The following is a 72,089-nucleotide window of genomic DNA, read 5'->3' on the forward strand; positions in this document are numbered from 1 at the left end:
AGTACTGGATTTAAGCCAGGCTCTCTCTATATAAACTTAATAGTATGAGGTTCACTGAGAAATGCAGACATCAAGGTATCAAGAATCTCTTTTCTTTCATCAGTACAGTATAGTGAGATAGGAGAGCTCTGCTGATTGCTTCAGACCTGAGGGGACCACACCTCTGAGAACACTGAGTTAGGTCTATGTCTTCCTGAACGTACTATACTGTTGTTATTTTCTTTCTTTGTAACAGCAAATCCCTTAACTTACTTATTCTAACATTATCAAATTTTTATTTTGTCTTTTTAAAGTCCATTTTGGTAGTAATTTTCTGTTAGTAATTCTTTTAATTTAATTTTAATTAATTTTACTTTAATTTAAATTGTAATTCTTTAATAAATTTACTAGTAATTTCTTTTAGTAATTTAGTAACTCTGGTAGAAATATCTCCTTTTTTAGACTGTCTCAACATGGCTCAGTGTTTGAGAGTAGAGTTAGCCCTCACTTTCGGATCTAGGGACAGACACTAGACGAATGTGTCTATCTCATCCCTTGAACAGGGTGTCATGACCTGAGTAAAGGCAATGAATATTGAGTGTGAATGATTGAAGAGGGAAAGATCTACTGGAACGAACCCAGCCCGAAAGAGAGCCAAATCAACAGGTGGTCAGGGCAGAAGTCCTGGGCTCTTTCTGTATCCCTGGGTCTGACTGAATTTATCAACTTTGCTTGCTGCTATTGTTAGAAATGATGGAGGCAGGTGCCATCTCTTGCATTCAGAGTCTTGAGGATTCCTGGAGGTGGGGGCTACAGAAGCCACAATCCCAACTGTAGACTATGATAAGTCGATGCATTGTGACCAGAAGTGACTGTCGTGATGGTCACTTTTGCATCTCTACAGCAAAACACCTCTTTTCTTTATGTCAGTACAGTATAGTGAGATAGGAGAGATCTGCTGATAAAGCCAAATAAGGGAGAAAGTGACTTCAGAGATTTCCGTCCACAGTCACTTGGTGCTAGTGTTTCTGGGCCAGTGGTGAGACACATAACTATAACCACGGTATGTGTTTGTGTGTGTTTGTATGTTTATGTGTGTTTGTGCATGTTATGTCTTTGTGTTTTGTATTTATGTTCCTGTGTGTTGTGTTGTCAATGTTTGTCTTTTTGTCTGTGTGAGCTTGCATATATGGCTGTTCGTGTGTCTGTTTGAGCATATTTATGTTCCTGTGTGTATTATGTGTACACATTTGTATAATCTGTCTTTGTACGTATTTGTTTATGTTTGTGTGCTCCTGTGTGTTTATATCTGTGTCTGTGTGCATCTATGTATGTGCGTGTGTGGTTTTGTTTATGTGTGTGTGTTTGTAATTTTGTGTGTGTGTGTGTGTTTGTGTGTGATGCTCAGTAGGCAGGCAGGCTGTGTGAGATGATTGGTAATCAGTCACGGTTGCCAGGCCATGAGTTCCCATCCTGATGAAGCAGACAGGAGCACCTGCCATTTGGAGCAGCCAGGTACCTGAGGAGAGCTCGGGTGTCCTGATGCTCCCGTGTCACCTCAAAAGCCTGTTGAGTGATAAACTGTGTGGTGCTTCACCTTCTTCAGTGGTTAGGGAGCTGGGTGGTACCCAAGGAAGACTTCATCTGTCTGTGGTTTTGTTTGAGGAAGGACATTTTCAAGCTTTCCTTGACACTATTATCATTTTAAAGTGCACCGCTGTGTGCATCCCCCAGTGCTCTCTCAGTCATAGGAGACCTTTAGTGGCAGGGTAGGGGATGGAGAGCCCAGGGCAATGATCCTCTTCACTCTTTCTATGTAAGTTGTCAATATATCTGAATGAAAGCCAAAAATAAATGTAGTCATTGATTTAGTTAAACTTTGCATGTTGATACATAAATATGCAATTGTTCTATACCTTGTTCAGATTACCAGTCCCATCACTAACCACATTAAAAAGACTTTTAATATACCCAGGGCAGAGAGAGATCAGGGAGGGGAGGCAGCTCAGAGGAACAACTGAGACAAAGTGTGTTGGAAACACCATATGGGAGCCTTTTACTTGTACGTTAATTCAAAAAATTAAATAAAAGGGGAAGCCATTAGTAAATGTGTGCTGATATTCGCTCTGTACAGCATTTGGATAAGCAAGAAAATCCAATCATAGTTTGCCCTTATAGACCTAGCTCGAAATTAGCCACAGCTCTTGAGATTTCAGAAACTCCATGGATGGAAGAGGAGACAGTGAGGGGTTCCCAGTGCTGCTGTGGAGGGGAGGGTGACCTTGAGGGTCTACAATTTCTCTAACCAGTCCAAGTCCCTAAGTTTCTTCCTCTATAAATATAAGACAGCTGTACCTCCCGACCTACATCACAGGGCAATGTGAAATCAGATGGAATCATTGTGTGTGTGTGAGGTGAGTGAGCATGTATGCATGTGAGTACACGGACGTATGTATATGTTCATGTCAGTTTCTATTCGATGCCTTCTTTCCTTGAGACAGGGTCTCTTCCACAGTTCCAGAGTTATAGGTGCTTGGCTGTTCCTCAAGCTTACATAGCAAGCGTCCTTATCTACTGAGCCATCTCCCCAGCCTTTGGCATCAGTCTCGAAAGGAATTGGTGACCCACGCATGCCCTATGAAGTGCTGGAGTTAGGGATTGTTTGTCTTCTCTTACCGATGCTGCTTCCATCCCAAGGCATGATAAAGTAATGTCACGAAATGTACGTTTGCTCCCCCCCCCCAAAGCCAGTCTTTAAGGCTAACGATTTAAATAATGGAGAAATCCCTTGCACCACATGTTTGCCCAGATAGACTATTTCTGAAACTGTGCTGACGTCTGAATGGGAAGTGGGTCTCACGCAAGAGCCTTGGCTTCCTTTCTGCTGTGGTGACCTGTGAGGGCTTTGCCTAATGCTCAGAATTTCAGCCCTGCAAACTCACAGTCCCGAGAAGTGCAGCAGGAAGTGTCTTTGGAACCCAGAGCCAGGACGCTTTTTCCCTGTGTGGGGACTGACAACCGGGACACAATGTGCCCTGTGTGTTTGGTGCCAACCACCCCAGGGGGCTGGCCCTTAAATGGAGCCACTTCTGTGCTGGTGACTTTCCTGGAGCCTGGCATTTGAAGGGGAGCTCTGGTGTCCTGCCCCTCTTGTGGCACTTTCGAAAAGTCCACCGAGTGACAAACCTGCTCAGTACGTCACCCTTTTTAATGGTTAGTGATATTTTCTTTTGAGGGTCTTGTTCTGTAGCTCACGCTAGCCTGGAACACAAGACATTCTTTCCTCAGTGCCCCTTCCTAAATACTGGGGTTCCAAGCACGCACATCCTGCAATTACCTTTTTATGGACATTTTCTTTAAGATGCTCTGGAGATACCTGTTTAGCTGGAATTGAAAATACAAAAACTTCAGAAGGATTAACAACCAGTTGGTAGTCACTGGCCTTCGTCCCTTCATTTTTTTTTTTTTTTTTATTTTTTGGTGCAGTTTGCTGTCTAATGCTCAGTCATCTGGGTGATGGTGAGACATGGTGCCAACTCAACCAAAGGCCAAGACAGGCTTTGTCGGAGCAACCCTGGGGGGGAGGGAAGCAGAGAAACCCTCCTGCACAGTGAAAATTCCTTCAATTACAGAATGTGTTTGTGTCTGGGTACTCATGGGGGTACATGTGCACATGTGTGGGTGTGCACTGTGTGGGTGTGCACATGTGTGGGTGTGTACCTGGAGCCGAGAACACCACGGGCTGTACTTTAGGTGTGCTCTACCTGTGTTCATTGGTGGGAGGTCTCTGTCGGCCTGGAACTCAGGTAGGCTGGGGTCCTCTTGTCTCTGCCTCCGTGGTGCTGGGATTGAGTGGCACTCGGCACACACCTTTAGTGCTGCCTGACTGCCGCTCCGTACACTGTGTCTTCCTCACACGCGTTGCCACTGCTGCCCTTACACTAACACAATTGTCAGCGGGGCTGGGATAGGCATCTTGAGGAAGTGTCCAAATAACCAGAAGCATTAAGTGAACCAGTTCTGAGTGGACTTGGGTTCGTCTTTTTCTGAGAATGTCTCTTTGTTTTCCAATTACTTCACCAGGATCCAGGTTTCCAGCCTAAGAGGATGAAGAAAAGGAGAGGAAATGGTTACTGTCATTTGAAGGTGTCCAGAGCTTGTTGCCTCTCTGTCTTCATCCCCGCTGCTCTAGGAAAGGCATCCCTCATTTCGGTCTCTAAAGGAAACGGAACTTCACTCTCCTGACTTTACGGGAGTCTGTCTTTTGCACCGTCCCACAGCTTACCTTCCTTTAAAGTCCCCATTTAATTACCTTTCAGTTATTATTTAAGGGTGTAGGTCTGTGTACCACATGAACGCAGAGGAGGCCAAAAGAGGGCATCAAATTTCCCTGGAATTAGGTATGGTTGTCAGCTACCACGTGGGTGCTGGGAGCTGAACCTGGGTCCGCAGGAAGAGCAGCCAATGCTCTTCACTACCGAGTCATCTCTCCAGCCCCCATTGAATTATTTTTGTGACTGGTCATTTGTAAACATTAACGTTCCCAAGAGTGACAACACATATTGGCATTTGACGTTGGCAGAAGACAGCGGAAGATCGGTAAAATGAGAGTTTGGACAATAGGTAGACCAAAACATGACCCTGTCCTTGTGCCATCACAACCTCTGTGTCAGAACAACAGTCTAGCGTCTCTCTACAGAGCAAATGATCAGAGGAACCAGCTGGCGTAAAAGAACTCCGACTAGACTTTGATTCTAGGGTCATAAATACATACCTCACTTTCTACAGTGTGAGGACCACTTATAATTTATATACCCAGGCCCGCTAAGAACAGGGCATAAAGGAACGACATTCACACATGGCTGTCCTGACTGCCGGGGGAGCAGACATGCGCGAGTGTCCTTTCCCCCTGCGTCCAGTGCAATGAAAACAAGTCCTCCTCCAAGGCTCACGTACTGGGTGTGACAAGGCCCAGTCCTAATTCCTAACTAACCGGGAGGCCTCTGAGGCCTAAGTGTGCCCACCCTCACCAGGGAGCCCATTAATACTGGTGAGGGTGGCGCGGGAGACCTTGGTGATGAGCGCTCTGCCCCTTGCGCTCCTTCCTCACTGAAGTTAAATTGTTTAAAGTTCACAGATTATTTCTTGATCATCCTCGTCGTTCCTACAATGCACTCAAGAGTAAACAAAACGTATACCGGTCATTGATTTTGCAGGTTAGCAGAGCAAAGGTCATCCATGTTCAGGATTCGCTTAGAGCCATGCAAAGTGGCTGATCGCGTCTCTTCCTTTTCCTGGCCCCGTGGGTGGATTCCTCTTAAAAGTGTCTGAGGAGACCTGAATCACGACTTCCCCAAGGCTAAGGTGCGGACTGCCTCGATCCGGTTTCTGCTGCACGTCTGCCACTGGGGATTTGTAATGGAAAGAGGTTGACTTTGTCCCACGGTTCTGAAATTTCAGAGCACGGCTCTGGCGTTCGCTCAGCTTCTGGTGAGGACCTCATGATGCTTCATGAGTCATGGAAAAACAAGAAGGGAAACAGACACACGTGAGACAGGAGCACGGGCTGGAGACGAAGGGAGCCAGAGTCCAGGTTCCTTGTGGAACAGTTTGCTCTCCTAGTAACCAACGCTGTCCCACGAGACCTCCCTCACACCTGGAGACGAATCCAGTCTCTCAAAAGTAGGAACCCATTCACGACATCAAAAGTATTTGATTTTTTTAAAGTGGCACCAATTTTATTATATTTTTATCTTTCTTTTTTTCCCTCCTCCCTCCCTTTCTTTTTTCGTTTTTCAAGACAGGGTTTCATTGCATTGTCCTGGCTGTCCCAGAACTTACTCTATAGAACAAGCTGGCTTCAAACTCAGAGATCTACCTGTCTCTGCCTCCCTAGTGAATTAAAGGCGTATACACTACTACCACCTGCCTATTTTATTTTTCAAATAATTTTTACTAAATGTTAAAATTACATCACTTCTTTTTCCTCCGCAGCACTCCCCAGTTACCCTTCCTCAAACCCCTCCTATGCTCTATTCAACTTAATAGCCACTTTTTCTTTGATTATTGTACATATATGTTTATATATCTACATATATACACACATACATACATAATTCACACAGTTAAAATGTGTTGAAGGAAGGAAGTTTTAGAGCAGTCATGACCGAGTTACGCTGTCTTGATGGAGTCACCTTACAAGGCCAGGGGGGGCTCATGACTACTATCTGTCTAAATATTCTCATTTTCCAGATTCAGAGACCAACGGCCATGTGATGACTGTGTTATCCTCAAGATGGGTCTCTGTGCTGCCCGGTTACTGTTTGTATCCTGCCCCGGCTGGCTATGGAGGAACAGGAGGGATGTCTGACAGTGTGGCCGAGTCAAACAGGGGTCTTGCATTTCAGGGTCTAGCTTGGGTCCAGCGGTCAATCATCCTGGTGTTGCCTTGGCTGTAGCTGCTGTCTTACTGACTCATCTTTATGGCGAATATCACTTATTTCTCCTCCAGCACTTCCGATTTTTGCCTTAGGTTATTTGATTTATCCCTGGTGGATCTGGAAAGCTCTAATTATGAGGGACATCAGAATTTGACACCTCCGAGTTAAAAAATAAAAACAGCATGGTTGTTATTTCAGCAACTCACTTTTTGGGGGAGCATTTCAATTCCTCCATTTTTACTCCACCCGAATCATGTTTTATGAGTGGACAGTAGCTAGGCTTGCTTCATTCCTTGGACCAGAGAAAGCATGGCTCCAGAGTTCACGTGACCAAATTCTGAAGTACCCAGGCCACATTTATATAACAATCTCCCTTGCACAACAAGTTACGATCATAAATCAAATGCTCAGACTCAGGATAGCCGAGGCCTCGTTAGGGGCAACTGTACGGAGAAAGGCGGGCAAGAGCCATGACAGGGGCCTCTCCAAATCCACTTTCTTTTCCTTCCTTTTGCCATTTGAACCAAGCGCATCTTCCCCATCTCCAGTGTGTGAAGAATTCCCTCTCCTCTCCTCTCTTCTCTTCTCATTGACAAAGTCTGAAGAAGAGTTTCCGCCCTCCATTACCTCCAGACCTTTTGTTTCTGGTTTGGGCCTGCACAGAGTAGGACATCAGTAAATCCGGAATAACTGTGGTACTCATTATTATTGACAATATTTTATGTAAGAGCAAACACTCTCTCAGAACACTGACTTGGAAGTGCAGCCCTCTGATAATGAAGGCCTCGTTTGACCTCTGACCTCTGGATACATACAACAGACATGCACCTGGACTTGGAGTCTGTGAGTTCTTTCTTTCTGGGTCTAGGAAGTAGGGAGAGGGCTGTCGGCTGACCTCACAATACACACAGTCGTGTGACCTGTAGGGTTTCTGTGTTGCCTTCTGTGAGCTACGGCTGTTGCTACTGGTAGGATGCATACAGGTGCGTTACCGAGTGAAGACTTCCCTATCTACCTTGAGGTTTACTGAGCCTCAAAACAATGTGTGAGCATTCTTTTTCAATGATAGAACACTGTAGAGGAAAAGGCACTGCTAATAGTGATTAATAACATTGCATGGTGAAGCTGATTCGCCCTCAGGCTTCCATGCTATCCCTGCTCACGTGTGCTGGCCACACATGCTAAAGACAAACCAATTCCCCACTTCCTTAGTTCACATTGTAAGTGCTCATGTTTGTGCCACTGGGCTCCAGCAGACACTTTTCTACTGTTCATTTCAGAACTTCCCGGGTTCAGATAATTGCCATCTGTGACTGCTACTTCGTATTTTGGAGAGGAATAGTCTTAGGCAATTTGTCCCTTCTATTTAACCTTTTCTACAACTATTGGGAAACTATAAAAATGCTTCTCTGCTGTTTCTCAGTCTTCCCAGTGACACAAGTTCTATGGGGCAAGATTGTTCTATTTTAAAATAAGCCCTTATCTTACTCAATTCACATGGGTTGCTGTTTGCCTTATTGGCTGGGCACTGGAAGGCTGGGGACAGCATTTTCACAATGGCTTGACATTTCGAACTCCATGCATGTGTTGAAAACAAAGAAATTTCCAGACAACCCCAATGTTGGAGTAAAATTTAATGCAAAATGCTAACTAGCTAACATGCTAGCTAGCGCCAGAGCTGTCACCAGGTTTATCCCCAAATCTGCTCCAGGACCTTGCGTGTTTGTGCTGCAGGTGAGCAAGGAGAAGCCTGGAGCCCTGCCTGACTCTCTCTGAGCAGCACCGTCTGCCCTGCAGTGGCCTGGGAACCTGCAGTTGCAAAGACATCGAGTAGATCTCTATTGCTAAACACAGACCTAATCTTATTCTTTCTGCACCTGACCTCATGGCCCCTTCTACACTCCTGCTTGGTTAGACTCCAAAAACCTTCAGGGACTCTTATCCCTGGTAAGTCCAGGCCTGACGAGAACATCTATGAATAAATATATGAATAAAGTAGGAATTCTACTTTTTGTTTTTTGGAATCTTTTATAATTTGCATGGATTTCCTTCTTATACTCTCTACCTAGAGAAAAAGGAAAACAACAACAAAAACCATACTGATCATTTGAGAGTTGTTTGGTTTGGTGTTTTGGTTCTCAGGATCAAACTCAGGCCATGCATATGCTAAGCAAACACTTTATCATTGAATTACATCTCCAGTCCATACACTTTTTATTTGTTTGCTATATAGCCCAGGCTGGCCTAGAACTCCAGGTCCTTTTGCTTCCATGAGATTACAGGCCCTTATCACAACACCCAGATAATTTAGATTGACTTGTAATAACTTTCAGTAACAATGAAACTTTGTTTGAATATATTATCAGGTTGAATATATTGAATTATATTACATATCAAATCTAGAAACTATGAGTATATTAATTCTAAAAAAATCCCTCAGATAATAAAGTCATTCCTCAGCATCATTTGCTGGTATCAGTTAGATCCATGGAAGTGAGCAGCGGAGACTGAAGAGGCCGAGGAGAACCAGGGCAGGTGCCCCCTCACTGCTCACAGTGCTCTGTATCTGAGGACATCTCCTCAGCTTTCCCATGTCTCTGGGCAAACCTTCCAGCAAGTCTTATTTGGGACCTTCATAAATGCTGTTAAAGGTGATTTGGAACTACTCTGCTATCTGCGCAAGCCACCCTTGCTCCACTGGGCACCTGGTCCATCACTGGGCAGCAGTGATTCTGAACTATTTCCTGATGCTAAAATTTAAGTCAGTTTTCCTAGTGTTGTTTACTTAGGAAAAGAATCTATTGTGGAAACTTCTAGATGCATAGAGAACATCTAATTATAGAGGTCACGGAAATGCTAGAGATATGACCATGTTTCAAATTCATTAGAGGGTAGCAGGTCTAGGATGGTCTGAGTTTTTAAGAAGATTATTGGTGCATGCCTTTAATTCCAGAATTCTGGAGGCAAAAGCAGGCAGACCTCTATGAGCTCAAGACCAGCCTGATCTACATAGAGAGTTCCAGGCCAGCTAGAGCTATATAATGAGATTCTGTTCCAAAACAAAACACAAAAAGTAAAAAACAAAATGAAAGGAGCCACAACCCAGCTCTGTGCATTGGTCTCACCTGGGTACAGTGTACCAAGGAAAGAAGGCACTTGGCCTGAGACCCCATCTGAAATTCAATGGCAGCTTCCCACTGGCCTCTCACAGCTCTGGCTTTTCAAACAACTTTGCTATTGTTGTGAGACCCTAGAAATTTCTGAAGGCAAGTCCTGGTCATAAAACTGGGGTAATAAAGTCTCCCAGGCATCATGTAAGGAATAAATGAGTTAAGTGTAATAACCCTACTGCATCAAAGGGCAAAAGCAAGAATCTAAAGCATGAAGTGGGTGAGCTGTAAAAATCAGATCAACAGACAAAGAGCTGCCACCCTGTGGGGCTCAAATAGCTCAGATGTTCTTAAGGAAGCTTAAAAAATTGTTGCATTTTTAGCACATTGTAAGTGGAGACTGCTCGTTTGTTTCCCGGCCACCCAGACCTGAATAATCACACAGAAACTATATTAATTACAACAATAATTTAGGTTTCTTATTAACAAACTCTTACATCTTAAATTAACCCATTTCTGTTAATCTGTGTATCGCCAGCCACCAGGCTGTGGCCTACCAGTAAGTTTCTGGCTCCTTCAGCAGCTACATGGTGGCTCCCTGACTCTGCCTACTCTCTTTCTATATCCCTTCCAGCATGGCTATATTCTGCCCTGCCATAGGCCAAAGCAGATTTATTCATTAATCAATAAAAAGAACACATATACAGAAGGACATCCCACATCAATCACATGGGAAGGGGCTTTGTCTTACTACAACTTGATATGCCATGTTTTGTTGATATCCATGGAATCTTGCACTTTCCTAAAGAGAAACAGAGGAGTGGATTGGGCGGTGGGAACAGAATGGGTGGAAGGAGAGACTAAGAGGAGCACAGGGAGAGAAACTGCAGTTAGGATGTAAAATTTAAAAAAATTAAACACACACACACACACACATATATTTGTATTTTTAACACTTACTTTTCGTAGAAGTTTCGAGTCCATGAAAATGGCAAGTCAGAAGATGCCTCTAAAACCTTTGATTGTGTTAAAAAGTCTCAGCTGGATTATTAGAATATATTTATTTTACTGTATGTGTGTATCTGTGTAGAGGTATGTGCTTGTGGGTGTTCGTGTTTGTTGAGGAGGCCACAGGTGCCTGGTCCCCCTGAAGCTGGAGGAACAGGGATGCTGGAAATTGGAAACAGGTTCTCTGCAGGTATTGCCCGCGCTCTTAGTCACCCTGCGTGCTCTCTAGCCCCTTGACTAAACCTTTGAAAGCAGGCATTTATCACACTCATGAGATGCCCTATTTTGAGTTCTCTCTGTTCCGGAGACAGAGGGAAGGATTTGAGTTCAAGTAGAATAGTGGGGAAATGTGCTAAGCTAGATTTTGAAGATGCTATCCCCAGATTCCCACCCTGACCTGTGGGATCGGCTATGACAAGGGAGCATGACTGAGAGAAGGTGACTCTGCAACACTGTAGAAGGGGAAGGAAAAGTCAGCTGGTTAAACAAAAGAACAGGATTACTCAAATCAGGTTAATCTAATTACACAAGCCCTTTAATAATAGAAAGCTTCCTCTCGCTCTTGGCAGTGGCTTCAAAAATGGAGAGTTAGGTGGAGAAGAACCATGTGCAGTGGGTGGGAATGACTGGTAAATGGGTGAGACCTGAAGGCAAAAGGAAGGTGGGGGCTATTTGCCAGCCGAAAGGTGACCAGAAAGGGGGCTAGAGGTGGGGTGGGTGCTGTGGGCAGAGACGGCAGTTGGTAAGGAGATGAGCAAAGGCAGAGTACATTGTTTTATACACACACCGGGACACACACACACACACACACACACACACGCACGCACAGCATATGCCAAGAGAAGCCCACTAATTTATATTCTGGTGCGGGAGAATTGTCTGTATTCTGTCAATCATGTTTTAATAAATGCTGATTGGCTAGGCAAGAAGTATAGGTGGGCCAACCAGACAGGGAGTAGAGGTAGGGTGATGAGAAGAAGAGTATTCTGGGAAGAAGGAAGCTCTTCCCATTCCAGCCCAGCCCACCGAGAAGCAAGATGTAACCTGCACGCTGAAAGGTATCAAGCCATGTGGCTAACATAGATAAAAATAATGGGTTAATATAAGCTACAAGAGCTAATAAGAAGACTGAACTAATGGGCCAATCAGTTTATAATTAATGCAGACTCTGTGTGATTTTCTTTGGGGCTTCTGGCTGTGGGGTACCGGGCGGGACGGAAACCCCAACAAGCTGGCCCCTTCATGTTACAATATTCTAACTTTAAAATTGATCCAAGAAACAAAACCTGGGCATGGCTTTCAAAAACTGTGAGCCCCACCCCACCAATGCCGCTGGCAGCCGCATGGCAAGGACTTGCAATGCACATGGTGCAGGCTCACGTTTCCAGCACCTGGGAGGCTGCCGGCAGACAGTACAAATTTAAGGCCTGTCTGGGTTGCAGGAGTCAATTCCACCTGACCTCTGACTTATGGGGCAGGTGATAACTTTTATTATAGGTAATAAAGGTCTGGTGACAAGGTGGATTTGTTAGGTGGCAATAAAATCTACACCAGGAAGGGGCCGCAGGAAGTAGGAGTGAGGGAGTGGAAAGGGAAGAGGGAAGATGGAAAGTGGGAGTGGGAGTGGCCGGCGAGAGCCTGGGATTGGGCTAAAGTGTTCAGCTGTCCCGGGACTTCCTAGGATCATTTGACAACAGCCAGACCCATCCCCCATAGGCCACAGCGTCCACTTACAACCCTTAGTTAGGCTACTTCTGCCTCCAAAAGCCCACTGTTGGGGGCTCAAAGACAGGCATTTCAAGGCTGTGACAGATAATACTGTCAGCTTGGCAGGACCTAGAATCACTGAGTAGCAAGGCTCTGGAGACACGTGGGCAAGTTATTTAAAGTAGTGGTTCTTAACCCTCCTAAAGCTTCAGCACTTTCATACAGTTCCTCATATTGTGGTGAGCCCCAGCCATAAAATTATTTCACTGCTACTTGGTAGCTGTAATTCTGCTACTTTTAATGAATCATCATGTAAATATCTGATATGCAGGATATTTGATATGTGACCCCTGTGAAAGGGTCGTTCAACCCCAAGGGGTCGTGACCCACAGGTCAAACCACTGACCCATATTAATCTCCGGGCATGCCTGTGAGGGATTTTTTTGATGGCCTTAACTGAAATGGGAAGACCCAGCTTAGAGATCCCAGGACTGGAAGAGTTAAGTGCGCAGGGGGCAGGTGAAGGAGAGACGTCAGGGACCACACAGGACAGGAAATGATCAGACCATTGTGGGTGAAGAGTACTTAGGAAACCCTGAGCCCAAACTCATTCCTGTATTGCTCCAAGAGCTAAACTCAAATCTGCAAGCTCCAGGTCCATCAAGATGACCCTATCTCAGAAATAAACACAAAGTGGACTTCGATTGAGGAAGACACCCGATATCAACCTCTGGCTTCCCATGCATGTGCACATCCACACAAAAACCATGCACACATGCAAATAAACCAAGACAGATACAGGTGGCAGCGACATCCCCCCCACCCAGTTCTTTTCTCCTGCCTAGAATCAGTGTCTACTCTGTTCTCATACCCAATAACCTTTGTGTTCTCAAAACATTGTACTTTTAAACAAGTGCTCAAAAGTCAATAAATAAATGAGCTGGCACTGTGGAGATGTGCGGGGCAGCCCTGCAGGTAGGGATCTCTATGGAAATGCACTAGACCACCCTGCAGGCAGGTATCTCTGGGAAAGAGAAGAGCTTTATGAGTTCACCTCTGCTTACTAACAAACGCCCAAGAAAAAATGGACCATATGAAAGAATTTGATGATTTCAGTTTAGTGTGGCCAGTATGGAGCTGTTTGCGGTTACGTAGACTCTGCAGAAACGAACAATTTTCTTGAGCTTCTGGTCCCTGAAGACAAACACTGCACCTGGACTCCAAGTGGCTGGAAGAGCCAGGCTGCTCCTGCTCTGAGAAGAGGATAGTGCCACCTCCTGGTGATCGTGGAAACTTCTTGAGCTTCAAAGGCAAGTAGAGTATTCAAAAAATATTTTTTTTATCCTTCTGATTTTAATTGTTTGGATAGGAATTGCTATACATTTTTCCCACTTAAAAAAGAAAGCGCCTGCTAAGAAAAGCAGTTTCATGTCTGAGTAGTGGGAGCCAGAGCAGTGTGGGTTGGCTGTGGACTTTCCACTGTAGCTCCTCAGAAGCTGCCCGAGTACCAGGAGTGTACTCTGCATCATTAGTGACTTTCTAAATGGTCAATGTCACTTTTATTTCTGTCAGTGACATTTTAAAAATTCATTTTCAATGTTTTACTTATTTATCTATATTGTAATTTAGGCCCGGTGGCTGTAAAATTCTGTTACTGTATTACAAAATGCAAATAACATAAAAAAATCACTCAATGTGTATAAAAATAATTTTATTTAAGCTTAACACTAAACAATAGTGCAATTAAGAACTATGGGAAATCAATGACACCAGTCTCCTCATTTCCTCTTCTCCACTCCTTGTGTTTCTGCCCCCTTTTGGCTATGTTCATGGATCACTTTGGAAAGGGACTGGCCTGCTTTTGATCAATCACTCATGGGCCTTTTCACTTGAGAACTCCTAGTTCTCTTAAAGTTCTCTTGGCCACTTAGTGTCCTAGGAGACAAACACATCACGTGTAGCAGACGGCTGTCCCTCCTAGATTAGGACTATAAGAGAGGATTGGAATGTCTCAGTGTGCAGCATGAAGATCCACGTAATCTTTTCCTTACTAACTTTTTATATCAGCACACCAGGTAATGGGTTTCAACAAGGCCTCTTCCTGCACGTGTGTTATTATACTGTGTTCTTCACGCACGTGTCATTATACTGTGTTCTTCACGCACGTGTCATTATACTGTGTTCTTCCTGCACGTGTGTCATTATACTGTGTTCTTCACGCACGTGTCATTATACTGTGTTCTTCACGCACTGTGTCATTATACTATGCATGTGTATCATTATTTGATGTTCGTATTCTCTTCCCTCTCCTGTCCTTCTTTCATCAGGCTCCTTCTCTCCCTGCTGGTTCCATCATGCTCTCCACTTCCCACCTTCCTTAAACACACATAGGTGGTCATACACGCACGCACGCACGCACACAATTTTAAATTTAGGTTAGAATATGAAAGAACAAATGCTGTGTGTCTTTTCGAGGCTGGCTTATTTTGCTCGATACAGTGATTTCCAGTGGCAGCCTCTTTCTTACAAATGTCGTGATATCCTTTTTCTTTAGAGTGGCATAAAATTCTCTTGTGTTCTGTACCACATTTTTTACAGGGACACACTGTCATCAAGACTTGTGCAGAAAGTCTCCAACTAATTCAACCTCCCCAGGGGAGGAAAGTCCTGACGAAAGTAGCACCAGAGAGCATGTAACTCATCATAATCAAGGATATATGCAGCATAAACAAACACCAGACTAATAGAACACAAAATTCATGCATAAACATCACTAAGTAATTTTTATATATAACAATAATAAACTCATAGATAAAAACAATCAGGGGAAATTCCTTTTCTTAGTAGCTTCAAGAAATAATAAAATACCTAGGAATAAACCTCTAAAATGAAAACTTCACAACATAGATGAAAGAAGTTGAAGCTATCGTTAGATGGAAAGGTTTCCAAGGCTCGTGGATAGGCATAATTCATATTGAGGAAGCGCCTGTATTAGTGAAAGCCATCTACAGATTCAGTGTAATCTCCATTAAAATTCCAAAGGTGTTCTTCACAGACCTAGATAAACCATCCTAAGATTCACAGGGAAAGACAGACGTACTGCACCTAAAGCAATCCTTACAGAAAGAGGAAATGTTACAGGTATCACAAACCTGATCTCAAATTCGATCATGGAGCATAGTAGCAAAGTCAGTATGGTGCTGGCATAACAACAGACCCATAGACGAACGGACCCCAGAATCAACCAGCTCCAACCACAATTTCTGATACAAGTCTTCAGGAATGCTCCCTGGCATGAATGACTGGAGCCTCTCTCTCCTCCAAGCCCTCAACAAGACGCACTGGATCCTCTGGAGCCATGCATCATAATGTATCCTTTCTTCCTTAAGTTGCTCCTGTCAGACACTATGTCACGGTGACACAAACCGAACACATGGGTCACAAGCAATGTGTTACTCAATAGTCATGCTAACTAACAAGAACCAGCTGTGTCCATTTCTTGGCCACACTTTAGTGTCCCCTGGGCCCTCTTGTCTCCACTAGGCCTCTCTGACTTAGTCTGCTGAAATCAGCTTTTGAAAAGAATTTCACTCAGCCAGTTTTCTAAACTCTACCCTGGCCCCACTATCCAGCCCACATTTGTAATCAGTTTGCTCGGCTCTATCTCAAACCTCATAGCTGGCCCGAGTTCCTCTTCGTTCCACAGCTTCCTCACCTGCCCACTGGCTACAAATCTCCACTTAAGAACTCAATCTCTTCCATACTGTGATAGTCCTGAATAAAATCTGTCTTCCTATTTTTAACAAGAACTGAAAACAGGCTTCCAAGAATAGTGCCTGGGGAATTATTTCTTTTCTGAAGCTCAGCAGCCCTCACAAAATGATGACTAGAAAGAGAGCTTTAAAGCAAACAGACCACATGCCCAAAGGACAATTGCTGCCTTTTGTTCAAAGTGGGACGCTCTGAGTGGAGAAACCCAGAAATGAGAAGAAACGTCTTGCAGATAAACAAAGAAACATAATTTATACATGGAATGACATATTTCCTGCCTCTCCTTTGCACTCTAATGGCAGAGAGGAGTGGATACAGAATAGCTGAAATGTGGGCCCTGGATCCAAAGGTTTATTATGCAGTCATTTACATAATGTTCCCAAATGTACAATGTGAACAATATTACAAGACAAAATGTAGACTGAGAGATCAGAAATCCAGGAAGTGTTCACAGTGTTCACAGTGAAAACTGGGATTGGCTTTAGGACAACACAGTTGATGGGACAGAAGCCTCAGGGGAGTCAGCAGTTCCCTTTGTGACATAAACAGCAAATTCAGTTGGGTTAAATTTGAAAATCCACTGTGTCATACATTCATGATGTACAGTTTTAAATATTGAATTTTAAAATGACTTTAAAAACTCACATGCTGGAAGTTCTGAAGTTTAAGTAAAAATTAGAGGTAGAAATGGCTTCATCGAGGCTTTAAGTTTTCCAGGATTTTATTTTCCCATATAATTAAATTTTTTTTGAATAAGTGGTATTAGATATATAAATCTATTATGAGAAAGAAAAAAATGTTTCAGGAAACTTTGTAATTCTTTGAGGTTATTAAAACAGTGTAAATACAACCCAAGGCACTTGCATTGTAATATAAACAACATCATAGTGGCTGGAACTCTTACTGCTTTCATAGGAACGCTTGCCAAATCTGGAATGATGCAATCTTTCCTGAAGAACTGAACGTGTGAGCTGTGAAAACTACTTTATATGTGCACACCAATACACCGGTACACTTTATATGAGCACATCAATAGGCCGGCACACTTTATATGAGCACATCAATAGACTGGCACACTTTATATGAGCACATCAATAGACTGGCACACTTTATAATTAAGGACTGCATGTCTCCCACTTACAGCATCGAGGCTGAAATCCTTAGGTGAGCCTAGCAAATGGTTTTCTTCAATTATCATCAGAAGGAAGAAAACACCAACCCTTCCAATTTATTGTCACCTTTTTTTCTTGCATCTAATATTTATTCTATTATTTTTAAACACAGTGGAATTGGAATTTAATTAAATGATTTTAATATAAACTTAAGACAGAGAGTTAGAGAGAAGTGCTCCAGGAGCAGGGCACCAGGAGGAGAGGCCCCATTTTCTTAGGTTTCATTAGCAAGTTCTTAGGTTTAATGGGTGGTGACGGGGGCGGGTGGGGGGGGAGGCATTTTATTTTTTTGACAAGTACTGAAAACAAGCTTCCAAGCCTGTTACTATTCCAAAGTCTTTTCAATTTTGCTTGTATTCAACTATATGTATAGACTTCTTGTACAGTAAAGTAATAATTTCACAATTACTTCACCATCTAGCTTATGAACGATCCGAGGATCCATGTACTAATAGGAGGAGATTAAAGTTTTAGAAAGGCGAGTTAGAAATTTATCTGGGAGCGATGAAGAGGCTCAGCAGTGAAAGCACCTGTCACCATGCCTGCCAACCTGAGTTCAATCTCCAGGGCCCACACGGTAGGAGAGAAACAACTCCAGCAAGCTGTCTGTGACCTCTGCATGTGTGCAGTGGCCTGTGTCCACCCACTCACATAAACAAACACAATCAAAAACTTTTTTGTTTTGAGGGTTTCACTATGTAGTATTGGCTGATCTGGAGCTTGTTATGCAAACCAGACTGGTCTTGAACTCACAGCCTGTCTCCTGAGTGTGGTGGGGTTAATGGCATCCACCACCATGCCATTAATATAATAAAAAAAAAAGTTAATCTTGTGTCTCAAATATATATATCAATATATATATATATCATAAAATATCAACAATCACTAAATAAATAAACTGACCACTTACACCATCAGTTGTGATAATGTGTATCAACTGTCATTTTGGCAACTATAAGTAGATTACACCTATAATTCTACAAAATTCTTCCATATTCCAATTCTTCATAATGCTTCCATGAGATAGCATGATAAATGCTTTATAGTACACATTCTAAAATGTAGTGGCTCTATCACTTTTCGGGCAGGGACACCTGTAAGGAATGGCTGGCGAGGGCTAGGAAGTCATTTGAGAAGACAGTGGATTTAACGTGGAATGCTCCTGTCCCTACCTCCAGATCCCAGCAGCCACAATCATAGCCTCTGTCCATGGAGGGCACAGGCTGCAGAAGTGCTTATTGCCACTCAGAAATGATTAAACATTTATTACTCACTGGCTCCTTTCCCATAACCCCTAATCCCAAGTAAATAAATGATTAAAAAACCCTTCATTTCTTCCACTAATCACTACGCAGCCAATGGACTGCCTGCCAATGTTTTTAACAAGTCCATCCGACCATTAAGCTTTTGTCTCCTTAGCTGCTAACAAATAAACAGAGATAATCAAGGTGTTTAAGTATAAGCTTCAATTTATAAGGTAAAGAAACACCAAAATCATTATACTCTTTACCTTATTTCACTGAAACAGGTTTTAGTTTCCAAAATGTAATAAGAAACAAGGGTAGCAATTGTTGCATAAGGAGAACATCTCTCCCTAGATAGAGGTAATGGTTTGATTTTTAATCACAAGCTAGAAATACTTCATTGCCTTTGTCTTTACTTTGAGGTGCCCTTGAGGAAAAATGATTAACATGTCAGTCTAAATATACATCCTCCCAGCCGGGTAAGTTTATATATGTTGGCACCTCAAGTTGCATATTCATGAAAAATATTCAATGCATAAATTCATAATAGCAAGCACTTGCCTCTGCTTTGTGCAGCCTGTCTTATAATAGAATGTAGACGGTGCTAAGAAATATAAATGTCTTTGTGAGGCATGGGGAGCTTATATTCTCCGTGGCTCGAATATGAAATTTCTCCCATAGGTTCAAGTCGCTGGATGGTGGTCCCCAGTGGGTGGTGATGTTAGGGAAGGTTGTAGAGCTTCAGGAGATAGAGTTGCACAGAGGAAGTGAGGTCTTAAAGTCAGGCCTCACTTCCTGTTAACTATGTTTCACCCTGTCACAAAAGATAGTATCCCCTCAAAGTTTAAGTCAAAATAAACCCACCTCAAGTTGCTTTTACCAGCGTTTTTGTCAAAGCAACGAGAAACCTAATACAGTCCTAAAGAGTATATGAACAAACATCAATGAAGAACAGCATATGGTTCCTGGAGGATTATTGCATCGATTCTCCCTAAATCACATGTTGAAATCTCACAGGGGGGCTGGAGAGATGGCTCAGTGGTTAAGAGCATTACCTGCTCTTCCAAAGGTCCTGAGTTCAATTCCCAGCAACCACATGGTGGCTCACAAGCATCTGTAAAGAGGTCTGGCGCCCTCTTCTGGCCTGCAGGCATACACACAGACAGAATATTGTATACATAATAAATAAATATTTTTTTTAAAAAAAGAAAGAAATCTCACAGACGCAGCTGGTTTACGTGAGGTCTCCATGGAGTATGACTGATGTCCTTCTGGAAGGGAAAATGGCAGGAGACGGAGATATTGGGGCTAGCAAAGTCACCAGATGCTTGTCAAAGACAAGGGACTCAACTAAGAGGAGAGCATGGCTGTGGCAACCTTGAGACTGGATCTGTACCTTTACAACTCCATTTCTTATCCTTTGTTATGGTCTGAGCAAGGTGAACAGAAGTGAGTTTAAAAAGAAAAAAATCACTTGAGCAATTTGTGCTGAAGCGCTAAAAAATAAAAAGAGGCAAAAAGCAAAAAAGCATTCATGAGGATGGGACAAAAAGGGGAGAATTAAGTGGGGTGAGGTCCATTCACTCTGCTGGATCCAATCTATGCGGTAGGACTATAGGAGACAATGGAGCTGCCACCTGGTTTAAAAACTCCCAATCGCGGCACTGGTTCTTAAGAAGCAGATGGTCAATAACCTTCGGCGGCCCGAGAAGCTGCTCTCATGAAGATGTGAATCAGTACTGCTTTCCTTTGACAGGGGATGAGCTCTGGGCCACAATAGTTTAAGAAAGAACAGGAGGCTTGAGAGAAGCCGAGATTAGAACTCTGAGTCCACAGAGAAGCAACGATCATGAGCTGTCAACTAGTGAATTAGGAATGGAGCCGTTTCTTCATCAGCACACATTAGCAGGGCAAGGACAAGGCTGTTAAACCATCTTTGTACATGGAAAGAATCTGCATTGATCACATGCACTTTCCCCCCAGTGTCAGGAATCAAAGCCGGGCTTTGAACATGCTAAACAAGATTCTACTGCTATCGTATTCTATCACACACTCAGGCTTCTGGTCTACAGGGACCTAATGGTCGTCTCCCACGTGTCAAGTTTTGTAGTAAGAAATCCAACTCCTCTCTCCTAGACAGCTATTCACCAAGCACAGCACTAACATGGGGAGCTCTCGGAGAATCCAACAGAATGGGCGGGTCTCATTTCAACACCAGAAACATGCGACCTCAACGCAGAGAAGAACTCAAGTCTCAGGTACTCACCCACTTACTCAACCCGCCTCACCGGGTTGCCATGAGAAAGTATGTATGTGAAATACATGGCATAAAGCCTGGAATAGAGCTAGCAAACATCAGTACTATTTTATTATAATTAAGTTAATAACTGACAAATGAGAGTCTGAGATATTAAAAAAGCTAATGGCTGTCTCTACAACTTGGCCTACCAAAGTTAATTTTCGCTTGAATTGTGGTGAACTGCTCTCAGCTCCAGCATGGCCCTTACCTGAGGTTTCCAGTTCTCAGGAGAGAGCCTCTCCACAGCATCCTGAGTCACAGAAGTGAATCCCAGGCAAAAATCCACTTGAGGGCTTGGATTTAAAGGAAGCAGAGTCAGGCTGTGAGAGGAGCCACCCAGGTGCTATTCTCTTTCCTTGTGCTCAGAACCATCGAGGTGCTGTTTAGTGTTATCTTCAATTCCAAGTTTAACAAGAGAACAAACAGGAAAAAGTCAACGCTGTACTGAATATATAACAGCTTTCTGCTCACACTGGGCAAGCAGCATCCGAAAGCACAGCAAACAGCCCGAGGACAGACACTGACTGTACCCTAGACAGTTAGCTCAGGCTCTTGGAGTGTGGCGCTTGACAAGTACGCCTCCGGGCAGCTTGACTCTGGAGCTCGGGTTAAAGAATCGTCGTATCTTTCTTCAACAGTCAGTTTTCTCGGAGTAACTTACCATGGGGTTGCCCCTTGACAAAAGGGAAGATTCTCCGCTGTGCTCAAGGTCACTGCAATGTCACTCAGATCTTAACATGGCATCCTGTTAGGACTGTAACTTTAAATACAAACTACCGTGTGACCGTGGTCCATTTTATTCTTTCCATTAATGGAATGTGGACAATATACTCAAACCACAAAATCACTTTACTGCTCTCCCAGATTACTGCTATGTTCTCCAGCATTGTGTCTTAAAGGTGCTTGCTGGGACCTAGAAAGACTTTTCAACAGGAAATAGTTAAATGAAATAATAAAAAAAGAGAAAACTCTACTGACAGTCTGTGAACAATCACTTTAAAATGTATGAAACTCCAAATTAACATGGAGTTAGGACCAGTTTGAACACAATGAATGACCTTTGGGTGATACTATTCAAACCATGACAGTTGATTTAGCCAAAAAATCCCTTACACCTAAGGTCTATGCCTAAGTAGGTTACATCAAGACCTAAAGGATACACAGAATAACCTTGGGAAGAAATGAAAATGCCAATCCTTAGAAAATACCTGCAAAACAACCTAGTCCGTGGCAGTATAGAGCACCCAGGAAATGTAATTCTGGTTACTGTGCGTGCGTGTGCATGTGTGTGTGCATGTGTATATTTGTCTGTCTGTGTTTGCACATGTGCGTGATCACATATGCAAGAATAGGGCAGGGCAGGGTGCAGGTGACTGCCCCGAGCCACACTGACCTCCTGAGGCCTCAGAGAGCCCTGCCCCTTTGCTGGTTCCCCTATTTCCTCCCTAGCTTTTCAGAAACTCTGGAGCATGGTGCCTTTAGTGGACTCTCAGCAGGGCTAGCACAGGCTCAAGTTCAACTGTGCACAAAATGAAAGGTCAAACATTATCATGATATAGAATACTTACCAAAGTAATCAATAAAAACGCACCTGAGGTCACAGAAGACATATTCCATCCTGAGTATAAAATAAAATTCATTCCCCTATTCAGTTCTATTGGATTTTTGCCCCCTTGCTGTATGCTTAGAAAAATAAGATAAACGTACCCTACTTAAAACTGGAAAAAAAAAGTTTTCTTAAAATGTCAAATTTTAGGACTTTTATTTACAAAATGGATTGACTCTTGTTTTATACAAATCAAAAAACCTAAACTTTTAAAAATAGAAAAAACTTCCCACACTCTTGGGACCGACTTTTATGCAACCAAGGGAATTAGAACTCGGTGTCTGCTTCTTATCAGTCCTGGTCAGGCAGACTGGTCACAGCTGAGCAGAGGTCTGTCAGGTCAGGGTCTGAAGGAGCAAGATCTTCTCATTAATGCAGAAGCGGTGCAGGACCACCATCAGGTTCTCACCACAGCGGGAGACCTGGCGCTCCATGGCCAGGCGGAAGTCCTCCTTGACGCCTTTGGTGATGCCTCGAGTGACCGTGTGGTGCCTGAGGTCAGCGACAGGGAAACAGAAGGAGACCACGGTGAGAGCAGCAGCACAGCCCAGAGCTACCTGGGTAGGAACCAACCTGCCTCACAGCTAAGTGAAGTCACACATTTACACCAAATTTATAAAGAAAAGCGTAACCAGATACCGACTCCTGTCCATCCTTCTCAGTCTCATACTAGGAAGACATCTCTCCTGCCCTAGACTGGGTCATTTTATACAGCCAATGTCACCTGCTTCACCTCTGAACTCCTGAAGCTCACACAACTCAGTGCCTCGGGTGCTTTAGGTTCCACTCTCACTGGCCTCACTGTGCAGGAGGTCAGGCCACAGACACCAGAGAGAACAGCAGGAGGGACCCGTGTCCTAGTCACCAAGGAGCTCTCTGGCAGGGCCTTGGTCCACACAGCTGCTGGGGTGCTGAGTCAGGCCCCTCTCCACAGAGACAGGACAGGGCAGACCCTTGAGTGCTATGTTCTTGCAGAAAAAGCAGGGGCCATGAGACAGAACCGTGTCACAGGCTGGAAAGGCAGACCCACTGCCTGTGAGGTTCTCTGAAGAGCAGAGCCTTCCAGGTGCTTGTTCGTCTGTGGGTGGTTAGTGGGAGCAAAAGCCAAGAGGTGTCTAACTGTGCCCCAAGAGCCGTGCGTTAGGACGGGAAAGGACAAACAGAATCCCATAAAGTGAGGACAACAAAATGAACAGAGGAAAACAAAAGTCAGCAAAACTCAGTGGACTCAACCACAAACAGAGGAGTTTTGGCTGCTAGTTTGGTAACGTAACAGGTTTAGACAAACGAAACCCATCTGTTCCCCACCCCATGCCCTGACTCCTCCAAGTGACACGGTTTTCACGTAGTGAGAAACAGGCTGTGGCTATCACCCTGAACGCTTCCGTCTCTACGGCACGTTATTGCGTAGGAAGTGAGCAGGATGGCAACACCACCGTGCAGGCTTGTTTAGACTGGGGAAGACAGCGCTGCAACAGCCCGCGCCACTTAAAGGCTTTATAGGAGGCAGCAGGGACATGGGAAAACAGGTCTGCATGGAGACCAACTCAGTCGGTGAGGCTGAGGTCTGGGTCCTCCTGGGCACAAACAGGTGCACACTGTTTTATGTTGCCTTGCGATACTTCTATTCTGGGACCCTGGGCTGCAACCCAAAACTAGACAAGTTACATGCAACTACAGGCCATATTTCAGAGGACAAATTCTCCCCTAATACTCCTGAAGACACAATTAACTGTTGCACTCTGCTTGGCAGAGGGCCATTTCTATATATTGACAGATGCACAACCATTATGTATGCATAAGAGCTTCTATGCAAGTCTGGATGTCAACTACAGTCAGGCTCCACACACAGCGATGGGCTGCAGTGGTCCCCTACAGCCTGGGTACACAGCAGCTTGGTTTGAGTCAATGCAATAGCATGGTGCATGACAGGTGTGTTGCTGGTGTTACGTGGCACATGACTGTAGATATGGCTTAAGAGGAGAACCTAGCTACGTAGGATGGCATCATTTTAACGTATTAAATATTGCCAATTCAGAAAGGTAAGGTCTGAGACAAAGCGCCTGCTTTAAGGCAGGGAAAGCTGTGAGAAAATCTGTTTAGAGCAAAAAAGTCCTGATCATTATATGGAAATTCACAATAAAAGTCTGCTTGTGGTACATGTATGTCAACGTATTTAAATACTCATGACTCAAAACCTTGGATTTCCTGAGAACGGAATCGCAGCTTACACTTCCTCTGTACTCACTTAGCTAATGCAGTTTAGCAAACTTGTTTCTCCCCCCAGATCCATAATGATTTTTAAATTCAACACAAACACACTGGCAACTCATGGAAAAAAAACTTAAAAATGTTACAATATTTACAACCAGATGGTTTGCCAAGGAATGCAGAACAAATTAAAAACGAATAAATAAAGCATGAAGAAGAGCACCGAGGGACAAAGAGCTGGAAACCATGGGCGGGAAAACATGTTGACAGACAGCACACTATGAGCAGGTGTTTTCCACTTGGTACCTGTCAGCAGTCTGTATGCTGGGCTGAAGCACAGGTAAGAATTCCTGCTGCAGTAACCCCATGGGAGGGCTAGAAGGCCTTTAAAAAACAGCAAACAGCAGCATTCAAACACCCACACCAGCTCACCCTGCACCGCAAAAACAACACTGCGGAGAAGATACACAGGACTGAAAGCGGACTGCACAGAAACTTTAACCTCCACAACCCTGGCCGTGCTGTGTCTTCAGGGGGACTGGGAGAGGCTGAGGACCCCACCGCACCCGCTGCTGGTGCCAGTCTAGAGGCATCTTGGCTCCTGGTCCCAGAGCTCTTCCCACTTGTGACTTGGAGTAAAAAGGCATCAGTGAGGAAGAGGGAGACGAGATGGTAGAGGGAGGGGATATCTGAGAAGATAGGACTCAAAGCCCAGCCTCCTTCACTCACTCTTCTCACGCCCACGCTGGTCCCAGAAATACACCTGGGACACTGGCTAGCCACCTTAGCAGGACCGAAGCCCCAAACTGAGAGGGCCTTCAAAGAGGACCCAGAAGGGCTGGTAATATTTTCAATAAAGAAAGGGTGTTTGAGATTTGGGGGAAAAACAAGGCTGGGAGCCATGGTCTTGCAGAATTCTGTAATGAAGATTTAACACATTAGCTGGTGATCACTCAGAGATTTTTTCCCCTTTTGATTCAGTCTAATGCAGCTATGGCGCTGAGGATATCAGCATATCTAATGCAGCTATGGCGCGGAGGATATCAGCATAAAAGCATTCTCTCATTTAGCACATGTCAGAACACATACTATAACAAACCAAGAACTCGTGCCTCCTGTGGCCTGGCACCGGGCGCCCGTGTGTGTACTGTACCTGCTTGCATCCGAGACGCTACAACTAGGACGGACTCACAACCTTACCCCAAGGGGAGGAGAGGTACACTGCTCACAACATCTCTGCCACTCATCTGGAGGGACCACCCAAAAGGTCTGCAATGGCTTCAGAGAATTTGTTTGGAACCCAAGGGAAAAGGAATATAGATAGTTTTATTCAAGAGTCTAATCACACCTCAGGCAGTCAAAGCTCTGTCTTACGCAGTTAGATTCTCTTGGCATCATTTAGAGATAGGTTATCTGAAATACAGATTTCAAATCCATGGTGAGACCCTTACAGAGAACATTCCTACAAGGTCAGGTCACTAGGTAATAAACCCTAATCCTTTTTCCAGGTTGAATCAACTGTGGGTTTTTAGGAGGCTTGTCTTCTAAAGAAAGTTCAAGGAAGTTACGGTTAGGTTGATCAAGGTGGGAGATCCCTGGAAAGCAGGACGGACACCTCCTTGGGTAAGCAGCCTCCTCCAGTGTCAACAGCACTGGAACGGACAGGTCCTCACTTTAACTCCAAGTCCTCAGGACATGTGCAGGTTAGCACTGTTCAAGTCAAGACAATATGGGCAAAGAAGAAGGGCCCAGTCTCAGTGACTGGAGCCATTCCTTCAAGCTGCCACAGACAGCCAAGCATTCTCTAAGTCAAGGGGCGATCCTCTGCAGATGGAGCCCTCTGTAGGAAGAGTCTGACTCTAAGACCATATGACAATTTGAATGGTGAGCTTTTGATGAATTAAAAGTTTTCTTAAAGATATGTTTCCATAATCAATTTTTGAACCTAGAAGTCCCTAAAGAAAACAGTTTACCCTGGGTTTCCATATATAGAAGTAATCCATTCTCACACATGGTTAACGACACTTGGAATCATGCAGTTAATATTCCCCATGACTTTGGCTCATCATCAAAGCAGTCAATGGAGAAGGGGAGAAGACAGTGTCTGGGACATCCCGATTAAGCACTCTACAAAGGGCCTCATTTGCTCCTAAACATCACCTCAGCTCCCTACTGGTAATGGTGAAGACATACAATATCACTTTCAAGATGGGGAGAGGATCTTCTGTTCTTTAGGGAAGATTCCACTGGGCCCTAGTCTTGGTAAGGTATAATGAGGAAGGAACGCCCACCATGGGCCAAATTCCTGAGTTACAGAAACCCAACAGAAGCATTTCTTAACTCGCTCCTCCAACACCCCTAGGACTCTCCAAAGACAAAGTGAGGACCATGGCTTTCAATAACTAAGACTTGCTTCTGCCCAAACTGAGGGATGGATGAGGTTCCCAGTCTCAGCCATGCATTCCCCCTGATTTGGGTTCAGTCCCTTGGCTTCACTCTGACACTGACTTACAGACACACTGAATATGCAGGAAGCCAGGAGGAAGGGTACAAACTGCACATGGCGCTTAGAGTAGAGAGGATCTATTAGCCAAACTGCAATGAGGGCTGAGGATAGAAGCGAGATTTATGAGCTATTTAAAAATCATGGATGGTCACTAGGTATTCTCATCTGTGACAACGTGTGCTTTCTGCAGTGTCCTGGTTAGGGGCACACCTGGGCTCAAATGCTTGCACAATCATTTTTGGGGCAGGTATTTTAGAGACACTAGAACCAGCTCGTTCACTTTGTGCTGTGTAAGCCACAGAGCTTGGAAGGGCTTCAGACACAGTTTATAAGGAAACCTGCAGCCCCATCCAGTACCATGTTAAGCATGGCTGCGTTCATTTAAAATCACTTTATGTCTCGGAAAGGAAAAGGCATATAGAAAAATCTCTAGTAAAAAATTTCAAAAGTAACAAAAATATCCCCATTTAAGCAATGGTTTTGTGCCCCCCACCCCCACCCAGGAAATGTAGCTAAGAAGCACAAGTCTCTAAAAGACACCTAGAATCATGAGGACCCTTGAAAAAGAGACCAGTATTGAATTCCTCTCCATTAAACTTCTGAAAGGCACAGAGACTTACAAATAAGTCATGCAAGCACATGAAAGGTGAGCACGCAGCTTCAAGAACAAAAGATCGTCTACTTACTTGATCAGCATTCCTTGATTTGGGAGTAACTCCAGATGAATCTTCCCTCCTTCCTGGGTCCTTAAATAGGCAAATTCCTCCAGCATGTCAATGTCTTCGGCCACATTCAGGTCAACCAACAAGGAACTGCCCTGGTCTCCCAGGGAAGGAACAGGTTCTCAGCAGATGAGGAAGCTGCTGTTGTCCTCCAACTAACAACCACAGTCAGTTCCTGACAGGTGCCGGTTTTCACATTAACCAAATGGCCCTATGAAAAGAACTCTTGGCACAAGTTCTGCCAGGCGGGGCTGGCTGTGTAACTCAGTGCCATCAATCTCCAGACCCTATCAGACTAAAAAGCATGAGCACATGGTTTTCCTACGGAGATATTGAAACAGTTTCTACATGGCCATATGAGAAATTTCTTATCAAGAAATCAGGGATAGTAGGGGTGGGGAGGATGGTCTGGCTGACAGGATATGTATGAGTCATAAGAAGAAGATGATTTCTTCAGACCCAGCAGACAAGGTTTTTCAGATGCTTCAAGAAAGGAAGTGTCTGAGAGCCCAGAAAATCCCATGTGAAATATTAGACGGTGCATTCTTCTGGGGGAAAGTTATATAACTTTCATTAATCTTTTAAAAAATTCACTGCTCAGGCACTGGGACATATGTAGCACACATACCCTGCAAACCGAGGGAATGGACTCTGAGAAATGGTAAAATGAAAGCAGCCAAACCAAGGCGTCCCCTCAATTCAAAGTGGTCTTCCCTCACGGACAGCTCACGGAGCCACTCTGCCTCATCAGCATACCCTTTGGTAGCTGTCATGGCGCAGGGCCAGTGCTAAGACCTGATCCCAGGGGCAGCCTATGTCCAAGGAGAGGCCACAGGGGACACTTTTTCCACAGATGAAGGCCAAGAAACTATTGCAGGCTTTGCTAAACCAACTGCCCTGGGCTTGCTAGGAACCTGTAGGCTATTCTGACTGGAAGCTTCTTGGCTGCCTTCTTGAACTTAGCTAGAACAACAGTCCCGATTCCCTGAACTCTATCTTTGAAACGTCACTGACTTTCACCGAGTAACTGCCATGGTCCCGTTTCGAATCCTCACTCCTCCTCCTTTCCCACACTTGGTAAAAGCAGTGTCTGGACTGACAGGGGCTCACACAGTATGCTGGCCTGTGATTAATCCAGATAAAGGATACTGGTAACATAGCTGAAGAAGTTCTCATACTGGAAATCTCCCTGCTGGCAGATCTTACTGATGGCTTTCAGGAAGAGGTTCTCTCCCCGTGGCCACTCCTGCTGGAGCAGTACAATCACATGGCCCAATGCCATGTCATCTCTGTTGTCTGTAAAAGCTCTCAGCTGCAAGACAAAATTTCATGTAGAAAAATAAATCTAGGACATCTAGGGCACACCAAATATCCCTTCCTAAAGGAGCTCCATATGTCAGTATAGGCTACAAATCATTACTGTTAAGACGACAAAACTGTTGCTGACAACACCCTTCTAAGGAGGGTGGATTTAAAGGAGGCCCCTGGCTCCCTCTGAGAGCTCGGCACATGAGGCTGACATGTCTTTAAACCGGAGTTGGACATGAACAGGTGAGGTGAACTGGGAGTTTCTGAGCTTGAGAATCAGGGATAAAGTTAAGTATTGCTACATAGTGAAGAGAATAAACAGGAACTTCTGTTATTAGTTTTTCTTGTTCTATTTATCTAAGACAGGGTCTCAGGAATCACAGGCTCGCCCTATAATTGTAAATAGCTGAGGATATTCGTGATCTTCCTACCTCCCCCTCCCAAGTGCCGGGATTATAGGTATGTCTCACCATGTCTATGCCGGGCTGGGAACTGAACCCAGGGTTCATGGGTGCTGGGCAAGCACCCTACCAATTTAGTCATCTTCTCAACCTTAGAGATATCTTTTATTTATTTTTTTGTTTTTAGGAAACAACTATGAGTGGAAAGATGGGCAGGAAGCTATAACAAAAGACTTGAGATGGCGCTGGGAAGAAGGAAAGATAGCAAGCAATAAGGTGTGAATCACAGAAAAGGCCAAGGTTTAGTTTGAAATGGACAGCTGCAAAACACCACACTTCAGACGGCTTTTTTGCTCCAAGCAGCTCTAGTGATTAAGTCAGTGTGGGACGATTGCATAAAGTGGTAAGCAGCACTGCTACCCTTGGCACACCAGCCTAACGAGTCAGGGACAACCCCACCCGAGGCTCTATTCCACTGCAGCCAAGGTCTGAAGCTTCCAGTGCTCCTGGGCCTTTGATGGTGCAGACCCTCATGTCTAAAAGAATTAACTCCTCATACATCTCTGACCCTAAAATATTTATATTGCCTTCTTCTGTAGCTAATACATTCTGACACATACAATGTCAAAATTGTTTACTGTATACCAACCATAGCAGGCAAGGGAATTTGTCTATCTGCTCTACTACTTACTACCCATACCCTTCTCAAGGACGGGGCTTATTTCCTACTCACCTTTGCCTAGTGCGGTTGAACAACAACAACAACCAAAAGCCAAAAGAACACTTGTTAATTCCTAGGGCACGAAATTTCCCCACCTGCCTGGTAAAGTACAAAACAGCTATAAACAAAGCTTAGTCGTGCCAGCTCACCAAGACATACTTCAAAGGCAATGCGTTTCCTGCTATTTCCATTTTAAGCTCACCTTAAAGCACGCTAGCATCAAGTGCAGGCAGTAGGGCATAATAGCCTTACTGGTACAGGGCAGCAGCTTCAGATCCAAACCTAGCAGAAGGCCAAACTATTAGTGAATGCTACCGTCAAAGAGAACAGCGCTGACAAACCAATGTGCCACTCACTCCCTCAGTAAGATAAACAACAGCTACAGAACTCACGACACAGCACAATTATATTCTGTGATGATGACACTGATTTTTGGTCTCAAGATTTCATTTCTCAATTTTCTTTCCTACCCTACTAAATAATTATTATAAAATATTTCAGATATGTATAACATTATACAGAGGGAATCTTACAAACACAACGTGCTTGTCATTCAGCTTCTGTGTGTATAAGTATCTAGCCTGTATGTATATATGGGCATCACGAGTGTGAGTGCCTGTAGAGGTAAGAAGAGGGTCTTCGGATCCCTTGCGCTGGAGTTACAGATGGTTATAAGCTGCTATGTGGGTGTTGGGAACCTAACTCAGGTCGTCTGCAAGGGCACCATGTGTTCTTAACTGCTGAGCTATATCTCAGCCCCATCTCTTGGTTTTATAAAATGCTAACATCTGGCTTTAATTTTTTTTTTTTTTTTTTTTTTGTTTTTCGAGACAGGGTTTCTCTGTGGCTTTGGAGCCTGTCCTGGAACTAGCTCTGTAGACCAGGCTGGTCTCGAACTCACAGAGATCCGCCTGCCTCAAGATTTAAATTACCACAAAACCAGTAGAAGTTTCTTCTACTTTTTTTAAATTCGAGACAGGGTTTTTCAGTAGCTTTGGAGTCTGTCCTGGAAGCTAGCTCTTGTAGACTAGGTTGGCCTTGAACTCACAGAGATCTGCCTGCCTCTGCCCCCCTTCCCTCAAGTGCTGGGATTAAAGGCGTGCGCCACCACCGCCATGCCCAGAAGAAACTCCCTATAGTGACTTAATGTCATCCTCTTCTCCTGCCCCAGGGCAGACATAATTCTGAGTGTGGTGACGGTCACTCCTATGCAATCTGCGTGCGTCTGCCACAGGTGTTTGTATTTACAAACAACATACAGGAATGTCCGGCAAGTTTTCAGTCTACTAAGTCACATGGTGTCATAACATATGTATCTTCTGTAAACTGACTTTTTTACTCCACCTTCTGTGTTTCAGGTTTGTCATAATACATGTAGTGGTGGACAAGGAATTTCCAGGATTATGTGGTATTCTATTGTTTACATATACACACACATACATAAATACATGAATAAACACACACACACGACTCCCATCCAGTCATCCAGTTATAGTCACCACAGCTTGCTTAGGAGATTTCTAATTTTTCACTTTAAACACAAACATGTTTACATATGACTTCATGTGTACTTGTAGGAAAAACTTTAAGCACTGACATTTAAACTAAGATCTCAATCCTTTTCATTGTGGCCTGTACTCTTTATATCTTAAATCTTCCTGTAATCACAGGCAAGAAGTAGCAAAAACAAATGCCTTTTTATACACATGTATCCTCCTTAACATGGTCTATATCTAAATGAAGCATCCATTTACGTTCAGTACTCCTCCTCTGCACACGAAGTACAAGGATATTCAGATCATCAACAGAGAGCACTTCTGTTGGAAGGCACGAGCCAGTGGGTAAAGCCCCGTCTGGAGGGGATGCTGAGCCATCTTCCCGGCAATGCTGTCCTCCAGGCGTTTACTCACATTCAGAAGCACAGGGCAGCTGTTCCTTTGCCTCACTCAGGACCACTGCTGAACAGCCTTGCTTTCTGCAGCCTGTGTTGCCTGTTTTTGTTTTTTTCTACCAAATTTAATCTCCTTTTGCTATAACAGATTTCTATTTCATTTTGTGTCATTTCTCTTTTTTAAGATGTGCTTATCAAAAACTTTCCTACTGCATCTAATTTTTTAATTTTTTTGGCATAAAACTGTTCTCTTACTGTCCTTTTGACGTAACCAGGATTTGCTGTGATACTGTCTTCATTCCTGATATTTCTAATTTGAGGCCACTCTCTTCTGGGTCAAACCTGCTAGGGCTGTATCAAGTTTATGCATATTATCACAGAAATAACCTTTGACTTTGACTCATTTTCTCAGTTCTGCTCTAATGATTATTTCCCTCTTCTACTGTCTTCATATTTAATATGCATATCTATTTCTTACTTCTTTGATGAAAATTTAGATGATTAGCTATGCATTAGTTTTTCCTAGCAATGTGGCATCAGGTAAAGCTCAAAACACCCCCTATTGCACAAAGGGGAGATGTTCTTCAGAGATAACAAACTCAGGAAGTGGACTCAGGGCTTGGAAAAGGTACAGATGCCCGGCTGCTTATGGACACAGCCTGAAGGGCTTGTTTTCCACAGCACACAGTGCTGTGACTTCACTAGGAACTGTGACATGTCTTAGCCACGGCCCTAAAACAACTGTGACAGAGAACAAGACTTCACGCTACCTTTTCTAAACTTGGGCTTTACTTTGGAGGGCTCGTCCTGTGATTTCCCTCCATCCTGTATGGGTAGCACCATGTAGCACATCAGGTCCAGGACCTTCTCACATGTCATCTGCAGGAGAGAGGACACAGGCACTAGCATGAGGCTCTGAGCAAACGGCAGCCGCCACAGTGCGGAGGTGGACAGCGCATGTGGAGGGGGCTGCATTCCTGTGAATGGCTGAGCACTCAATGGTGAACACAAGGAAACGCACGGTTAGATTAAGTCTATGAAACAGGGAAGAAAAACCTATTCTCACTGTTAGAAATACCACAATTGTGCAGAGACTAGTAAGTATATCTAATGCCTATCTCTAAACCACACAGCAAGTTCAAAGAGTCTGGGATACACTTTCTCAAAAAAAAAAAAAAAAAAAAAGAAGAAGAAGTAAACAGAACTGACATTCAATTCCAGGGAAGGTACACTACAGAACCAGGAAGTCAAACAAGATCACTGTGTTTTCCAGCAGCAAATTAAGTAAGAGATCCAAGTGGGAAGGCCAATCTAGGAAGCATGCATTGACTTGAAAACCCACCACAGGAAAGGGAGATTCCAGGGTGCCACGGAGCCTATGAGAATGCCCCTTGAGCCACCAGGTACTCACTCTATACTCCCCCAGTGCAAAGTGACATGTGGCCAGCTGGATGAGCGCCCTCTGGTGTTCTAAAGTCCCCTGTCCTGTGATCTGTGGCTGAGAAAGGGATCCTTGGAGAGCTGCTAAGTGATGCAGACTGGCTATTGCCTTCTTATATTGACCCTTGGAAAGACACAAACACAAAGAGGAAAAATACTGACATTAAAACACACACACACACACACACACACACACACACACACACACACGTGCAGGTAGCACAGAATCTCCGATAAAGGACATTTTAGAAGCATCGTTTCTATAGAACCAGCTGGCTACTTATGAAGGACAGGAGCAGCGAGCTGTCCATGTCAACATCTTGGTAGCAATTGTCTGTTCTCATTCTGGTGGCTACAGAACAGTGCACTAGGCTGGATGGCGGCAGGCAGAGGGAAGGAGTGAACACGGAAGTAGTGGTGATGTTTTAGGAAAGCTCCTACTCAGACAAATGGTACATGCTCTCTCATACGTGGATGTTTACATGCGGGTGTGAGTGTAAGTAGAGGTCATGAGACTAGAAAAGGGACCGCAGTGAGAAAAAGAAAAGCCGAGGGAGGGAGGGTAGTAGAACTTTTATGATGACAGAGAAAGAGGCTGCCGGAGGTAGAACGGCACAAAGATGGCTGCTGGGTGATAGGGATCAACTGAAGCAAATGATATTCTGTATGGTAACTTAAAATGGACAAATATTCATTAAGAAAACTGAGAAGTATTTACGCTATCTTTAAGGTGCAAGAGGACGGAGATAGAAACGGCTGTGTGGGTTCTTGCTTCTATTACACAGGAGAGCAGGACCATGACTGAACACACCAAAAGTCATCAGGAAAGTGAGACACTTGTGGATAAAAGTGGACTGTAATCTCAACCCAGAATACTCCGAGGTGTGGCTGGGCAGTGGAGCACAGCACAGCTCTGATGCTAAGACAGTTTGCAACAGTCCCGCCCTGCACAGCCACAGCAGCTGGAAATGCCAGTCACAGTACCTGGTAGATGATCATATCCGTGAGGAAGATTCTTAGCCACAGCCAGGTGTCGGTCTTCCACGCCAAACAAATTCTTGTAAATTCTGTGTGAGAATTTGAAAGCAAATTCACCCCAAACTGGTGAACACACAGGCAGCAAGGAGAAAAACACAACAACTAATAAGAGATGGACAGTTCCTTTCACCAGCGCTGACAATTCCTGCTGGGCTGTAAACAGCTGACACGCAAGCAGACTTTTTCCACACCTACTTTTTTAGGTACGCATGTGCAGCATGGTGCAGGTATAGAGGTCAGATCACATGTGGCAGGAGTTGGCCCTGTCCCTCTACCATGTGGGTCCCAGGCCATGAGACCTGTTGGAAGGTGCCCTTACCCAAGAAGGAGTTTTGCGCACCAACGCTGTAAGCGCACAGCACACGCCAGGAACTGCACTTTCCAAGTGTCACTCCGTGTGTCGGGTTTGTTTTTAAGACAAGGTCTTACGTGTTCCCCACTGCTCATTTTATCTGTTTTTAAAAAGGTTGACTTATGACTAAAGAAAACTGCTTCCAAAACTAGTCATATCTACAATAAACACATCAAAAGAAAGCGAGGCTATATTCCCTTTAGAAACTAGAACACAGCACATCTGACAGGGGCCATCTGGTCATGTGCGAGCAGGCCACAGGATGCACACTCACACCCAACAGGCAATCAGTGGGCCCTGATTTAACGGGAAAGCAAAACTGATTGGTTAGCAAGGAAGTAGTGAGCCCGAGAAAGCAAGCACATGAATTGTTTCTATCTTCCTTCAAAAGGAAGCAGCCAAGTGGGCAAGAGGATGCACATTTCTGATCCCAGCACTTGGCAGGCAGACTCAGGAGGATCTCTGTGAGTTCCAGGCCAGCCAGAGCTACATATTGAGATCCTGTCTCACAAAAGAACATAGGCTTTCTCTACGTTCAAGGCAACAAAGCTCATGGCAGACAGAAGCCACACTGCCTTCTGCACTGCAGAGCGCAGGCAGCTTGAGGGAGCAGAGAACCAGAGCGCGAAAAAGAAGGGAGCAGCATAAACACAGGAGGAAGAGCAGACACCGTCCCTCCCCTCTGCCCAACCCTGCCGCCTAGGAGGAGCTCAAAGATGATGGTTGATTCAATAGGTTTCCCGATCAAGAAAGAACCCTATAAACTGAGCAAATGGCCAGACCTGATTCGATAAGCAATGAGAGCTGACGTTTCAAACACCACGACGACATTTTAGAGGTGATCTGATATGGTTACATGGTGTCAATGACCAGCACAACTCACCTTTGTCAAGGAATTCCAGGGAATGGAGCAACTCCCAGCTCTCCCTGGCCAGTTTGAAGCTCTCCAGCACTTCGATGGAGTTGCTGAGCTCTGCTTTGCTGACAACAATATGCCGGTTTCTTCCTTTTGCGGAACATTCTTCGTCATCTGAACTCTGCTTACAGGAAGAGCACGGCTCATTGGAAGTGGTACATGCCATCACAGCTGCAGTGCTAGCCACTGTTCTGAACTCGGTCTTCTATGGCTTTTATATCAAAGAATACTGCATGTGCAATATTTCCCATTTAATACTGATCTCCAATGATCAATACATGACTTTCATCTTAACATTCTCATGCTGTCAAGTTGTATGTCTAAAATTAAGTTTGTTGATTTCTTATAAATTCAAAACACATCATTTTAATCAAAGTCAAATCAAAACAGATTCTTATACTGAGAGATAGTGTGTAAGTGGTACTCACTTTAGTTTCTCATTTCCTTAATATGAGACATTAATTAATTTGGTTCCTCACAACAGTCTGCCACACAAGAGAATAAACAGAAGCCCACTCCCTAAGACCCGGAAGCAGCTGCCTGTTAGTGCCCCTTCTGCTCTGCGCACACGTGCCCTGAGTGACTCCCCAGCTCTGCTGCTGAGGTGTGCGTCTCACAGTAAAGACTTCCACCACTCTTCCTGTCATACAGAGGCAAAGAACCAAGAGAGCTGCAGAGAAAGGCCACTGCCAGAAACGTCACTGCCATGTCTAGAGATGCTCACAAAACAGTCAAGGTCACACAGGTCACTGAGCTTCACACTGTCACCAATTTCTGCAGTCAGTTATTCTGCCCAATCACTTGACCATGTCAGCAGCCCCAGTCAAACCGTCCTGCGCTCTCAGCAAACTCAGTCACTGTAGCTCAGAGGCTTCGGTGAAGCACACAGCCCCAGCTCACTTCTCACACGACACTGCCTGGGATGCCTGCTTTCTTTAAAATTAAATAAAGATTTATTTTCATTATTTTTAACTATGTGCAAGTGTACATCTCTGCATTAGGTATGCCCTAGTGACTGCAGGCGCTCTCAGATAACAGAGGTGCTGAGTTCCCTGGGCTAGAGACAGAGAGTTAGCATTTGCCTGATGTAGGTAGTAGGAACTGAACTCGGGTCCTCTGGAAGAGCTATTAACCAGGTGCTATTAACCACTGAGCAGTCTCTTGGGTCCCAGGTGCCTCCTCTCTGATAGCCATCCTCCCTGCCTTCAGATCTTAGTGCCCTCCTGCTGCTTCTCGTACCTGGAAAATCTACCCTACACACTTGTGCACCGCAGGAATGACACACACACACACACACACACACACACACACACACACTCCACTAGATATCCTATTTCACCAGAGCCCTGTTTCCTATCAAGGAGAAGTGAATTAGGACCCTATTTACTATTGTAAATGGCGAGTTCGGTAGTTTTGCGACCTATGAAATACAGTTCTGCTTCCAAACTAGGTAATACATTTATTAAAGAAGCCCAAATTTCAGGGAAGACACTATGGCATTCCAAACAGCCTGCGGAAGTTTGAGAAATCCATCTTGAAATACACACAGTCCGAAGGGAACACACACACGCTTGTGCTTAGGAAGAGAGGACCAGCACTTGGTGAGCTACCAGGCACATGCTACGAGCACACGCAGTGAGGCTGAGTGGAGACCGCCTCTAAAGCTTGAAGAAAGCCTTCCTGTTTCTTTCCACCCTGAAGCCTGTTGAAGCCATCATACATCCTACTCCAGCCAACGGTTCCCAGGGGGTTGTGTAATTTCACCAATACCCATCAGTCAAAACATGGTTAAGTAACTCAAAGCAGGGTTCACAGACCGTGACACCCCCGGGCTGCTGAGCTGTTCTGTATCCCTGGCCTCTACCCACCAGACAGCCAATACCAATTCCTCTCACAGAACCACAGCTGTGACGATCAAAAATGTCTCCAGGCATTGTCAAATGACCCAGGGAGAGAAGGGGCACAAAATCGCCTACGCTGAAGATAACTACCTTGCTTAATTGTACTGCCTTCTAATAAGTTTTACGCTACAAATGTCACACACAATGTTAGTGATTAAGTGGAAAGGTTACCATGGTTTTTTCTCTTCCCTCAGCTAGCTTTCTCTTCTTGTGTATGTGTTTACTGCGATCAATTTCGACATCACCATACACATTGGCCACATCTTCCAGGAGAACTAGGGGAACCTGGCTTGGGGCGTTAGGACCTACACAGAGGAGGACACAGAAACGTTACAAATGAAGAAAAAGAGTAGTGAATATGACCAGGTCAAGTGCCACATGAAAATAAAGCTCACAAAAACATTCCCAGCGTGATCCTGACGAGGTAAACAAGAGCATCTCTACACACAAGAAGAAAGGCCATATGATGATACACATGCTGGATCATTTACAAAGGGCTGAACATCAGTGACTGCTCCTTCTTTGCATTTGTTCTTATGCATCTGTGCTTAAACAATAACCACGAAGTATAAAATGATCCATGAACATTACATGCACAGCATAACTACATGCCGTAAATTAACACACAATAGATTTAAATAGCTTGTTTAAATCTCTGTTGTGCTGTCTTCATAAAATCTACATTTTAGGGTTTTCTTTCTTGATTTTGTATTTTTAGTTTTTTGAGAGAGGGTCTCATGTATAGTCCAGGCCTGGCCTCAAACTTAGTATGTAGCTTCCTTTTCTGTCTCTCTCTTGAAGAGGTAGCTTCTGCCTTGCTCCTTCTCCTCACTTCTGCCCTTCCTCCTCTGTTTTTCTCTGTCTCTCTCTGTCTCTCTCTTTCTCTCTGTCTCTCTCTCTCTGCTCTTCCCCCTTCTCCCCTTCTCCCGTTTCCCTCCATAACCCACTAAATAAATACCCACTTTCTCTGAAAACAAAACAAAACATAAAAACAAATTTAAAAAAAAAACAGTATGTAGCCAAGGCTGTCCTTGAACTGCTTATCCCTTCTCATCCTCCAAAGTGTTGACTTCCTTTTCAAACAGGAATTCAGTATCCCTATTTAGTTATAGGTCTTAATACAGGAATTCCTAGTGAGAGACAGTTACATAGAAACTTAATCAATAGAAACCAAATTAAATCATCAATGACAAAGAGCACTGGTACCACCCTACGACTTTTTAATCCCACAGCAACGGTGAAAGTAGAATATTGTAAAATACTTCTGTCTCCCTCTTATCCACACTAAACTAGTATTTTGGGTTTCACACCAGCACACGTGAGTGAGCTGACCTTGGAAGAGAGATGGCTGGATGCTGCTGATGTACTGGAACGCACTCTTGAAGAAGACCAGCATCGTGGAGTAGAGCACTTGGTTCTTATAGTTGGCATGAGCCTCGCTGTCAAAGCTGTTCATGTACCTGCAGAGCTCCTTCATCCGGTGCAGGATGTCGCTGCAGCCCCTGGGGGAGGGGACAAAATTCACCTTACTGCCTGCCAGCAAACGACGAAGGAAAAGCGCTGGGAGAAACGCTGCACTTGTCAGAGGCAGCTGTGGTATCTGGGCATAGAACCTGCTGTGGTATTAAGTAAAATGAAGCTTTAAAAAATTATTTTATGTACATTGGTGTTTCCTGCATGTATGTCTGTGTGAAGGTGTCAAATCCCCTGGAGCCGACATTGTAGAAGGTGTGAGCTGCCACATGGGTGCTGGGAATTGAACCAGGACTTCTGGAAGATCAGTCAGTGCTCTCAATTACTAGACCATTACTTCAGTCCCTTAAAAACTTTCTTTACCTGTACAAATTCATGTGATATGTTATGATAGTCTAATACAGTATATAATCAAATGGGGTAATTAATATTTCTAGCCCCTTAAACATTAAAAAAACTATATATATATTCACAAAGGCCCAGTGTAACATTTTATACATATCTATCATACGCAAATCAAATCAGGGTAATTAAGTTTCTTTTTAGACAGGGCTTTTTGAGACCAGTCTTGGCTGGTCTGGAATACACTATGTAGACCAACGTGACCTTGAACTCACAGATCTATCTGTTCTGCCTCCTGAGTTCTAGGATTAAAATCGCGTGCCACCAGTCCTGGCCCTCGGATAATTAAGTTTCAGCTTCCATACCATCAATTAGGACACTCCAAACTCCTCTATTCCAATTATGTAAATTAAACATAAAATCAGCTATTACCGGGCTGTGGTTCAGCAATGGAGAACGTGCCGGGCCTAAGCAGAACCTGGGTTCAATCCTCAGCACCACACACAGCTAAGCTATTGTGACTCACCATGCACCTTCTGCGTTTAGGACATCAGAAGTTATTTTTCTGTAACAATTATATTTGGATATTGTTAGCTGACGTTTTGCTACTTCCTTTCCCAACCCCATTCCCAGGCACACACGATCACTATTCTACATTCCAAATAGCATTTATTAACATCATGGTGAATTTGCCTGTATCTGACTTATTTCACTTACGTCATCTAGGCTCGTCTATTTTGCCAAAAATGATGCAAGATGATGCCTTATGTCTGAATAATGCTGTAATATATCTCTATCAGACTCCCATTTTCTTTATACATTCACGAGCACTTAGACTGAAAACAGTATAGTAACAAACAAACATACAGATGTCTCTTTCATATGCTAAGTCCCTTTGGAATCCACAGTGGGATGAAAGGTAGATTTACTGTCAGATTTTGTGGCCCTTCCACACTATTTTGCATAATAGCTGCACTAATTTACATCCCTATCAACAGTTCAGTGTTAATTTTTCTCCACTCCAAAGATTTATTGCTTCTCATCTTTTTGTCATTGTGTTAGCCACTTGAGTTCTTTTGAGACAGGTATATTCATATTAAAGTCATTCTTTATTATTTGCATGACTGGTGAATTTCCCCTTTTGACCTGGAGCTGAGAACAAAGACAACCTCATGACAGAAGCATATCAAGTTAACTTCTTTTTTCTCTGCACAAATAGAATAGGATCAAGTTCTCAGTATGTTCTTTTTAAATTTATTTATTTACTTTTTACTGTTTTGTGTGGAGTTTTTTGTATGTTTTTTTGTATGCATACCTTCCTTACCTTTCCCTCCCTCCCTCCCTCTTTCCCTCCCTCCCGTCTTTCTTTCTTTCTTTGAGACAAGGTTTCTCTGTAAAGTACTATCCTGAAACTTGCTTTGCAGACCCTGGCCTAGAACTCAGAGTTCCACCTACCTTTGCTTCCCCAGTGCTGGGATTAAACACGTGCACCACCACACTCAGTACGGTCTTACTGCTTGTAATGTGTGTGTTTGGTTTCTGTGTGGCACAGATCATGGGTGGTATTGGAATCACGTAAGTGCATGTCCTTGTGAAGCTGATGCTGAAAGTCTTTCTTGATAACTTCTCACACTGTTTATTGGGAAAAGAGCTCTCACTGAACCTCAAACAAGACAATTCAAGCTTGTCTAGACGGCCAGATCACCCCAAGAATTCCGTCTCTGTCTCCCCAGTGCTGGGCTTACAGGCAGCTGCCACACTTGTAAGCAAGCACTTACCCATCGGGCTTCTCCCCAGCCCCGTTAGCACTTCAAGAGCTCCCTACAGCTGGGAATCTTGGATAAGATGGAAATGTGCCCTCCTCCCTTGCGTAAACGGTGACTGCTACAAACGTGCCCTGCAGAGAAGCATCTCTGCGCACGTTGCTGATTTTCTTAGGGTCCTGAGATGACACACTGAACATTTAAAGAGCAATTCTGGAATCAGCCGTTCGTTACCGTCTCCCTTTATCCGTCTGCCACTCGCATCTCATGCCGACCACATTCAGAATCTTAAACAGCCTCTCCCAAGGGTCTACAATCTGAGACGACTTCTCGGTCAGGCCTTCTATTATGTACTTCTGAGAGTTACGTTTGCTGGGCGACATTAAATCAGATGTATCCTGTGCACCTGAGACATGAGAAAAAGTAACCTACAATTAACATCACTGCTTATTTATATGGTACTTGACAGAGGAAAAAAAAAATGACTCTTCAATCAAAAGACAAAAGTACTGAGCATAACACTCCCCCCCTTTTCTAACTACATATTTATATGGCACTAGACAAAGGAGCCAAACATCTAAATCCTCACTCAAAAGGCTAAGTACGACCCTGACACATGTCCCACAGTGCCCTCAAAGGGGTCCCCTAAATGATGTGTTGCTTACACAACTGGAGCCTCTAAGGTCACACGGGAGCTCCTCTCACCATCCCCCAGGAGCAGAGAGCTACAGAAAAGATGATGCTGAATGCCAGCACAGCTCCCACTGAAGGCTACAGATGCCTCAGCAACCCCCACAAAGTGGGGAAGCAGACACCAGCACCCATAGGTCCTCATCAGAACAGAATGGGACGAATGCTGAGGTAAACCAGAGACATAAACTAGCCCAGCAAAGCGCCAAGGGCTCGTCCTGAGAATGGGACGGTCCCCCAGGCACCCCAGGCACCCGTCAGGCAGGACTGAAGACCCGGGACAGGAGCTGGGGGCCAGGGACAGCTCAGGCGTTTATGCCTCTGTTGTTTATGTCAGTGCTGCGTCACTGAGGGACACGGTTTTGGGTGCTTCTCTCACTTTCTTTTTTTCTTTTTGATATTAGAAAACTTTATTTTTTTCTTTATGATATTAGAAAACTTTATTTTCCACAATTCTTAAATTTTTAATTAAAATATAATTATATCATTCACCTTTCCCTTTCCTTCCCCCAAATCACCAACTCCAATAAAAGTTTAAAACACGAAAAAATTTTCCTAGAGAAAAACCTATAAAGACACAAACTATTTTTCCAGTTAAGTAACGTGTTTCAAGTATTAAAAAGAATCAAAAGTTTTTCAGAAACATCAAAAAGTTGAAAGCTACAGTAGCAATTTATCAGTAAAGAAAGACAGAACTGTTTTGCGACGGCCGAGTTTACAGAATTTGTAGTCCACAGCTGTGTGCAGTGAACCGAGGCCTTCCCTCTCCTGAGCCCTCCCACACCCAGTCAATTCCAGTCCTGCGAGAGCTGATGCTGGCAAGCGCCACTACCAGTGGTGTCCTTCGTCTCATACAATGCTCTTCCACTAAACATTCTATACATTTAGGACCGCTGAGATACACGAATACCGTGTGCTACTGCTACCTACAGTGTTCAGTACCGTGACTGCACATTTGTGCCCTACGTGATACAGAATATTCCTTTACGTTGTGAAGATGTATCTTTGCCAAGGCACCTTCTGATTGGTTTAATAAAGAGCTGAATGGCCAATAACTAGGCAAGGAGAGGCTAGGTGGGAATTCTGAGCAGAGAGAAAAGAGGGGATGAATCTAGGCACAAGATGGAAAAGAAGTAAAAGGTCATGAGGCGAAACACAGATTATTATAAATGGGTTAAGTTGTAAGAGCTAGTGGAACAAGCCTAAGCTATAGATCAAGCTTTCATAATTAATAATAAGGTTCCATGTTGGGTTTGGGTTTGTGTGTGTGTGTGTGTGTGTGTGTGTGTGTGTGTGAGAGAGAGAGAGAGAGAGAGAGAGAGAGAGAGAGAGCGCACGAGTGCTGGCAGTCCAGAGAAAAATCCATTAACATATGGTACCCAATGTGGGGGCTGAAATATCCAAAATAGGACCTGAGAAAGCTAAGAAAAGTTCTGCATAGCCAGGCAGTGGTGGTGCACGCCTTTAATCCCAGCACTCGGGAGGCAGAGGCAGGTGGATCTCTGTGAGTTTGAGGCCAGCTTGATCTAAAGAGTTAGTTCCAGGACAGGCTCCAAAGCTACAGAGAAACCCTGTCTCAAAAAACAAAAACAAAAACAAACAAACAAAAGGTCTGGACAAAGAGCCAATAGCTTCCTGGTCCTGCAGTCTTCTCAGGTAGGCTAGTGTTCAGTGGCATACAGAGGTGGAGCTACTGGCTGTTGCCTGTGGGCTGCAGCCAGCCACCAGCACCATGCACTAAGTTGAACCTTGTAGCAGCTGACGTGGCAGTTTAGATTTGTCTCAGGTGCTCAGAGGAACATTGCAGGTGCTCAGTAAAGACAGATTCAGATTCGGGGAAAAAACCAAATCTGACTGTGAACTTTCTGACTGCTGAGGAGTGAACATCTGCTGAGAGACACGGGATTCCACGAGGGACTGATGAACTAAACCAGCCCAAATAGAAAATGGAAGTCAGAAAATGTACTGCTTTGGGGAAGAGGTTATGCTTTTGTTTCCACACAAATGAAAGGCTATGGATTCATTCAAGGTTAAAGAGGATCAGGATTGATCAGGGGATACTTGCTGAAACTCCTGACTACAGACATTAAGAAATAAAACTAAAAACAAAAAACTACAAGACTCATGATGTGTATTTTATCTGCTCAAACATAAAACAAAAAATCATCTTTTGTTGGCTTGTATACAACACACAGTCCATACTTGTATTAATTCAGATATGTAAGTTACCTTTAAAAGTTCGTGTGCTGTCAGTGCAAGGGGATGAGACGCTAATGAAAACAGGGGGGCCTCTCAGAACGCCTCTGTTGCAGTTTCCTCAGAGCTCTGCATGCAGAACATCTCAGCTGCTGGCTGACATGGTCCAGCCTTACAGACTATTCGAGCCAGGAATGGAAATAAGTCTTACATTTTCCCATTACACAACAACTGAACAAGTGTTATGGCTAGTTTTTCCAGGACCTGACCATTATCCCACTTTTCTCAGGGTTCCCTAAAGATGCCATCACCCCCAGACAGTAGGAGGCAGTCTAGAGAATATGATGTCCACATTCCCAAGAGGTGTGATGGGTGGTTTTTGGTCATTTGGTGGATTATGGATGTTTGTCATCATTTATGGGGATTGGTTACAAATTGTTACTGGCAATTAGATTCAGGGATCACTTTCTGAAGTGAAAAAGGGGGGATATAGTATAGAAATGTGAGATAAAAGGGTAGATTGTTGAGTCTATTTTTGAACAACCACCAGTCTCATATAGTTTACAATGTATGGATTTTTGTATAGTGATACAAATTTAAGGTTATTTTTGCTATACTGTATATATGTTTCTATTCTTAGAATAGAAAACATTCATAGAATAGAATGTTTCTATTCTATATAAGGTACTATACCTATGCGGCTCATTTAAAATGGCAATATAAAATTTTAGTCCTTAAAAGCTATTTAGGATAATAAAGAAATACAGGTTAATAGTCATCTGTAACAATCAAACTTGTAGCAATGCTAGGTATGATTTTTTTTCTCATTTTTTTTATTCTTTTTTAATTAAAATTTCCAACTGCTCCCCGTTTCCCATTTCCCTCCCCCTCCTCCCACATATTACCCACTCCCCCCGCTCCCCTCCCCCATCCCCACTCCTCTTCTCCTCCCCCCAGTCCATTCCCCCTCCCTCTCGATACTGAAGAGCAGTCCAAATTCCCTGCCCTGCGGGAAGACCAAGGTCCTCCCACTTCTATCTAGGTCCAGGAAGGTGAGCCTCCAAACAGGCTAAGCTCCCACAAAGCCAGTTCATGTATTAGGATCGAAACCTAGTGCCATTGTCCTTGGCTTCTCATTAGCCTTCATTGACCGCCATGCTCAGAGAGTCCAGTTTCAACCCATGCTTATTCAGTCCCAGTCCAGCTGGCCTTGGAGAGCTCCCAATAGATCAGTTCCACTGTCACAGTGGGTGGGTGCATGCCTCGTGGTCCTGATTTCCTTGCTCATGTTCTCCCTCCTTCTGCTCCTCATTTGGACCTTAAGAGCTCGCTAGGTATGTTTTTAAGGTCTACCAGAGATATATTTTAAATACATAGATGGTCTTTAAATACTTAAAAGACCTAAAAAATGTGCAATTTAAAATGTTTTCAATAACCTGAGGCTTCTCATGATAACGAGACATGTCTGCTCCTGGCAGTACCAATCTACTTCATAAAGGAATTATGGACATAGGAAAACCTCCTTATAGAGTTTGCTTGCATTTGTGGCAAGGTTAGCCACGGGGCAAAGAAACTGCCCTTGCCTCAACTCCTGACAAAACGCTGTCCAAATTGGACAAGCAGGACACAAAAGAAAGTGACTCCTGAGACTGAGAAGCTCAAAGACAAAGGACACTGTTGTCACTAAGACAAAAAGGCAACCCACTGACTGGGAGAAGATCTTCACCAACCCCGCAACTGACAAAGGTCTGATCTCCAAAATATATAAAGAACTCAAGAAACTAGACCGTAAAAGGCTAATCAACCCAATTATAAAATGGGTCACTGAGCTGAGCAGAGAATTCTCAACAGAAGAAGTTCAAATGGCCAAAAGACACTTAAGGTCATGCTCAACCTCCTTAGCGATCAGGGAAATGCAAATTAAGACAACTTTAAGATACCATCTTACACCTGTCAGAATGGCTAAAATCAAAAACACCAATGATAGCCCTTGCTGGAGAGGTTGTGGAGAAAGGGGTACACTCATCCATTGCTGGTGGGAATGCAAACTTGTGCAACCACTTTGGAAAGCAGTGTGGCGGTTTCTCAGGAAATTCGGGATCAACCTATCCCTGGACCCAGCAATACCACTCTTGGGAATATACCCAAGAGATGCCCTATCATACAACAAAAGTATATGCTCAACTATGTTCATAGCAGCATTATTTGTAATAGTCAGAATGGATGAAGAAAGTATGGAATATATACATATTAGAGTACTACTCAGCAGTAAAAAACAATGACTTCTTGAATTTTGCATGCAAATGGATGGAAATAGCAAACACTATCCTGAGTGAGGTAAGCCAGACCCAAAAAGAGGAACATGGGATGTACTCATTCATATTTGGTTTCTAGCCATAAATAAAGGACATTGAGCCTATAATTCGTGATCCTAGAGAAACTAAATAAGAAGGTGAACCCAAATAAAAACATATAGGCATCCTCCTGAATATTAACCTTCATCAGGCGATGAAAGGAGACAGAGGCAGAGACCCACATTGGAGCACTGGACAGAAATCTCAAGGCCCAAATCAGGAGAAGGAGAGAGAGCATGAGCAAGGAACTCAGGACCGTGAGGGGTGCATGCACACACTGAGACAATGGGGATATTCTATTGGGAACTCACCAAGGCCAGCTGGCCTGGGTCTGATAAAGCATGGGATAAAACTGGACTCGCTGAACATAGTGGACAATGAGGACTACTGAGATCTCAAGAACAGTGGCAGTGGGTTTTTGATCCTACTGCTTGTACTGGCTTGGTGGGAGCCTAGGCAGTTTGGATGCTCACCTTAATAGACCCGGATGGAGGTTTGGGGGTCCTTGGACTTTCCACAGGGCAGGGAACCCTGATTGCTCTTAGGGCTGACGAGGGAGGGGGACTTGATTGGGGGATGGGGAGGGAAATGGGAGGCAGTGGCGGGGAGGAGGCAGAAATCTTAAATAAATAAATAAATAAATAAAAGTGACTGCCAAACTTTGTCAAGACAAGGTATAGCAGTCCTTCAAAATTCCTGTTCACAGAAAAGTGTGTCATGTATTTTAGAACTGCAGGCAGAAGATGGATGCCCCAGTGTTACGGAGGAACCTTGGGGTGACTGTCCAGGCAGCCATATGTCTCTGTCACTTCTTAGTTTTGGAATCTGTTTGCTCTCCATTTCCTACTTACTGAAGTAATATTTTATCCTTCTTGGGTCTCTGATGGAGCTAAAGATGAGATAGTCATAGCTTCAGTTTTGTCACCAAATTCAGAAAAGAAACTTACAAAAGCGATGTAAAATGTAGATATCTGAGAGACATAAAAGCTTGTTTTTGTTTATCTATGAAAATGGTTTACATTCTAAAAAGATTATTTTGACGTTGGTAATACAAGCTACAATAAAAAATGATTTAGTTATAAAACTTTGGACTAAGATAAGCTAGATAATACAGTACTTTCTCCAGATTTTCCAAATGCACATAGACTGGACATTGTAAATGTAATTCTTACTTGAAAATTGTTCTTAATGTATATAGTTTTACTTTAGACTTTTTATTTAGACAATAACTGATAATTGTTCTTACTGTATACAGCTTTACTGTGTTAAAGTTAAAATCTTTCCTTTCCATTTTATTTAAACAAAATGGGGAAATGTTGTGGAATATTTCTTTACATTGTGAAGATGTGTCTTTGCCAAGGCACCTTCTGATTGCTTTAATAAACAGCTGAATGACCAATAACTAGGCAGGACTTCTGGGCAGAGAGAAAAGAAGAGGAGATAAATTTTGGTGCAGAAGAGACACCAGAGGAGATGGAGAGGAAGCAGGGCATGCAGGAGGAGAGGTAAAAGCCATGAGCCATGTGACAGCACACGGTTTAATAGAAATGGGTTAATTTAAGCTATAAGAGTTAGTTAGAAACAAGCCTAAGCTAAGGCTGGCAGTCCAAGGAAATCAGCTATGATCATGAGCTCTAGGCTACATCACAGAGAGGGCTCTACCACCCAGCTTGTACCTATGATGTTCATACAGTAAAACTGCTAACAGCACATGTGAGACGACTGTGCTTGTTTGGCTCCAGGATCCAAGACTGCTGGCTGGTAACGGAAGTGGCTTTTGAGCTATGGCACTCAGGTGGCGCTCAAGGTACCCGTGTGATGTTACGAACCATACTATTTCAATCAAGGGGTAGAATTGATTACAGAAATAATTACATACTTCTTTTAGGAAAACTATCAAACTAACACACATTCAGAGAGGGACTTCTGAGGGACTTTAGCAAACCAAGTCTGAGCAGGTGTAGGATGCTCCACTCACCTTGATGCGGATTTTCCAGCTGTGTGGATCGAGTGACATAGTTGATGTAGAATTCGGCCGCTTTGTTCAAGTATTTATATAACAAATTGGCAGGCAATCGAACATCATGGTTGTTAATTATTAGAGGAAGGACATCACAAACTATTGCAAGGAGAAAACAAACTATTCAGGTTGTTTGTACTAGGGTTCGAACAGAAACTAACTCATTTTCCAGTTCACTGAACACAGCATCTAAAATATATAGGGGGAATCACCCTGGCACAACTGCTTAAACGAGCTGTACCGAAGGACGTCAGTGGAGGGAGGCCGAGAGAACATATGCCCGTGGGTCTGACACCATGGCCAGAGGTCTGCTGGCCCCGGGAGGGTCTGTGGCTATGACTGTGCTTCATATGCACACACATGCTACACACATTCTAGCAGAGATAGCAAATACTAACGAACACACAAGAGGTTTTTCTTTTAAATGCTTTGCAGGTAAAAGCAAGATTAAATTTCATAATATAAAGAGCGCCTTTGCTTTGTACAAGTAACCTTGCCTCAGAAATGACAATCCCAGGTATTCTACTTACCCCAATTAAATAATACAAAATACAGCGCTTCTCACCAAATAGCTTTCGAAAGCAGTTAACGGGAGACCCCTGTTCTTCAACGGTCTCAGCTTCGAGCAGCGCCTCCCCAAGGCCGACCTGTTTAAAGACAAAAATCATGTGCACAGTGCAAGATGTCAGAATCACAGGAAGAAACAGATTCTGTTATTTGTCACATATTTCTCAAAGAAAGAAACAATTCTACTTTAAAGACTAGAAACGTCAGAGCACATCAGCGACATTGCACGGATCAAGTTCACTGACTCCCTGTTCCACGCGTCTCACGCGCCTCTGAACAGGCAAAGGTAGAGGGCTAACAAAGTGTCTACAGAAAGTCCAGCGCGAGAGTGGAGGACAGCACAAAGGATGACAGCTGGACAGATTTTCTATGACACTGGAAACCAACTTTACTCTCTGTCAAGAAGTACAAGAATGACAACAGCTACTCTCAAGAGACCCCAGTAGATAATCTTACAGTTGGGCAAAAACGTCTGAGTTTTACGGCCACCTTCCCCTCACTCGTGTCCCGGCACTGCAAAGTCTACCAATCCACGCACACATTCATTTTATTCTCTTTGCAACACTGTAGTCTTGTTGGGACAGCATAAAAGATCACAGGACAAACAGAGTAAAATGGCACCGCAACCAGCAAAGAATATAAGATCGAAATTGTGTCCCCCAAATCATATCCACTGAAGACCTCAGAATGCCTGTCATGCATGGCTTACAATAGGGACTGAAGCATCAGTAGGAATGTCACACAGAATATATACCATGTTGTCGCTCCACAATACAACCTCATAGGACCACTACCATGTACACAGTCCTTCATTGAACAAAATCTCTTTAAGGGCTGCATGACTGCATAGCTCACCTTTAAAGACGAGCATTGTCCATGTAGATAAATTAGTTAAAATGAGCTCACTGTAGAATAGGCCAGATGCAGCGAGTGGCGGCCCTTAAAGAGATTTTGGTTTATTTATGGGGGAGAAGAATATGCCATGGCACTCAAATGGAGATCAGAGGACAGTTTGCTGTGATCCATTTCCTTCTTCTGTCATGTGGGACCTAGGGATGGGATTCAGATTGCTCAGCTTGGTGGCGAGCCCTTAAATTCAAACACATTGTCAAACACGATGGAAACAGGCAACTTTCTACTGAATAACACCGTCAAATTTGGGGGACTATAACCTTAGGTTGATGAGAAGATATCTGGAGATGTGTAATGAATACCAGGGAATCGAGTGATAAGCAACTGTAGTCCTCTCTTAAAGGAAAGCAAGGAGTCAGCCCTACCCCATGCTGCACCACGGTCTCAGGGAAGCGCCTCAGCAGCAGCAGCAGCATCTCTGACCGTTCCAATGTGTTGAAGCATTGCTCTGTCACCTTTAGCAACATTTCACACTGGACCCGACCCGGAAGAGTTTCAAACAAGCCTGCAAACAAGATTTCACCTCTGAAGTTTTGTATTTCCCCACAAAGAAAAATGTTGACCTGAAAGAAGTAAGTAAGGTATTCTTTTCCATTCATAAAACTGTAAACACTTGGAATTCATCTGCACAGTAGCAGACTTCTGGACTCTAGAGTACTTGGCACAAGCGGTTTGAAATCATGAAACATTTGGAGGCCTGATGGTCCAGAGGGCAGGCATGACCTGAGTGATTCATCACCACAGACCTAGCTACACTAGGAGAAAGGCAGGAACTTGCTGAAGTTGAAATGACTGAAACCATCTGCTTGCTAATTATCTAGAATTACTAGTCTTTGGTTGGGTATAGCAACCAACCTGGAAGTTCAAAGTTTTTCTCCTATTTTGTGAAGATTGGGTTTATCTATAGGTGCTTTCTGGTTATTGTAAAATGTGTCCAAAATACAATCTCCTGATTTCATTGACAGACTGTCATGCCATAGGAACACTTAAGTAAGTGTTCTACATAAATTCTGAAGTGACCCAGTGACGTCACCGCAGACGTTCACTGTCTAGAATAAACCGTAATGTGGGCACCACTATGACAGGTGTGACTGAGACGCCTCTGACAGACGCGGTATCCCAGAAGTGGGCATTACTGTTACTCACTCCTTAAAAACTGGGTTTGCGTATCCTGCGAATCATTCCTCAGTGCTGACGTTATGATACTGATTTCTCTCCACACCACCGGCTGTTCTGGGAAATTCACAAATCTATTTTTAAAATGAACACACCAAAGTAAGATACCAGATTCAACAAAGTAAAAAACCAGCATTTAGAGAAAACCTCTTTTCTTTAGGCAAATGTTTATATACATCAGAATATGCCACGATAAATGCACAAAATAGCCTATTAGTTAAAATAACTGAGAATCCTCATAGAGTCTCTAGATGTTTCTAGGAACGGGGGACTGCAGATGCAGCTCAGTTGTTGGCAGAGTGCTTGCTTATCATGTACAAAGCCTGGGGTTCCATCCCTGTGCCCCATAAGCCAGATGTGGTAGTGAGTGCTTATAACTTGAGAGGTAAAGGCAAGAGGATCAGATTCAAGGTTGTCTTCAGCTACGCTTAATGAATCTGAACCCATGGCAATCTGGGATTCATGAGACCTGCTCTCAGAAACAAAGAGAAAACAAAAGCAATCTGAAAACCCTTATTCATCTTTTGCATGAACAAGTGACCAGCTACCCTGATCCTTTTGCCAAGTGGTCCCGCCAAGATGGACTGTATCTTCAAACCCCGAGTCAGAAGATACCCTTCCTTTCTATCAGTCACAGCAATAGAAAAAGTGATACTCTATCAAAAAAAAAAAAAAAAAAAAGGCAAATCACTGATCACAAATAAACAAAGAGTGGCAGTGATACTCCACATTTTTGGTAGCATCAGGGGCACAAACTTAAGAAACAAAATAGCAAGGTATGATTTTCCCCATGACATGGGGCAGTTGTGGTACAGCCTGTGTCCCAGCTACAAGGAGGCTAAGATAGGAGGAGCATGTGAGTCTTTTGGGTTCAAAACCACCCTGGCCAATGAAGTAAGATTCTTCTGTCTCAAGGGAAAGAAAGAAATGAAGAAAAAGGGGGAAGGGTGGAGAAAAGAAAGAAAAAAGGGGATAAAGACAACCATTTAAAGGTTGCTGGGAGTGTGGAAAACTGACAATCTTATATATCATTTGTGGAAATGGATATTTAGGATACCCTTTGCAGAGAACAACTCGATAGGTGTGAAATGCACATACCATTTAGCTACAAATTAGAGACACCAAAATATGGACAGGGCAGCGCTGACATTCCAGACATAGTTTAAAATAACTGGAAATGTGCACCAAGAAAGGAGAGGCTGAGAAGCGCTATATGGAAAAGAAGAAGAACAAGCATCTCTATAAAGTAGACATGGTGGGTGATGAAAGCAAGCTTCAGAGTGAGAGTAGGGTGCCCTCACTGTCAGCTCCCCAACGTATTTATGTGTTTCCATAGAGATGCACAGATACACACAAAACTTAAACCTTCTTTAGACGGGATTTTCACATTTCATTCTATCAATGCTGGTTTCTTACATAAACCACGGGATACAAATTTGGGGACTAAAATACAAAAATAAGCCATCTCTGCAGCAGGCGTGTTGGCAATTAAGACGGCCTGAGTTCTGGGTACCAGGGATGCAGGGTCCCATCTTCTATCAGTTGTTGATATCTGAAGAGCCTCCTTAGGGTGTCCACAAAAGGTCCTGGAAGGATCCCAGATAATTAACTCACATGTCATACAGCAACCTCCCCGCAGTGGCAGTCCTCTCTGCATTCCGCTCGATGGTGTACATCTCATACTGAAACAAGGCACACAGGGTCACAACCACCTTCCACCGCAGTAGCTGGCCCAGCTCCAGCCCACCTGCAGCGCCGCTCAGGGTTGGGCCTTCACCCAAAACACCCCCAAGGGAAAGGACAGCCTGAGCACAAAACATCCCGTGGTGGCCCCGAGCTCCGGACTGGGGCTCAGGGTTCACTCCATCCGCGGGGTTTCTGGGATCGACTGGGATAACGTTTCCGTGCAGCAGGCACTGAACAGATGGCTGCCACCATGATCAATGAATGAGTGGCCTGGGCCCTCATCCAGAGTGTGGTCTCCGCCTTAGCAGGCGCTGGGGACAAGACTGGTCGACTATGCAGTGTGGGGAGGGAGTCTGGCCGTGATCTGCACCCAGGGCCGCCCAGCTCGGCTAAACGCTCCGTTCCGCGCGTGCTCACCGCCGCGCTTGCCTCACCTGGATGTTGAAGTCGGCCGGGTAGAGGCTGCGGGCCGTGATAAGCCATGCCTTGGCTGCCCACAGGTCCTGGGGCACCAGCTCTCGGGCTCGCTGCACCAGGAACTCACAATCGCCCTGGGCCGACATCACCCGGCGACAAGTGCTTCCGGCGGGGACTCCCACGGCGCCACCAGCACCCGCCCCTCGCCGCCCCTCGCCGCCCCTCCACCCCGCGGGCGACCACTGCGCATGCCCGGAGGCCAGCCAACCACGTGGCGCAGCGCCTCTTCGGAGTCCACTGGAAACTCAGGAGAAGTGGATTTACAGCCCTCGGATTGGCATCCGGTGCGCCAGAACCCGCGATCCGGGCTCCACGTTCTAGCGTTCGCCTAGGACCCTAAGCGCGGGTCTGCCGGTGCGGGACCCGCGAGTGCGCACGGTTCCGAGTGTCCCTGAGAATCACGAACTGGTGCCCCGAGTTGGTGCCCCGGGCTGGGGTGCAGCTGGAGAGAAAGCACGACGGAGTGCTCGGCTCTGCGTTGCCCGAAGGTCCCCACTCCTGCAGACGTGAAAACCTAGGCTTGCCTGTTGCTTTTGAGCTTTGTTGAAGTCCGGTAGTCGCCCCCGCCTCTGCTCTGTTTGTTTCCCCTGAATCCTGAATCTGTTATTTTTCTCCAATACTGAACAATTAGCATTTAGAAAACCCTCGGCAGTGCGACCGAACCGCCCAGCAAGTGTTAAAATCTTTGGTCAAACGTTTGACCAACGAAAAAATACCTGCAGTATAAATCGGTGACACTTTAATGAAACCCCGACCTTGTTTTGCTTTTGAGCCCTAGAAAAAGTTTGTCTCCCTGTTATGTTGACAAGGCACTATTCCTTTTCTGAATTGGAAGAGAGTCCCGGAAGTGAGTTTTCAACGTGAGTGCTATAGTATATATAGTTTCTATTAATTGTTGTCACCAATTGCCACATAAAAGCAGGAGATAAAAGAGTCAAAGATGGCTGAATTGTTTCTTTCTTTTTTTCTTTTCTTTCTTTCTTTTTTTTTTTTTTTGAGACACATTCTTTCATAGCCCAAACTGGCCTTGAACTTTGCACCCGAGGATGACCTTCAACTCCTAATCCTCGACTTCCATCTCCCAAGGGCTGGACGTCTACCTGTCCTGACTTAATTTTTTTTTAAACAAAAGAAATTGGCATATACTTGTATAACTGAAAAATACAGATATTTAAATATGAATATATACATTTCAACAGTGAACTACAGTTCTTGAATGAAGCTTTGTTTACATTAAGGATTCTGCAAACCCCATACGCTTGGGTGAGTAGAATCTGATTGTGGAGAGCTGGGACGTAGGCTGAGAACCAGGGTTATTTAGGGCTTTATTAGATACCTGCCGCAGTACTGGCATCTGCCTACCATTCTTATCGCAGATAATCTTGTTAGATGGGCTCATTAAGCCTTGAAGACTCAAGGCTCCACTAATCTTAAAGCTAAGAATGATACAACATCTGGACATTACAGAAGAGGTTTCCCAGCCCAGGTAACTGGTGCCCTCACAATGTACCTGAGCTGGAAAATGTATTTTTCAACAACTGGTTTATTTTTATTTTTATTATTTTTGGTTTTGGGGTAAATTTTATTTATTTATTTATTTATTTATTTATTTATTTATTTATTTATTTTTGAGACAGGGTTTTTCTGTGTGACAGTCCTGGCTGTCCTGGTCACTTTGTAGACTGTTTTATGTTCTGTGATTCTAGAGCCTCTGGTGCCACCTCTACAGTGAACACGTCATTCAAGACAAGGGAAATTCCTGCCTCTGGCCAAAGGCATCACATTCATAATAAGCTTTGAATAAAGTTTCTTTTAAATTCCTTTATTGTTTTTATGTCAGTGCCATTAATAGAAATATGAAAAAGATACAGGCTTGCAAATGAATAATTTATAAACAAGAGGTCAAAACTTGTGGTGAATTAGTGTGCGAATTCAAAAAGCGCAGAACAAAGAGACTTATTTTCCCCTCTTTGGCTCAAATGCACAACGAAGCTGGAGTCTCAGTAAAGTGAGAGTTTGAACTTTGAACTTTCAAGCAGTGTTGAGATTGTGATAGATTTTGCAGACTTTTGAAGTTGGACCACATGCATTTTGTGTTAAGATATGGCTACAGGCCTATGAGGACCAGGGAGTGGAATGTGGTGGTTTGAATGAGGATGGCCCCCATAGACACATAGACTTGAATCCTTGGTCATCAGGGAGTAGCACTATTTGAAAGGACTAAGAGGTGTGGAGAAAGTGTGTCACTGTGGGTGGACTTTGAGGTTTCACAGAGCCCATTCCAAGGCCAGAGTGTCTCTTTTCCTGCCGCCTGTGGATCAGATGTAGAACTCGCAGCTACTGTGTCTCTAGCACCATGACTACCTGTCTGTCACCATGCTCCTTGCCACGAAGTCAGTGACTAAGCCTCTGAAACTGTAAGCCAGTCCCAATTAATTGTTTTCTTTGATAAGTGTGGTCGTAGTCATGGTGTCTCTTCACAGCAATAGAATATTGACTGAGATAATGCCTAAGCCTTTCCACATTCCTTGGATATTTTGGGACTCAATTTAGTTTCATTAGCACCCTTCATCCATGACTGAGCTGATGTTAGCTACAGTTCACTGTGTTAGTATGCTCACTCTGTGATGTGTTGTATCTGCTGCGATATCAGTGCTCCTGGCTCCTGGCACCTTTATGGTCCTCAGGATGTTGCTTATTTTCTCAATGATGCCAGGAACAACCAATTATGTGATGGTTTTGCAGGCCCATGTTCTACTTGGGACTTTGTAGAATGGACTAAAGCAGAAGACTGAATGTGGGTGGACTTTCTGTCCTGCCAGCTAGTTCCCAAATAACCACTTACTATTAATTATAAGTGATCAGCTGATAGCTTAGACTTGCCCTTAGCTAGCTCTTATAACTTGAATTTGGCCATTTCTATTAATCTCTGCACTGCCCCAAGGCTCATTTACCTTATCTTCCTACTTCCCATCCTGCTCATCCTATCATCCACATCTCCCCGACTCCCATCTTCTCCCCAGCATTCTCTCTGCCCCCCAAATCCTGCCTAGCCTTTGGCCAATCAGTTCTTTATTAACTAATGAGGGTAATACATATTTACAGTGAACAACGGGAGTATTGCACAACAACGGAATGTGTTTGACTATTTACAGACAGATACTGACTGTTTTTGCTTATTTACATATGTATTTTTCTACCAATTTCCAGACCAGAATTTAAACTGATCAGAATAATTTTTTTAATCTTAAAAAGTATGAGTCATCGTGTTGTGGTAGTTTGAAAAAAATGACTCCCCTCAAAGGAAATGTCACTATTAGGAGGTATGGCCTTGTTGGAATAGGGGTGATGTTGTTGGAGGAAGAGTGTCACTGTGGAGGTGGGCTTTCAGGTCTCATATATGCTCAGGCCATGCCCAGTGTCCCAGTTTGATGACATAAGCTACAAAATAATTCCACACTAGTTCATAATTATGTATAATAAAAGGTTATTTATTTAGAGGAGACCCACAGATCACTGTCCTAGATCACAATCCTCTGCACAAATGGAGAACAGGAACAGAGTTTAGCAGCTGGAAGCGAGAGCCAAAAGCAAGAGAGCTAGCACATACTTTACAGCCACATTTAAAACATAAGAGACCACGCCCAGGTGGGCTGGTACATTAAAGGCTATTGGCTAAAGGAACTCCCACAGCACTAGTTCACTTCCTGTTGCCTACAGGATATAGAATTCTCCAGCACCATGTCTGTCTGCATGCTGTCATTCTCCCCACCATGATGATAATGAATTGAACCTCTGAAAATGTAAGCCACCACCACAATTAAATGTTTTCTTTTATAAGAGTTTCTGTGGTCATGGTATCTCATCACAGCCATAGAAACCCTAACTAAGATGACAGTGCTTCCCCAAGACCATAGACTAACAAAATCCCCAACACTAGGCATTAGACTCCCAAAATAATGTTGACTATTGCCATTGCTCTTAGTAGCCTCCTGGAGGTTAAAGGTAAGTCCCTATTGCTGAAGACGCTGTGCATATTGGATACCAGACCCAGAGGGCCTGAGTTGGATCTGATCTGAAATCTTCCTCCCTGGGGACTGGCTTTCATAGAACAGGAAGGTGCAAAGCAAGCTTCCTGGGGAGGACCGTTAGTCCTAGCCAGCTGTGACACCTATGAACCACAGCAATGATCAACTCAGCGTGGTAGCCTTAAGAGAACATGAGTGGCACTCATATCTTAGTAGAAATTGATGACTGTGTGATGGGACTGCCGAACAGGCAGGAAATCATGCCTGATATTGGAAACATAGTCAAACTACCCAGGGCCAGTAATGTCACGGATCTTGAAGAAGAACCTGTTAAAGCCACTTTACTAAACCAGCATAATTCTTAGCTGCTTTCTAAGTATCTGTCCTTAAACCCACAGATAACTGCAACTCTTACACCTCATCAATGAAACTTCTTTTAGCAGCAGATGGAGTTAATTATAGATAACCATGACCAGTCAAAATGCAGAGAATAGGTGCCCAGTGATAATTAATATATCTGCAAAACAACCCCTGCACCTAGAGCTCAGAAAATATGAATGAAAGTAGGGCAGAGAGATTTTTAAGAGATGGAGAACCAGGAAATCTGTGAGATTGCCTTCTAGAAATGACAGAGAGGCTTCACCCATGATACCTCAACAGTATAGCTGCCTAGTCCAGACCCAAACAAAGTACAACACCAGCAGACATACTAACATGGATGGTTCCCCTCCCTAGGCAGAGAATTATGGGCAACTAGGAAATGATAAAAGAGAAATAGTCTCTCCTAGAGATTATCCACTGTTTACTTAATAACAAGTGGTTGGTCCTGAAATCATATTCAGACAAGCAACACTTTGTAGGATCAGTAGTTTGTGTTTATATATTTAGAGCGCTCTTGCTCTCTCTCTCTCTCTCTCTCTCTCTCTCTCACACACACACACACACAGAGAGAGAGAGAGAGAGAGAGAGAGAGGGAGGGAGGGAGGGAGGGAGGGAGGGAGGGAGGGAGGGAGGGAGGGAGGGAGGGAGAGGGAGAGGGAGAGAGAGAATGTCATGATTCAAAATAGCCAAAGGTAGGAGGGTTGGAGGGAGGAAGTGGGAAAGAGAAAATGATTTAACTGGATTTTAATGAAAAATTTAAACTCTCTAAAATCAAACAAACAAATAAAAATACAGAAATGTCAGCCAGTAAGAGGGTCAATTACCATAAAAGTGATAAGAAAGCCCCCTTGTTCTATAAGGTGAAGGCTGAAAGGAGCAATCTGTTTTCCCGTTCTCATTTCTACTTTCTTTGGATCCTTTCTGCCTATGAAGTCAGCTCCCTCTGCTAAGCTAATGGGAACACCCATTCAATCCTGTATAACGAAATGGTACCCACTTTTGAAATCTCATATAAAAGTCAGAGCCTTGATCTACATGCATCGCCAATGTGCTTTACAAAAGTTTTTTTAAAGTCCCTGGCTAAATGTTAAACATTTAAACCAAGGTGGTGAGAGTCACGGCCGTGGCTTCCAGCCTCTGTCTGCCCTTCTGTGGCGCAACCAACAGTGATCAGAGCTCAGACTTGCCATTTGGAGAACAAAGTCTTTATCACCCATGCTGACTCCTGTAAGCTGTCTTAGGGACACTATGGCTACTTGCCACAGCGGGTGGGACACTTCATAATTTACCTACGGCTCTAGCCTGAAGTTTATCAAAGTTAACTCTAATTTGCTGGCTACTCTCCGGGAAGCTGCAAGCCTTTGAAGCAACATTAGAGTTTCACAATACTTAACACAAATAGATCCTGCTGGATGGTCTCATACTGATGTTTTCCCTGACACCCTAAGGTATTCAGTCTTGCATTTCAGCTACAGCTTTTCCCAAATACTCGGTGTCAAAATTAATTTAACATTTATGAAAACTGACAGCAAGCTGCCATGCAGAATTTAGGATCATTGAGAGACATCAGGAAATAAATTTTTAATAATGTTTCAAGGACATCTTTGTGTTATTTTCTGGGTTCTTCAAGGACCTAAGGCAGTGTCATTTTGTACAGAAATGAAATCTAGTATAGAGGCACACTGAGGAAAAGCTTAAAAACTTTGAGATTTCCTTCCAACTATTAATTTGCTATCATGCTAAAAGTAAACAAGTACAGTATATTTAGATTATTATTATTATTTTTGATCTGGGGATGCAGCTCGGTTGATAGAGTATTTGCCTAGAGAGCACAAAACCCTGGGTGCAGAACCGTATAAAACCATTTGCGTGGAGTGCATACCTATAGTCTCAGCATTTCAGAGACAGAGGCAAGAGGATCAGGAATTTGCGACTATCTCCAGCTATACAGCATGTTGCAAGCTACCCTGTGCTATACGAGACCTCGCAGCGAGAAGTGCTGGCTCTAGTATGAGTTCACATGAGTTCACTTTAGCACAACCTATTCTTGAGGACACTAACCCAGTCCCTCAATACTTGCCTCACTCCTGGGAGACAAGATCAATGCCCCAGGCTCTCCGCCTTAAAGGTCTCATCACTTTCCAACACTGCTACCTTAGAGACCAAGTTTGGGGACAGCCTGTACCCAAACTATAGAAGTCCTTTGTCTCCAAATTTTTGAAGTCAAGCATTACACTTAAACAGCTTCTTAATTCTATGCACTGTTGAGTACAGTTGTTTTTTGACTTTTATTTGTTAAATTATTCAAAATATGAGAAACATATGACTTTTAATTCATAAAAGATGGATATAGGGATTCTTTTATTTTAGAAGGTGCTACATTAATAAGAATTCTGATGTACTGAAAGCAGAAATTTTTCTTTTTTTTTTCTCTTGATGTTCTTGTCCAAATAATGGCTCAGACTTCCTTTATAACTTTCATTGCTCCAGATTCTGTTTGGCATGTTAATAATTCATTGGCATGTGTGTAGACTGATAACTTGGTGTTTTATGCTTGGTTCTAAGTCATTAAACAAAATAAATGAAACTTTCAAATAGGAAAAGGCCACTATTATTCAATTTTAAATGTAGAGCACCTTGTAATAGTTTGTGAATCAGTACTATAAATCATCTAGATATCCCATAAATTTAATAGTTCTGCATTCAAATTTTATTTCCTAGGCCTTTGCAAAAGCCACTGCTTTTATTTATAGGACTCAAGTAATGCCTAACTTTCCAAAAATGATTAATAATCATTGTGGTAGATTAGAAAAGTGCAGAAAACCACATGAAAGAAAATATAAATTATAACTCGGTTATTCAGAAATAAGCATTTTTACCATTGTAGACTGCCATTCAGTGTGTGTGTGTATGTGTGTGTTGGAATGTTGACATGTATGAAGGTCAGAGGTTGATGTCTGGCATCTTCAATTCTCATCTTATGTTTTGAGACAAAGTGCCTCACTAAACCTACTGGTTGGTTAGCAAGTCCCAGGGATCTACCTGCTTCTACTTCTCTGCTCTGCAGTGATAGACTCATGACATCATGGCAGGCATTTAACACATGTGTTTGTAAAGCAACCACATGGAATTATTTCCCAGGGTCACCTCCCATGTTAGCTGAGACAGAGTTTCCTGAAGTTCAAGCTGGCTTTGAAATCACGACATTGCAGGAGGCGATGCTGAGCTGATGATGTACCTGTGCATCAGGGAGATGAGGCTGAGCTGATGATGCACCTGTGCGTCAGGGTGTACCACCTTGACTCATCTCAAATTTGAGACTTAGATTCACACTTAAATATTTCATATTGACTTTGAAAAGATAATTAGAAGACAAAGATATAATATTCTGATGTCCCATTTTTATATTCATATATACATGAAACTTTGTCTATAGTACATTTTATTTTTGTTTCTGAGATTTTCTAAAATAATATCTTTGTTATCAAAGGAATCATGAATATATAAGATCACAAAAGAGCTATAGAGATGAGTCAGTACTTAAGAGCACTGGTCATATCTCCAAATGACCCAGGTTTGATTCCCAGCACCTAAGTGGTGGTTCAAAAATTATCTGTGACTCCAGTGCTCTGCTGGCCTCTGCCAACACTAAATACATGTAGTACAGACAGACATGCAGGCAAAGCATCCATACACATAAAATAAAAATAAATGTCAAAAAAAGAACACTGGCCCCTCCTGCCAGAGAACTAGGTAGGCTGACCGAAGGTCTTTACCTCTCTCTCTGCTCCTCCAGGTCCGATCCTCCAATCTTATACCCAGCTCTATAGCAGACATTCTGGGGTGATCTCTCTTCAGGTCTAACCCCCATTACAAGGAAACTAAATAAACAGATCCTGCTCTACTCTGCTCTACTCCATGAGAACTCTCCTAGACCCCTAGCGTATTCCCATTTCTAAACATCAGCTCCCAGTATCCAGAAACACATTGTACCTGGACTCCCCAGTAGCCACACCTATCAGGTCCATGGAAAATTTCTTCCCAGGCAACACAGCCATCATATTCTCTTAAATCAGAAACAAAGTAACAAAATACTCACCTAACACAAATCCAGAAATCAGCACCTAGAACTATAATCATCCCAATCCCAGATGCCTAGATGCCAATGTAAAAACACAACCTATAGCAACCAGGACAATATGTCTTCACTAGACCCCAGCTATCCTACCACAGTGCCCTACCCTGCATATCCCAACATAGCTGAAGCACAAGAGAAAGACTTTAAAACCAATTATGTGAAGATGGCAAAGGAAATGACTTTCTTTACAGAGGAAATGACTGGAGTCCTTAAAGAAATCCAGGCAAATACACACACACACACACACACACACACACACACAAACAGGGAGGGGTGAATAAAACTCTTCAGGACCCGAAAATGGATGTAGAATCCATAAGGAAAACCCAAACTGAGGGAATTCTGGAAATGAAAATATAGGAATTTGAATAAGAATTATTGAGTCATGCTTCATGGACAGAACACAAGAGATGGAGGAGATAACCTAAGGTGGTGAAGATATGATAGAAGAAATGGCTACCTCGGACAAAGAAAATGTTAAATATAAAAAAAAAAAAAACTCCTGACACAAAACATCCAGAAAATCAGGAACATTATAAAAAGACAAAAAATAAGAATATTAGGAATAGAGAAAGGAGACGAATCCCAGCTCAAAAACTCAGAAAATTTTTTCAACAAAATCATAGAAGAAAATTTCCCTAACCTAAAGAAGGAGATTCCTATAAAGTTCAAGAAGCTTACAGAATACCAAATAGTTTGGATCAGAAAAAAATCCCATTCTCACATAATAATTAAAATACTAAATGAACAGAACTAGGGAAGAATATTTAAGTTGCAAGGGAAAAGATCAAGTAAAATATAAAAGCAGACTTATTAGAACAGTGGTTCTCAATCTCCCTAATGTTGTGACCTTTAATATAGTTCCCCATGTGGTGATACCCATCCATAAAATTATTTTCATTGCTACTTCATAACTGTAATTTTCTATGTTATGAATTGTAATATAAATATCTGATATGCAGGATATCAGATATGCAACCCCTTTGAAACAACCATTTGACCCTCCACAAGGGGGTCACAACCCATAGGTTAAGAGTCACTGTGTTAGAATTAGAACCACACCTGATTTCTCAATGGACATTCTAAAAAGCCATTCTAAAGGGCCTGGATAGATGTGCTGCAGACTCCAAGAGGTCACAGATGCCAGCCCAGACTACTTTTCCCAGCAAAACTTTCAATTGCTCATAGATGGATAAAGCAAGATATTCCATGATAAAACCAAATTTAAGAAATATTTATCTACAAATCCAGCCCTAAAGAAGGTGCTAGAAGGAAAAATCCAACTTTTAAGGAGGCTAACTATACCCATGAAAATATAGGGAATAAACAATCTCAGACCATCAAAATCAAAAGAAGGGAAACCACACACACACACACACACACACACACACACACACACACTCACTTATACACCTCCCCCATCACAAGCAGCATCAGCAACAACAAAATAACAGGAATCAATCATTGATTATTGATATCTCTCAATATCAAGGATCTCAATTCCCTAGTAAAAAGACGCAGACTAACAGAATGAATGCAAAAAAAGAATCTAGCCTTATGTTGCATCCACGAAAGACAGCTCAATATCAAGGACAGCTATTACCTCAGTGCAAGGGGTTGGAAAAATTGACCCAAGAATCAAGCAGGTATAACCATTTTAATATCTGACAAAATAGACTTCAAACCAAACTAATCAAAAGCAAAAGAGGATGCTACATACTCATCAAAGGAAAAATCCACCAAGATTATTCTTAACGTCTACGCTCCAAAATCTGTGTACCCAAGTTTGTAAAAGGAACACTACTACAGCTTAAATCGCATGTTAACACTCACACACTGTTAGTAGGAGACTTAAATACTCCACTGTCATCAATAGGCAGGTTATCTAGACAAAAAACTAAACGAAATGCTGGAGCTGACAGACGTTATAAACCAAATGGACCTGACATATATAGAAAACATGTCCTCCAAACACAAAGGAATATACCTTCTTCTCTGCACTGTCTCCAAAACTGAGCACACCCTTGGGCGCAAAGTAAGTCTCAACAGATACAAAAAAATAGAAATAACTTCCCACATCCTATCAGGCCGCTAAGGATTAAAGCTGGATATCAACACCACCACCACCAACAACAACAAGAAGAAGAACAACAGAAAGCTTTCAGATTCATGGAAAATGAACAACTCACTACTGAATGAAAACAGGGTCAAGAAGGAAATTAGAAAATTTCTAAAATGGAATGAAAATGATTATGCAGTATATCCAAACTTACGGGACTAAGTGAAAGTGATGCTAAGAGAAAAGATTATAACACTGAGTGTCAGCATAAAAAAATAGCAACTTCGCGGCACACCTAAAGGCTCTAGAACTAAAAGAAGAAATCACACCTAAGAGGTAAGAAATGATCAAACTGAGGGATGAGATCAACAAAACAGAAACAAAGAGAAGAATACAAAAATAATCAGTGAAACAAAGAGTTTGTTCTTTGAGAAAATTAAGATAGACAAATGCTTATCCAAACTAACTAAAAGACAGAGAAAGAATATCCATATTAATAAAATCAGAAATGAAAAGGGGGACTTAACAACAGTCGATGAGGAAATGCAGAGAATCATAAGGATGTATTTTAAAAATCTGTACTCCACCAAACTGGAAAACCTAAAAAAATGGATAATTTTGTCAATAGGCACCACTTACCAAAATTAAATCAAGATCAGATAAACAATTTAAATAGACCTATAACTTCCAGTAAAATAGAAGTAGTGATTAAAAGTTGCCCCCCCTCCCAAAAAAGAAAAGCCTAGGGCCAGAAGGATTTAGCAAAGAATTCTACTAGACTTTCAAAGAAGAGTTAATGCCAATGCTCCTTAAATTATCTAGATATTAGCTATAAATAAATGATAAGCACAGTACAATCCATAGACCCAGAGAGGTTAGCTATAGAGGAACAAACTGGGGGGGGGGGGCACATGGACTTCCCTGGGACTGGGAAATAGAATAGATTTTATGGTGACGAGGCGTGGGAAAGACAGGAACAGGCGGGAGAGGGGAGGGAGGGAATGAGGGGAGGGACAGCTAGAAATGAGGGACATTTGAGAGTTGGTATGGAAGCCTAGTGCAGTGGAGCTTCCTAAAGCATATGAAGGCGACCCTAGTGAAGTCTCCAATAATGAAGGAGGAGTCCCACCTGGCCATTGTGTGTCACGAACCGAAGCTTCCAGTGCCAGGACCAGTTTACAGTGAATTGAGTTGTAGGCCAAAGGGGTCCTATGGAAATCTTTGAACAACCCAGGCTGTTGCCAAGCCAGTAGAATCCTGTCCACAATCTGACACCAAGGCCCCATTGTTGAATGCATCACCCAGAGAATTCAATGAACATGGGTAAGTTGAGTTGGGGACTACATAGAACCTTCACCCATACATTCTTTGGTATGGTATGTCTTTGGTACGGAAAGATATTCTGTAGGCTTAAAAGTGATATGTAAACCCTAACCCAGCCACAAAACCTTTGGTCTGCAATCTGTCCTGCTTGCAAAATATGCTAGGGCAATGGTGGCACAAAGCCTTTGGGAATAACCCAAACAATGTCTAATTTGACTTAAGATCCAGTCCACAAGGTGAAACCCATAACCCAACTCTCCTTGGGTGACCAAGAACCAATGACTAGATAGCCTAGGGACCTAGGGTTAAACCAAACACTACTGGTCTTAAAAAGAAAGTAGCAATAAAATGACTCCTAAGGAGTTCTGCTGTACACATAGATCTGTGCCTTGTTCAGCCATCCTCAGAGGAGCTTAATTCTGCAGCAGATCAAAACAAACACAGAGACCCACAGCCAGAAACTGTGTAGAGAATGAGAGACCTGGAAACACTCAGTGTGTGCTTTGTCTCCATCAAATCCCTCCCTCAGAGCTCAGGGAACTCTGCAGAATGGAAGACACCAGGAAAACAAGGTCCGCTAAAGCAAACAAGCAAAGTTTGTATGAACTCACCGAGACAGAAGCAGCAGGCACAGGACCGGCACGGGTCTGTACCAGGTTCTCTATGTATGTATGATAGCTTTTACTTTAGTATTTTGGGGTTTGGGGAGGTTCAATACAGGGTTTCTCTGTGTAACAGTCCTGGCTGTCTTGGAACTCACTTGGTAGACCAGGCTGGCCTTGAACTCTTAGAGATCCACCTGCCTCTGCCTCCCACGCGCTGGGATTAAAGGCGTGCGCCACCACTGCCTGGCTTAGTTTAGTAAATAGTGCCATAAAAATTTATGGCACTCCTGAGTATGTGAACAAGCGGGTCTCTGCTTCTTGTGCCTTCTCTTGGAGTTCTTTTCCTTTTGTTGATTCGCCTTGTCCAACTTCAACGTGATGGTTGAAATGATGGTCTTATCATATTTTATTTTGTTTTAAAAAAGAAAACCACACGAAACAAAATTACATTTTGTGATTTGTTCTAACGCTAGTATCCTTGTACCTACATTCTCCTAGAAGCCGGTTCATGGGCTGGGGAGATGGCTCGGCAGCCCAGAGGGCCTGTTGTGCAAACATGAGGCCTGGAGTTCTGATTCCAGAACCGATGCAACAAGCTGAGGTTTTTCTTACAAATGTCAGGAACCCCAGCTCCGAGGGGGGCCAGACAGGGGACCTCCGGAGCTTTCTGCTCCCACCCTGGGGGACGCACTAGCCCCAGGTTCTGCCTCAGAGAAGCAGGTGAGACTGACGCAGAAGAGACCCAGTACCCTCTTCTGACACACCCTGGCCCTTCTCCATCCTTGCCCCTTGACTCTTTGTATTCACTATCCTACTTTTAAAGCAACTTCCTTGTTTATGGGTACAGAATCAGTATCCAAGTGTGTATGTACTCCTACATATTGTATGGTCTGTAGTATCCAAGTGTGGATCCAAGTATTGTATGGTCTGTTAAAAGTCAATCATCACGTTCATTGTTATTTTGAAATTGAGGTATGCTCCACCTGACATAAATCTCTCACAGTGAAGTGTTCGGTTTGGTGGATTGGGGTATTTTCTCGAGGATGAGCACGTAGAGTCAATATTCAACTCCAGAACGCTTTCTCCACCCCGATGAGACACTGTAACCATCACCATTCACTTCCTGATCTTTTCCCGGTAGCCCTGGCAACCACCAGTCTATTTTCTGTTGCTATGGATTTTTCCTGTCCTCCACATTTCACATACATTGAATTAAAACGTGGCTGTGTGTCTGGCTCTTTGCCCTGTGTATAATTTTCACAAGCTCATCTATAGCTCATCTATAGCATATGTTTTTTTAGCATTTCATTCCATTTATGATGGCCAAATAATAATCTACCAAATGTGTATGATCACATTTTGTTTATGCAGGCTCAATGGCTGGTCACTTGTGTTATTTCTCCATCTGGGCAGTAGAAATAATTTTATAGCAAACATTCTGGGCAAGTTTACAAGACCATGTGTTGCTGTTCTCTTGGTTACATGCGTGAGAGCCAGATTGCTGGATCATAGAGTCCCTCTCTAGTTAACTTTGTGATGAGCTGCCAAATGGTTTGCCCTAGCAGCTGCACACTTTTCTACCCTCACTAATGTAGGCTTAATACTCACAGGCTTAATTCCATAAATTGAGATTTTTTTCCCCAAAAAAATCACTTTGAAAACAAAAGTATTCCAATTTCCTTGTCAACCGTCATTATTCTGTTGCTTTCTTCTCCTAACAATTCATCTATTAATAAAGCTAAGCTGTTTGACCTGTATATTTCCCCACACTTGGCTTTTGCTGGGTGTGTGTACAATGAACACTAAAACATTACCTCACTTATGCAAATTGGTGGCTGTTTCCAAAAACTGTTCCACTCTAGATTTGGCTCATTTGAACAAGTAGAAGATTTGAGGTGGCACTACAGGTGTGGTGGTACACGCCTGTAATTCCAGAACTGGGGAGGTTAAGACGGGAGGAGTTCCTAAAGTTCCAGACAAGTCCAGGGTACACACTGAGACTGTCTCAGAAGGGGGTGGTGTGGGAGCACGGGAGAATGTCAGTCCGGGGGGGTAATTCAGTGGGTAGCGCTGCTTGCTGCTTAGCCTCGTGACCCGAGTTTCTCAGGACCACAGGGTGGTAAGAGAGAACTCACTCCTGAGAGTTGTCTTCTGCCCTCCAACTTGTGAACAACCCGTGAACATGTGCATACCTGCACACAACAAATAAATAAACAGGTGGAGTTTTGAAGAGAAAGAGACACATCATTTCTTATTTTCTACGGTGGTCCTTTTGGTTTTTGACACTGTCTCTTTTGTAATGTCAGCTGACCTGTGGCGTGTACACTTGCCAGTGGTAGCTGGGGTCTAAGCTGGGTGTTTCCAAGTTCCTGAATGAGATAAAAGCTCACAGAGAGAGCAAAATATCCAGAAAACTTTATTCAAATAAAGCCAAGTTCAAGTCCAGGTCCTAAAGTACACACCAGGAGAGCAGAGAGCAGCAGGCCCGTAAGTGACTAAGCATTCCAGGGCTTCATTATCATCTGGGGCTTTTTCTATGGGGTTCAGGGGAAGAGGACAATATTTGAAGTCTAGTCTCTGATTTCACTGGTTGGCTGCAATAGTTTGGTAACTGTAGTGTGGTGGGATATTTGTACACTGTGTGAAGGGGTATTGCTGTGATTGGTGTGATGAAAGGCTGAATGGCCAGTGGCTAGGCAGGAAGGTATAGGCAGGATTTCCAGGCACAGAGGAAGGAGGAGGAGTACTCCAGGCATGCAAGAGAGATACGAGGAGACGCGTAGGAAGCAAGATGGGCAATACGTGACAAAATGTAGATTAATGGAAATAGGTGAAGTTATAAGAACTTCTTAAAATCAAGTCTAAGCTAAGGCCAAAGTTCCATAATTGATAACTTTCTGTGTCATTATTTGCGAGTTGGTGGCCCAAAGAAAAATCCAATTACATTAGACAGGGTTTATTCCTGAGAGGACAAGTAGACAATCGATTTCTGTTTGTTAGTTTTTCAAGACTCTTAACTAATTTTTTTTATCACCTTTTAAATCTCATCATTCTTTTCTTTTATTATTTATTTATTATATATTCAGTGTTCTGCCTGAACACCAGAAGAGGGCATCAGAACTCATTATAAATGGTTGTGAGCCACCATGTGGTACCTGGGGATTGAACTCAGGACGTCTGGAAGAACAGCCATGCTCTTAACCTCTGAGCCATCTCTCCAGCCCAAAACTCATCACTCTCATGGGCTCTTTAAAAATGTTATTTGTAGTGTTATGAAATCTTGTATAAATTATTTTGTGTATTTCAGCCCACTGAAATTAGGAGCCTTAGAGTGTGTATTGTCTCATCTCTGTCAGTGGGCTGCGAAACCTTTCCAGTAGCCCCAGTGATGTGCCCTCAGGACCCGAGGAGCCTTTCATGGCATTCTTTTTGCTAGTAGAACAAAGTCCGCTGGGTGTTTCCTCTGCATCTTCTGTTTGAACCTCCAGCCCTTTGTGGCTCTTCACTTGTTCTGGTGTTTGGCTGACTGCTTTCCAATTTTAGCTTTTTCTCCAAAGGTGTCTGCTGTGCTATCTGATCTGTTGAGCATTTCACGGCACCCCCTTTGCTGACCTGCCAGCTGCTGTGAGCCTTCTGCCTCCTCCCAGGAAGCTGCTAGGGACCAAGCAGCACCAAGACCAGGGGGAGCTGGATCCCTTGCACTGGGGATGTGGAGCCGTCCTGCCTCCTTGATCACCTGAAAATGTTGGGGCTCTGATATTTTGTTTGTTTGGTGGTTGTTTCTTCGTCATTCCTTTACAATTCAAGAACTTTAAAGTCTGTTATCTGTGCCACTCCTGTCTTCCCATAACCTTTCATGTTGTTTCCTTATTTTGATCTGCTGAAGTCTTAGGTTTTAGTGTTGTCAGATTTATTAATATTTAATTTTATAATTTTATGCATCCTTATAAAGGAGTCTTCCATTCTAAATTCAGATGAGTAATCTCTCGTATGTTTTAAATTTTTATTTGATTTTTATCTTTTGCATGTTAAAAGTCAGAGTCACATGGTGCCTCATGCCTATGATTCCAATGCTTCAGAGGCTGTGAGTTCAAGGCCAATTGGGCCACAGAAGGAGACCTTGTCTAACTATTTTAAAAAAGAAGGAGAAGAAAAGAAAATCAGAAACAATGCATTAGTAATTTATTTAAAGTAAATTACTAATTTATTTAAAGTAATAAATTTATTGGGAGTTTGGTGAAATTTAGCATCCTGTCTGCATCTATTTTTCCAAATAACTACTTCTAAAACCTTTTATTCAATGGCCTAGTAACCAACACAAGACCTCATCTATCATGAAATGTATTAGTTATTCTTTTGCTGCTGTAATAAAACACCATGACTGAAAGACAGTTTAAAATGTAGAGTTCATTCCGTCTTGTGGTTTCAGGGAGATGGGTCTTTCCTGGTGGGGAGGCTTGGCAGCAGGAGCCAGAAGTGGAGAGAGCATACCTTTAACATCTTTAACCTCAAGTTACAGGGGAGGACAAACTGGGCTTTAACCTCTTCAAGCCCATGCCCCAGCAATAAACTTCCTCCAGCATGGTTGAACTTCCTCATAACCTCTGGAAATGGCACCACCAACTGGGGATCAAGAGCCTGAGCCAATGGGTGACATGGAACTCATCCAGTGGAATAAATAATCTCTTCAGGTAAGTTTCTTAGGAGTTTCCATAACCAGTTATGTGAATGTGCCTATTTCGGTGTCTGCATCACACTGAGAAATCAAACTTTATTGGTGAGATGCGTCAGTGGATGAAGACGATGAGTCTGATTGACCTAGGTTCCTTCCCCATGGCAGAGGAGAGAACTTTACTGCGACAACTTTTCTTCTGACTTCCCCATGCCTCCCTCCCAAACCCTGCGACTTGGGCACGCACGAAGTTAGCAATCGCCCTTTTATTCATCGTCCTTGACATTTTCTTAATTATTCCTTTCCAGTTGTTGTAATATTTGAACAAATTCCATCAATTCCAGAGATATTTTCACTGGAAAGTTGTCAAGAAGTTTTATTTTTAAGACACGGGAGTCTTTCCGGGAATCTTTTCTACTTAGGGAAAGAGTGTATTTTTTCTATCGAGTTGTTTCTTGTATTCCAAGTAAAGTAGTCTAAAATTTTCTCTCAGTTCTTCAAGTCTCTTCCAAAGAACTCCATCTTAATGGCAGGACTGATTCTGGAAGACACAGCTGATTTCCAAACAGGGTGAAAATTAGTTTTGAGCTAAACTGGAAACCTAGAATCAGGCAGTCAGCCAGGGGTGTCCACCAAGAGCATGCGCATGGAGCTCCCCAATTCCAGGAACCTAGCCATCCCAGGAGCCTAGCCATCCCAGGGCCCTAGTCATTCTGGGGCTCTAGCCATCCGGGGGCTCTAGCCTTCCCGGGGCCCTAGCCATCCCAGGGCCCTAGCCATCCCGGGACCCTAGCCATTCCGGGACCCTGGCCATTCCAGGATCCTAGCCATCCCAGGAACCCTAGCCACCCCAGGGCCCTAGCCATCCCGGGGCCCTAGCCATCCCAGGAACCTAGCCATCCCAGGAACCCTAGCCATCCCAAGGCCCTAGCCATCCCGGGACCCTAGCCATCCCGGGACCCTAGCCATCCTGGGGCCCTAGCCATCCTGGAGCCCTAGCCATCCCAGGACCCTAGCCATCCCAGGGCAGGCGTTAGCAGCCTCTGTACCTTCTGCTGCATTTGCACCAGGCCTTGCTTCCCTCAGGGAGCAGAATTTGATTTGATGATAAGAAAAATAACTGGAGTTGGACTTGGTTCCTTGTCCCTGTGATCCTAACACTCTGAGACAGGAAGGTTACCTATGTTAGAGGCAGCCTGGGCTTCACAGTGAGACAACAGCTCAAAGGAAAGAAAATGACGGTGATGGGGGGAGCGGAGGTTGGGGAGAAGTCACCAGCAACTATCCAACCATGGTCTGTACAGAAAGAGATGCAAATGCTATGACTCCTGGGAAGAAGTTGCGTTTTCTTCATCTATTTTCTTTTGCCTTTGCATAAGGTTCTAATACCTCATAAACCTCCCAGGTCTTCAGATCTCAGACATGTACCACCAAGCCTGGAGTTTTTTCATTGAATGTAACTTTTCTTCTGACAAGCGACCTGC

The 72,089-nt window shown here is 43.5% G+C and overlaps 1 protein-coding gene and 1 long non-coding RNA gene across 7 annotated transcripts in view; both read right to left on the reverse strand.

Moving 5' to 3' along the window:
* LOC130863104 (uncharacterized) overlaps positions 1 to 5,663 on the reverse strand; it is a 5,666-nt gene extending 3 nt beyond the window's left edge. Inside the window, exons 1-3 of the long non-coding RNA XR_009055694.1 lie at positions 5,178 to 5,663; positions 3,744 to 4,078; positions 1 to 1,812 (exon numbers count right to left, since the gene is read on the reverse strand). The exon at positions 1 to 1,812 is cut by the window's left edge and continues 3 nt beyond it. This is a non-coding gene — a long non-coding RNA (uncharacterized LOC130863104). The remainder of the gene's footprint in view (positions 1,813 to 3,743; positions 4,079 to 5,177) is intronic.
* Positions 5,664 to 22,475: 16,812 nt separating this feature from the next.
* Ints10 (integrator complex subunit 10) lies at positions 22,476 to 53,539 on the reverse strand. 6 transcript variants are annotated; one of them, XM_057753028.1, is made up of 19 exons: positions 53,357 to 53,539; positions 52,851 to 52,918; positions 51,207 to 51,310; positions 50,426 to 50,565; positions 49,147 to 49,228; positions 48,540 to 48,680; positions 41,556 to 41,727; positions 39,076 to 39,245; positions 37,915 to 38,048; positions 35,810 to 35,963; positions 34,521 to 34,603; positions 33,508 to 33,660; positions 32,867 to 32,975; positions 30,408 to 30,487; positions 28,925 to 29,087; positions 27,740 to 27,833; positions 25,748 to 25,825; positions 24,854 to 24,931; positions 22,476 to 22,828 (listed from the first exon to the last, which is right to left on the reverse strand). In XM_057753028.1, the coding sequence occupies exons 1-19, from the start codon at positions 53,483 to 53,485 to the stop codon at positions 22,672 to 22,674; spliced, it is 2,289 nt and encodes a 762-aa protein (XP_057609011.1). In that variant the 5' UTR covers positions 53,486 to 53,539; the 3' UTR covers positions 22,476 to 22,671. The 6 variants fall into 6 exon arrangements, with proteins under 6 accessions (XP_057609011.1, XP_057609005.1, XP_057609009.1 ...); XM_057753022.1 differs by lacking the exon at positions 25,748 to 25,825; XM_057753026.1 differs by lacking the exon at positions 25,748 to 25,825 and having other exon boundaries at positions 51,207 to 51,293; positions 53,357 to 53,403.
* Positions 53,540 to 72,089: the final 18,550 nt, after the last annotated feature.

Source organism: Chionomys nivalis, chromosome 20 (genome assembly GCF_950005125.1).
Source record: "Chionomys nivalis chromosome 20, mChiNiv1.1, whole genome shotgun sequence".
NCBI classification, from domain to species: Eukaryota; Metazoa; Chordata; class Mammalia; order Rodentia; family Cricetidae; genus Chionomys; species Chionomys nivalis.

Excerpts from the sequence above, each read along its gene's own strand:
- Ints10 (XM_057753028.1), bottom strand. The coding sequence starts at position 53,485 with ATGTCGGCCCAGGGCGATTGTGAGTTCCTGGTGCAGCGAGCCCGAGAG. Across the intron at positions 50,566-51,206 it reads GCAAACCCAGTTTTTAAGGA|GCTTGTTTGAAACTCTTCCG; the intron begins GTGAGTAACAGT and ends TCTTGTTTGCAG. Across the intron at positions 48,681-49,146 it reads CTGCTTTCGAAAGCTATTTG|TTTGTGATGTCCTTCCTCTA; the intron begins GTGAGAAGCGCT and ends TCCTTGCAATAG.